We start from the raw sequence: 72,089 nt of genomic DNA, 5'->3' as shown, positions 1-72,089 counted from the left end.
GATCTAGATCTTTCGAAAGTACAAAGTGAGGTGTTGTCGAAATCGCCAATCACCCACCCAAGTCAAGTGAGTGCATTGTAACGCCTGGATCCTGGTATGTATTTTAAATCAAATTATTAATTTTTGCAAAGGTACTCGACGAGTTGGAGGCCCCAAACTCGTCGAGTAGGAATGAAATTTGGACACGGGACTTGAAGTCTACTCAGCGAGTTGAGAGCCTCAACTCGACGAGTAGGGCTGCCAGAGTGAAACCCTAATTTTCAGGGTTTTGCACCCTATTTAAACACCTTAACCTCCAAAGTTCGGCCTCATTTGCAGCCTCCATCACCCCAAACCCTAGCCACGAAACCCTAATCAACTTTTGAGTGTTCATGACGAGTTGGGTACTCATCTACATTTTAGTACGGCTTTTCACCCCCAGATGGATGGTCAGAGCGAGCGGACCATCCAGAATTTGGAGGATATGATGTGAGTGTGTTCTTAGACTTTGGTGGTAGTTGGGATACCTACCTTCCCTTGGCACAGTTTTCCTATAATAATAGCTACCACACGAGTATCGACCGTCCTCCCTTCAAGATGTTATATGGAAGGAAGTGTAAAACCCCGATATGCTGGGGTGAGGTTGGGCAGAGGGTCATGGGGAGTACCGAAGTGGTACTCAAGACGACAGAGAGGATTCAGCAAGCTTCAGACTGCTCAGAGTCGGCAAAAAAGTTATGCTAACAAGCGTCGTTCAGACCTGGAGTTTCAGGTAGAAGATATGGTTCTCCTGAAGGTGTCACCTTGGAAAGGTGTCATCCGGTTCAGGAAGCGGAGAAAGTTGGGCCCCAGGTACATTGGTCCTTTTAGGGTTATAGCCCGGGCAGGCAATGTGGCGTATAGGCTGGATCTGCCAGCCAAGCATAGTCAGATCCACAACACTTTTCATGTCTCCTAGCTACGGAAGTGCTTGGTAGATGACTCTGCAGTGGTGCCTCTAGAGGATATTCAGGTGGATGATAGCCTGAACTACATCGAGCGAACGGTATCCATCCTCGCCAGGAAGACGAAAGATCTAAGAAACAAGAGGGTTGAGTTGGTGAAGGTGCAATGGCAGCACTGCAAGGGCTCGGAATAGACCTGGGAGCCGGCGGACCAGATGATGGAGCACCACCAAGAGTTATTCCCAGACGCAACAGACTTCGAGAATGAAGTCTAAAATAAGTGGGGGAGATTTTTTAAAACCCGGATCTTGGTATGTATTTTAAATCAAATTATTCATTTTTGCAAAGGGACTCGACGAGTTGGAGGGCCCAAACTCGTCGAGTAGGAATGGAATTTGGACGCAGGACTAGAAGTCTACTCGACGAGTTGAGAGCCTCAAATCGACGAGTAGGGCTGCCAGAGTGAAACCCTAATTTTTAGGGTTTTTCACCCTATTTAAACACAACCTCCAAAGCTCGGCCTCATTTGCAGCCTCCATCACCCTAAACCCTAGCTACAAAACCCTAATCCACTTTTGAGTGTTTATGAGCCATTGTTGTGTGTTCTTTGTGATTTTGAAGCTTGATAAGGAAGGAGAAGCTTGGGAATTCAAGTGGAAGCTAGTAGATCCAGATTTTAAGCTGCATTTCTGACTCATTTGTGGTATAAAGTTGATACCTTGGCTTTCTATTACTTAGATCTTCATTTAGGGTAGTATGTTGTCACTTTTGGGCCATATTGAAGTCATTTCTGGGATTTAAGTATATCATGAATTTGTGACTTCAGATCTAGGCACTCATGAGCTTATGAGGCTTAAAGTTGCCAGCTTTATCAAGCCTTGGCCCTTCCCCATGCCCTAGACCTCTTATATAGCTTAGTTTTGGTGTTTCTAGTGTCATGACACCATTCATGAACGTAAAGTTAGCAATTTTATGTGGTAACTTAGTCCTAGGGGACCAGATCTATGGTTTAGAAGCATTTAACTCGATTGGAAGTGACTGAATGGATTTAGTGTAAAGGGACTCGGCGAGTTGTTCATCTAACTCGGTGAGTTGGGTCGTGGTTCCCCAACCTTTTCTGTTACTGAGCAAACTCGTCGAGTCTAGGAGATGACTCTGCGAGTTGGCCATGGTTTTTGGGTTTTGAAGATTGAAGAACTCGACGAGTTCAAGGAGGAACTCGACATGTTGTGAGCGAAATGTCCTGACTCACTTATGATGAGGAACTCGACGAGTTGGATCGAGATTTTCAGGGTTTTATGGATTATGGAACTCGACGAGTTGATGGACCAACTCGGCGAGTTGAGTCAACCAGGATGTTGACTTTGACTTTGACTTTGACCTTTGACCAAAGTTGACCCATAAAAGGGATATGAGTATGAAAAGGGTAATTAAAGGAAATGCTTATGTGTAGGAGTCTGAGAGGGATTGATTTCAAAGCAGGAGCTTTTGCACCTATTTCCCAGTTATCGAGGTGAGTTGCCTTCCAGTAGGAGTGGGTCGAAGGCACCATTGTCGGCCCACTAGTATTGATTACAGTTGCGATGATTGTCTTTGTGATAATTGTCTGGTATGCCACTATCTGTTATGATTTATGTGCTAGTATGTTATGTTATTATGTGATAGTGGTAGGGGTGAAATAGTCCTCGGTTACCGGTTGAAAGAGATCGAAGGGGAGGCCGGCACCCAAATATGTTAGGCAGTATATGATTTATATGTATATGCTAGGGTATATGTGCTAGTGGTAGGGGTGAAATAGTCCCCGATTACCGGTTGAAAGAGACCAAACGGGAGGCCATCACCCAGATATGTTAGGCAATTACCGGTTAAAAGAGACCAAAGGGGAGGCCAGCACCCAGCTATGGTAGGCAGTTACCGGTTGAAAGAGACCGAAGGGGAGGCCAGCACCCAGATATGGTAGGTAGTTACCGGTTGAAAGAGACCGAAGGGGAGGCCAACACCCAAATATGTTAGGCGTTATGTGATTATATGGTATGTGGTATGATGGGGGAACTCACTAAGTTTTGTGCTTACAGTTTTTAGTTTTTGTTTCAGGTCCTTCTTCTTCGAAGGGAAAGGAGCCGGCACAATAGCAGCACATCGCACCCACGATTTCTCGCACATGAGATTCTTGGGATTTGTACTCTGACATTATGTTCCTATGATATGTTTTTGAGATGGCTGACTTATGGTTTTCATGATATGAGATAACATTGATGGCATTTTCAGTAATCTTTTTTGATGAATCTTTAAATTAAAAATGAAATTTTTGGTCTTCAAACTTGGGATGTTACATGCATAGTCCCTTTCATGAACATGATTTAATACAAATATTAAATCAAAGTATTAAATATATGTTGGGAATCGTATATGAATTATATGCTTATTGTCTGGATTTATATGTTAATGTATGTATATATTGCTATCAAACCAAATAGGGTTTTATTTTACGTTAGGACTAAATAGATAATATCATATAATAGTATTAAAAGTAGCATTGTTGAGAAGATAAAAGAATAATAATACTTGATGCTCTGTAGGGAATATAAATACATTAGAGATAGGTTAGTGTCACCCAATAATAAAGTTGGCATTAAAAGTTGGTTACATGCATTGTAATCTAGTCTAGGGATAAACTTGACTTGTGGAAGGTACCTAGTTCAATTAAGTTTGATATAAGGTAGTCTCATTAGGAGAATGTGTGTAACCTAAGGACGAAGAGTAAAGTTCTGTTCCGTGACACTTTCAGGTGTTAATTTACGGTAGCTCCGTGCGGGAGTATGATAGTCTTCCCGTTGGGATGACCAGATATGGTTGGTCCCGATCAGACAACTATAATAGTATGCCTACATATTCTTGAATAACCAGAAATAATAGGTCATGATCAGACAACTGTAATGGCATGTATGTATATTCTTTGTGACATACATAAGCCAAGGAAGCGCCTAGCTGTGTCGTCAATCTTTTAATGGTTCATCAGGCGAGATAATTTTCCCCTGATAATCATAGCCAAGGATTTGTGATGATCGGTAGGAATGGATATGTACAATGTAAGTTTGTATGGATATAGTATGGTAATAGTTGGTTTTGCAGGTCTGATAATTTAGGAATATTATCATATCAATATTGTGGGATTAAAATCCATATGTATCTCACTTGGTTTCTCCAACCTGACTCATTCAGTTTATATGCATCACAAGTATCAAGACTTAAGCTACTGGAACTTTGTTATGATGTTCGGTGATTAAAAGACAACTTGCAATAGTATTCAAGATCATCATGTCTTTACGTTGTAACTTATGTATCTGTATTGATTATGACATCTTTAGGGTTTTAACATTTTAAAAACAAACATTTGTAATCAAAATGATCTTTTATACCGAGATTTTCCGTAAATATAAACAAACGATTTTTAAAACGTAAAGAAAAATTTTAATCGGTTTTAAAAGATGTCATACAGTCATCTTCAAACCATAAATAACAATGGAACCAAATAATTTTCATTGAAAAAAAAAAAGACAACAAAAGCAAACAATGTCACTAATCTGTCAATTTCAAACCTAAGGCCAATACAACAGATGTCATACAGTCATCTTCAAACCATAAATAACAATGGGACCAAATAATTTTCATTGAAAAAAAAAGACAACAACAAAAACAAACAATGTCACTAATCTGTCAATTTCAAACCTAAGGCCATTACAGCTTTCAATCAAGGCAAGTATGACCCACATAGTTAAAGTAAACCTAAGCAAACCTTTGTTTGTCTAAAGTATGAATACTCGTAGACAAACATTCATGTGATGCTGAGATGTGAGCCGAATGTTTGTCTACGAGTAATTTGATCAAGGGAGATTCAACATCTGAGTCTTTGTTGTCCCGATACACGGAGACTTTTCCAGAGTTGGTGACAAGTATTACTACCTCTTTACGACTTGACAGCTCATTTGCTACAACCGCATTCATTTTGTACCTTTTTAGAGCTGCATCTGCCTTCTCTAAAAGAATCTCTTTGTCTGTCTCCAACTGATCATGTAAATAAATGTAACCAACCAACCCAAACATATGTTTTTATTTAATATTTCTACAAAATAAATAAATATCTGTATGCAGTGAGTGAGGGCTTATATATCTATCTACCTTGAATGATACGCAGAATGCTGTGGGGGCCCACACTTTCCGCAAAACCGAAAGCATCTTCGGGACTTGGGCAAGCCGCATATCCAAAGGACCAGATGCAGACTGAATTTTATGTACTGCCTACATTTATATATTAAAAAAAATTACATTTATTTACCTCTTTTTCTTTTTTTTTTAAAAATTTATGTATTATAAATATTACCATGCTCTCCCATGGAACATAAAAGTCAGATACCGCAGCTGCAAGATAAAACATACCACTTGGTCCAAGCATCTTCATTGATGTTGCAATCAACCGTAAAATCTGCTCATTAGTAGTAATAGCTGTAATTACAAAACAACATTTCTGATTTTGGACACGATGGTCATTTTTGCATTTACATTTCCATAATTTTCTTGTCATTTTCATATGAAAGATGGCCATTTTGCAAAGAAAAAACAAAAAGTCAAAGCTTTATATGACTTAATTAAAAAAGATGATAGAAACAAAATAAATGATATCCATGTATGTTAGGTTGAGTTTTGATGATTAATCTTGCAGACTTGTTATGATTTAAAAGGTCAACTTTCAATGCCAAAACTTCCAAATTTTAAAAATTCAGCTTTATGTTTTTACTCATGCTAACCTGAAGATACTCAAAGATGGTTGTGAAGGGAAGTTTCAGCAAGAAACCTCCTGAAACAGCCTGTCATGAAATGAAACCTTTAAGCATATATAAGAAACGCAGCTTTGAACAAGAGAAAGAGATATGGCTCCTACTGCATGATGTTTGCTAATTGCCGTCTTAACTGCTTCGGAGTGCGACTCGTGCACTGTAAAATTTTGTAAAACAAACAAAGTAGATCATTTTATAAATTAATATTGTATTTGTTTTTTTTTTTTTTAACAAACCTTGTACTTGTATGCATGAATCATCATCGGTAACCCGGAAACATTCGAGTAGCGGATCTTCCGGAAGTGATCTACAATATGGCTGGCAGGTTCCCCTGCAGAATCACTTTCTCAGTTAATAATTTTGTATGTTTGTCTAACTATAACCGGTGTTATAAAATAAAATTTATCCACCTCCTATACAGAAAGATGACTGAATATCCAGATTTCAGAAAGTACCTGCATATAATCAACAAATCATCCACATTGTCTTTCTTGTTAAAAAAAAAAAAAAAAAAAAAAAAAAAAAAAAAAAGGAGAAACTTGAAGGAAGTAGGGGTATACTCGGTAGACGTTGCTCCTCTATGCCCAGAGCTGAAGTTATCGATGTAACGGACACATCGTTGCTCTAAAGGAACAGTGGTACCACCAGATGTCACACATACAACCCTTCTAGGCCCACCTCCACTTCCTAACACCACATCACAAAACATTCAAACAAGATCAACCCAAACTAAATATACATACATATACAGGTGAAGTGAACATGCCTGATAATGAGGATTTCTGATCAATAAATTTGGTTAAGTTTCTGGTTATGATATCACCATCTTTCAGAAGAGGTGCTGTGTCAAAGAAGGAGGTTGTTTCATCCACAGTATCCATGGAAATAGCTACTGAAATATTAGGATGGAGGAAAGGGTTTTAGCCATATAACACAATCAAAGAGATCATTGGTTTTACAAAAATAAAAACGCCCCCAAAAGAACAAGTTCACAAAAGGCAAACAGCCGACATAGATCATTGGTACTTCCCATGTGCAAGAAATTATGTTTAATCAGCCATTTTCATATACATTATACAAAGCAATCAATAAAAAAAAGAGTACTTCGTTTCAAAGCAGTATGATCTAAATAGAAAACACCACAGGGGAAGGCATTACAGCAATCAATTACATATACAATCAATCCAATTCATGGTACCCAAATGCAAAACCATTTTCAATTATCTGCTTAACTGCAATTAACCACATCAGGTAGTAAATACATACCCAATTAATATTAATTCAGAGACAAAAACTTCCCGATCAGGTAGCTATTATCAACTTGAAGTAAAGTTTTGCAGAAATTGCATATATACAGATATTTTGGCATAATAACTCAAACGAAAAGCCAGGAAAGGCACAAAACGGTCCATGAACAGCCTAGTACATACATCTGTGTCTATAAACTGAGACAGACAGTACCTTATTCAGCCGCTTCAGATCAACCAGCTTGATGCAAACAAAAATGCCAGTACCGATCTAAATATAATGAAGAGAGAGAGAGAGAGAGAGAGAGAGAGAGAGAGAGAGAGAGAGAGAGAATTATTGATGATGTTGGTGATAAATTTAATGGCCGTCATTTCCCGCCATTCTTACGCCCATATTAAGATAATGGAGATGCTTAATTATTAAAACCCAAAAACAAAATAAGGTTCGCAGTGGATGGAAAATTGATGAAGGATATCATCCCAAAAGTAAAACCCTACTTCTTACAATTAAAAAATGTCTAGATAATAATTAAAGCAATCAAGGATATCACGGGATTTGCAACTAAAAAAACACAGCAAACGACGAAGAAAAGAAGAAAACCCCTACCCCTAAATCGCCAAAAGAAACTAATAAAATAGCAGTAGGGGAGGGAGTTTGAGGCAGATGCTGATAATGGGTGGCGGTTGGAGAAGTACAGAACAATCACGGATCGGCGAAGTCGGTCGGGTTTTTAGGCTGGAGGGTACCACTTACCAGCCACGGCCATGTTCACGTCATATCATATTCATAAATAAATATATCCCAATCATATTATATTATATATCAAATACTTTTCATTTACATTCATTTAAAACTTTAATGTATTTTTTTGTTTCACCATTATTCATTTAAAATTTCTAATATTATTTTCGTCCTAATATTATTGTTTGCAGACAAAAAAAACACATAGATTAAGAAAAACATTAATTACCATTAATTTTACATAATAAAATGACAGTTTTGTTTTTTTACTTTGCATTTAATGTTCCATTAAATGCCTAGTTGGTTAAATAATAATGAGGAGGTATTTTGGTAAAAATGTAATTTATTTTTAGAAGTGAACTATTATTTTGGGAAAAACCAAATAGAAAGATGGACTATAATTTTGGGACGGAGGGAGTAATAATTATATGTTGGTTAATAATGTTAGGGCTAATGTCATAAAAGCCCTCAAGTTTTCAAGAAATATTCGGTTATATCCTAAGTTCAATTTTATGTCCACAAAAACCGCACATTTGGGCAAAAATTGTCATAATTGCCCTATTTTCCGATTTTACCCTTCTATGAGGTGTTTGGTTCAGTGGTTTGTTGTTCAGTAATTGTCACCCAAACACCCCTGTCCTCTTGCTCGATTTCTATTGTTGTTGGAGACCAAAAACAACTCCACCGGTGAGCTTCCTGCCGAGAGAAAACAAGCCAGAAACCCACCGGCTGCCATCTCCTGCTCCCCACCGTTCCAGCACCTCATTCGATTGTTGAGCAAACCGACGAGCACCCCCTGAAGATCGATGCTCCCCTCTGAATCGAACCTCGAGTCCAATGAATCCAACGTTGAAACATTTCTTCCCCTGAATTTCACTACCATGAAACCCAACTCTTGTCGTCGCCCCTGATTGTCTATCAGATGCAAACTCCTGCAATTTTACCCACTTCCCTCCGCTGCCCTTAATTGTTCATCACCGTCATCTCCTTCACCTCAGAGCAAAACAAATGGAAGTTTTGGTTTAGGTTTCATTTGGGTTTAATTTCAAGTTTGTGCATTTGTGTTGCTAACCACGATTTTGATTTCATCTGTGGTTTTTGAGTTTAAATTTTGGGTATCATAACTGGGTTTAATTTTTAGGTTTGAGCACCCATGACATCAATTTGGGCACTGAGTTTAGATATGGGTAAGAAAAGGAGGTGGTGATGGTGGACGATGTCAATGTAGATGTGCTGGCGGTGGTGGATTTTAGGGATGGTAGCAGTGATGTTTGATATTTGATGGTGATGGTGATGCATATCACAGGTGGTGGTGGTTTCTGGGTTACGATTAGATGATCTTGTTCATGGGAATTTATTCCTTGAGACCAAACTGAGATTGTTCATGGGAATTGATTCAATATATGGATTTCGTTGAGTATGAATGACATCTTTGAGCTTCTATGGTGATGAACAACAAACCACTGAACCAAACACCCCCCCAATGCCAAAGAAGGGTAAAATCGGAAAATACGGCAATTATGACTTTTTTTGCCCAACTGTGTGGTTTTTGTGGACATAAAATTGGACTTAGGATATACCCGAACATTTGTTGAAAATTTGAGGGTTTTTATGACATTAGCCCATAATGTTAAATAAATATCAAATCTAAATTGTAATCATATATAAATTAATTTTCAATATTAAAATAATATTTTTACTTCTACTTGTAAAATTAAGTTTTTTATAACTTTTAACATATTATACTTAATTTATTAGTTTTTTATAGTATTTGATGTAAACCATTATCAATTTAAAATACAATTTTAGAACAATTTATATAAAATACTTAAATTATTAATTTAAATATAACATTATAGAGTCAACTTAAATATAAATTTTAGTTTAACTTAAGCAACCCAAAAAAATATTTTGTAAATAGTTAAAAGTGATAAAGTGTAGTGTGTTTCTAATAATGATTATATGTTGGTTAATAAAGTTAACTAAATATCAAACCTAAAATGTAATCATAAATAAACTAAATTTCAATTTTAAAATAATATCTTTACTTCTACTTATAAAGTTATGTCTTTAACTTTTAATATATTATACTTAATTTATTAGATTTAAAATATTATTATATGTAACCATTATCAGTTTAAAGTTACAACTTTTGAACAGTTTGGGCAAAATACTTAAATTATTAATTTAAATATAACATACAATATCAATTTAAATATAAATTTCAGTTCCACTTAAAAAACCAAAGAATATTTCGTAAATAGTTAAAAGTGATAAGTTGTAGTGATAAATTCAAAAACTAAATTGTAATATCAATTTAACTAAAATATTTCCTAAAGATATTTTTATAATCATTAAAAGTTTTCAAATAAGTAGCTTAAAATAACTTACAATAACAATAGTTAAATATAACTCTATATAAATGATTATATTGTTACCTTTAAAATAAAAAAATAATGTTTAATGTTTTAAAAAATTATAATGATAGAAATTAAAACATTAAACAATAAATTTTAAAAAATTAATTAACAACAATAACAACTATAAATAACATTAAACAATATATTATATTTAATTTTATTCATGTGTAACTTGGGGTAGAAGTCATTTAAACGATTGACTAAACTACAATATTAAAATCTCATATTACATTTCTATTTATAAAATTATGACTTTAACTTTTTAACATATTATGGTTAACTTATTAGTTTAAATATGTTGTCGTATGTGAGCAATTATCATTTTAAAGTCACAATATTTATATAATTTATGAGTTGATGCAAAATAGTTCAATTATTATTTTCAATATAATATTAAACAACTAACTTAAATTAAAATTTCAATTAAACTTGAAAAAAAATCGAGAGATTGTTTTATAAATAGTTAAAGATTATAAATTATAGTCTTAAACCTAAATTGTAATCATAAATTAATAAATAAAAACCATGAAACTATTTTTATAATCTTTAACAATTTTCAAATAAATAGCTTAAAAATAACTTACAATAAGAATAGTTAAAAGTAATATTATATAAAAAAAACTATAATATTTTCTTTAAAAATAAAACAATGTTTTTTGTTTTACATAACTACAATCATAGAAACTAACAATATTCATCAAATAAATTTTAAAAACGTTCTGAACCAAATTAAAATAATTAAAAGTTTGGAAATACGTTATTTTAAATAACTTACAACAATAATAGTTAAAAGTAAAATTATATACAAAACTTATATTGTTGTCTTTAAAAACAAAAACAATGTTTGATGTTTTAAATAATTACAATGATAGAAATTAAAATCTTAAGCAAATAAACTTTTTAAATTTAATTAATCATAACAACAACTATAAATATCATTAAATCATATATTATATTTAATTATATTCATAAGTAACCTGCAGGTAGACGTCATTAAGACACTTAGGATTATACAGTTTTAAAAGATATCTATATTATCATATAATTCAAAACAAACGATGTTTATACCAACTTATTACAAGATTTATTATATAAAAGTTAATAACAATGTTATTGATATATTTAAAAAACATATATTTATAAATTTTTCAAAAATATTGTTGTATTTTGCGCAACGCGCGAGTATTCGTCTAGTTTACCATAAAAGTGTGGTTTACACCAAAAAAGTGGTGCACATTTTGTTTTGTTTTTTTAATAAATAAAAACTTTATTCTTAACTAGGTTATGTTCGGTAAAATTAACTGGTAGCGGGTAGCAGATATCTTGTAGCTTGTAGCGTTTTGTTAAACGTTATATGAAGTAGAATTTGGATTTGGAGTGTTTTATTTAAACTAAACGCTAAAAGCTTATAGTGTTAAACAAGGCTTTCTATTCAAAATGGAGCGTTTTGTCAAACACTAGAAGCTAGAAGCTCTCAAACGCTCTGTGCCGAACATGCCCATAACCTGTAGAAACCACGGTTGTTATGACTAAAAATTTTATAAGGACAAAAAATTAATAACTACAAAAATAACATTAGCAATTCATCAGCAAAAGGAATATTAAAAAAACAATGAAAACAAAAAAAATAATATAAAAGTTATACAATATACTTTTTCGTCCAAGAAAATCATTTCCATGGAATACTTTTCGTTAGCATCAAATATAGAATTGATTGACCACAACTTCAATATTTTTATTTCGACTATGAATTCAAAATTAGTTGGGTCATTGTCTTTTACGAATGTAATATTTGAAGCATCCATATTTCTATAAAAGAGTAGAAGAGTACAATATTATTTATAGCAATGTACTTTGAAATTACATTGTTACAAGATATAAAACAGTTTTTTTTAAACAGTAAATGAAATCAAAATGCTTTGAAAGTACACTGGTATAAAATGGTGATTTAGTGAAATAAACACATGCCATTTTATAGAAACTGATATGACCATTTTACCCCTTGAAGATGCGAAACGGAAAGTAAATGTTGTTATTAGAAATAAGAATGATATGACAATTTTACCTCTATCACATGAGAAGCAAAAGTTGATTGTTATTATTAGAAAAAAAATCAAATTATTTTGAAAAAACATGAAAGGGGTAAAATCGTAAAACATCTGTTAGGGGGTAACTGAAGATTTATTATTTACAACGGTGTACTTTGAAAGTGCATCGCTATTAGCTATAAAATAGTTTTTTTTTTAAATAATTAAAAGAAATATACTTTAAAAGTACACTTATATAAAATGGTCATTTAGTGAAAAAAAAACACATGATATTTTACATAAAATGATATGACCATTTTATCCCTAGCAGATGCAAAATATAAAGTAATTGTTGTTATCAGAGATAAGAATGATATGACAATATTACCCCCATCACATGTGAAACAGAAATTGATTGTTGTTATTAGAAAAATATCAAATTATTTTGGAAAAAATGAAAGGGGTAAAATGGTAAATCATCTGTTAGGGGGTAATTGAAGTTTTATTATTTACATCAATGTACTTTGAAAGTACATTGCTATAAGCTATAAAACAATTTTTTTTATTCATTTAGTGAACAAAACACATGTCATGAATATTGAAAAAAATTAGTAAGATAAATTAAGTTTCATCATGAACTTATTCCACATGTCATTTTATGGTTTTTCTATTTTATTAACTAGGTGTGAGACCCATGTATTACATGGTTTTAATTAAAAAATATATATATAATTTTAACAATTTGAAAAGTTTGAATTTATAAGAAAATGAGAAAAATTTTGAATTATTAAAATTAATTAGACTTTAATGTATTGAATACATTACATATATAAACACTTTCTAATAAATACTTTACATATATATTACCTTACACATTAAATGTGGAAATTTAATTTAATAAAATAAAAAATACAATAAAATGACAAGTGGAAAATAGAAAATTTAAAAATTCTAGAAAAATGACATGTGTCCAAATGAAGGAGAAGAGGACATGTGGCAAAAAAAACCTTCATTTATTATAGTAGATTCCACATAGTATTTAAATGCATTAATAAATGCAAATTAATTTCCTTAATGAACTTTCTTTTTAATTTCCAAATTACTAAATTAAAGCTTCATTAATTTTCTTTATTTATTTATCTAAATTATTTGATTAAATTTAGAGAAAAAAAACATTTGAATTTTTATAATTTAATATTTTCTCATTTTTCTTATAAATTAAAACTTCTCAAATGTTTAGAATTTTATATTTAGTTTTTTCTTTTAAATAAACTCATGTAATACATGGTTCTCATACCTAGTATTGAATGATAAGAACCAGATTTTTAATATATATGAAGACAAAAATTATTAGATGTGTTAAATTTTGTCATGTGACAAGTTACGATTTTGTTTATTAGATGAGAAGAAAGAAATAGAAGACACATATTTTAATGTGTAGGTATAGTTATATTATATGTAAATTTGGAAGTTTGTTAATAAATTATATTTTCTGTGCAATAAATATTTTAAATTTTATCATAAAAAATCACCATAAAGGACTATTAGATAAAACTAAAAGTTGTTTTAGTCTTTTAAAACATTATTGTCCTAAAAATTAATTGTATTTTAGAAATTAAGATCCAATTACCAAAAAAACATAAAATTTGAAAATTCCATATAAATATTTCCCATTTTCGAATATTTATGTTATTAGCATAGGATGTTTTTTTTTTTTAATTTTAAATGAAAGATTCTTACAAACCAAAAGAAAAGAAACAAAAATTTGAAAGATTTTTACCGATTACCAAAAAAAACATTATTAGGATAATATGTTTTTTTTATTTTAAATGAAGATTCTTACAAATTACCAAAATAAATTTGAAAGATTTTTACCAATTACCAAAAAACGTGAAAAATTAAGAATTTCTTAAAATTTTCCACGTGTCAATTGGCCTACCTAGAAAGAGGACATGTAGCATTTAGAGATTTTATTTATTAGAAGAGATCGATTAAAAACATAATATTTCATTAATTAAAAATAAACACATCACATTGCATTACTTGGATAAAAAAACATAACATGAGACTTAAAAAAAATCCTAAAAACTTAGAAAAAAAAACTACAAATCTTAAACCTAAAAAAACACACCAAAGGATTTGTTTAAAAAATGGAGAGAATTGAAAAAGGTTTATTGATAAATTTAGAAAAAAAAACATATATATATATATATATATATATATATATATATATATATATATATATATATATATATATTTGAATTTGGACCGTTGGTAAGGGTCATATTGCTCCAGCCAATAGGAAAACACGGTAATGGGGGAGAGGTGCGGCCAAACCACACTCGAAACCGCATAGGATGGGCATTGTTCCCCTGCCTATGTGGCAAAGAGTGCGGCCTAGTGACTGCCACTCCCCATAGTCTTACTTAATAGATCTTCCACCGAACTCATTGATTGAAGAAAGTAGGTGACTTTTTATTTTATTTTTATTTTTTTTGTTTCCGATAATATCAATAATAACATTTAGATTATTTAAAAATCGTGTGTGAAACTACTTTTTAAAATTTATGATTTCGATCATATTAGTTGGGTATCATGAAATTCGATTTGGGATCATCAACTAACAAATTATTTAAGTGTAATAGGATTAAATTTGTTGGCCAGAAGTGATCTTGTTGAATATTGAACAAGTTAGGATGGTGTAGGAGTGCACACTTGTTCAAGTTTTTCAAGATTCAAAGTACAATGTTATTTAGGAGCGAAACCCCTAAACGAACGACGGTCCGGGGGCAACGCCCCTGGGAGCGGGGTCCCATGGGCGGCAGCCCCTGGCGGGGTCCAAGGGGCAAAGCCCCTGGCTGGGGTCGAGCTGAGATCCGTTTTTAACTGAGATCCGTTTTGGACTATGTTGCTATATTAAAAAATGCATAAAAATTCCTATTTTTAGAAAGTTGACCCTTTTTTGAGATCCGTTTAATGACAGGTTTGGTAGTTTTTTATGACAGTTTGTAACTGTCAAGTGACAGTTTTCAGACAGGAATCATATAGTCGTCTTGGTCATTTTTCTGGTACAGCTTTTGAAGAACATTTCACATACATTCTCTGATTTCGTATCTCTGAATTTCATCCAATTGAGTGTTCGATCTGAACCATCGGAATACTTCAACTTGATAGTGATTCACGACTTTTATAGAATCCAAGCAATCTGTTCATCCCCTTTTTCTAACAAAAATTGAAGTATTCTGTGATCATGGAAAGTGGCGATTCAGCGAAGGATATTACATGCAAGTTTGACAAATTGAAAAAATTTGGAGGACAAGATTTTCATAGATGGCAGAAGAAGATACACTTTCTCGTTACTACTCCGTAAGTGGTGTATGTTCTGATGTAACAACATAAATTATCAAAACAATTTTTTTCATTTTTCAAACAACATAATGTATCATCCGGATTCCCAGGTACCCTATGTTAAGTATTCATATTGAAATTTTGAAAGGGGCTCGGCGAGTAGGCACTCAGACTCGCCGAGTGGGATCGCGCATCTTTTGGTATGATTTAATGAGGGACTCAGCGAGTCCATGAGTGGACTCGGCGAGTCCACACTGTTTAATGAAACCCTAATTTCTTGGGTTTGGGACCTATTTAAGGACCCTTATAGCCACCATTTGTGGCTACCAGACCCTTGAGAGAAACCTTAATAGTGCTTGAGCGTTTGTGAGAGAAAAGAAGCCATTATTTGACCTTTGTGGGTTGGTTTTGAAAGAAGAAGTTGATTCCAGCTTAGAGGAGGCCAAGGAGGTTGCATATTTGTGGATTTCAAGCAGGGCATCATCTTTGAGGTAGCATATCGATCCTCTTCCTGTTTTGTTAAAGAATCCATGGATCTAGGGTTTCCTATACCCTTTATTGGGTTGGTTTGTTGGGAATATGACTTCAGATCTAGACCCATAGTGGTCCAGAGAATGTTATCCATCTTGCTTTATGTTGAGTTATGGAAGGAATGGACTTAGGATGTTGTATTTGGGGCTATTTCTTCAAGTAGAGTTATATGGACATTACATGAATATCAAGATCGAACCTTTAAGTGTTTATTGAGCTTAGGAAGGCCATATCTATGGATTAGAGGAACAGATCTGACCTCAGAAGGTCATTTGGGTTTGAGCATGGCGGCAACTCGCCGAGTCCATAAGTAGACTCGACGAGTCGAGTCGGGGCTGCCCTACAATTTGTGACAGGTGTAACTCGTCGAGTGGAAGGATGACTCGACGAGCCATGAGAGGCTGAAAGGATTCAGAGGACCCGCATGGACTCGCCGAGTCGCCCATGTGTACTCGACGAGTCGGGTCAAAGTTTGAACGTTGACTTCTTTGAATTTAGGGTTCTGGTCAAGGCTGATTCAGGAGAGTTCAGGGAAGGGTAGAATGGCCTTCTACCCAATTTGTAAGACGAGATCATGAGAGAATTCTGATCAAGATGTTATTTGAATAATAGGAGGGGGCTAAGTCGGGATGTTGAGCACGAGAGTTATTCGACTTTGTTGAGGTGAGTCTTCTCACTATATTGTACCTGGAAGGGTACCCATGTGTGATCGGAAGGTCTTATATGCTATGAGATGTATGAGTTGTGTGTTATTATGTGATATGTATGTGCTATATATGTTATGTGTGTTATGGACCGGAAGGTCGAGAAGTTATGGACCGGAAGGTCAAGAGGTTACGGGCCATAAGGTCGATACGGGTAGGACCGAAAGGTCTACAGGAATTTGGGACGGAAGTCCCTGAGACACATGGATCGGAAGATCCTACTATGTTATGGCCTGGAAAGGCATACAGTATGTGTGGTATGTGGTATTTTAGGGAACTCACTAAGAATTTATGCTTACAGTTGTTATGATATGTGTTTCAAGTACTAGCGAGGAACGCGGGAAGACGCCGACATGATCTGTACACACTCATAGAGATTATGTTTGAGATTCTGGGAATTGTTTTGTTATGATAACATTGGATACATTATGTTTTGATATTGTTTTGATGATTGAAAGTATGTTTTATAAATGAAAAATTGTTTTGAAAATTTACGTTGTTACACATAAAACTCATACAATATTTTTAAATCTCATGTTCGTCAAATATCATCATAATAAAACATATCCCAAGATCGAAAATACAATTCTCTGTCAGTGTGTACGGATCATGTCGGCGCCTTCCCATGATCATCACGGGTACCTGAAACACATATCACGCAACACGGTAAGCATAAATGCTTAGTGAGTTCCTCAAAATATGACATACAACACATACGCCACTCAAGTCCATAGCTCTATGGGACCTTCCGATCCATGTGTCTCAGGGACTTCTGTCCCAACCCTAGTAGATCTTCCGGTCCTACCCATAATGACCTTTCGGTCCTCATCATCTTGACCTTCCGGTCCATACACTGTTGACCTTCCGCTCCATATTGTAATGACCTTCCAGTCTATACCATACTACTCATAACATAGCACATACATATCATATAACAGCATACATTGCATTCCACACATAGCACATAAAACCTTCCGGTCACACGTAATTACCACTCTTGGTAAAGTATAATGAGAAGACTCACCTCGTATAAAGTCGGATAAACTCTCGTGCTCGAATATCCCGACCTAGCCTCCTCCTTTCAACATGATAACAACTCTAATAAAATTCCTCTCATGTTCTCATCTATAATAATGGGTAGAAGACCATTCTACCCCTCTCTGACCTCTCTTGAATCAACTTGCCCAAAACCCCAAGGTCAACGGAAGTCAACCCTAGTCAATGGTCAAACTTTGACCAAACTCGTCGAGTACACATGGGTGAATCGGCGAGTCCATGTGTGTCCTTTGGATCCTTCCTTACTCAACTCATCGAGTGAACCTTCCACCGACGAGTTACCATTGGTCATGAATCGCGGGGCAACCCCGACTCGGCTCATCGAGTCCCCTTATAGACTCAGCGAGTTCCTTCCATGGCAACACTCAAATGACCTTTTGAGGTCAGATCTATTTCTCTAAACTATAGATCTGACTTCCCAATTCTCAAAAATCACGTAAAGGTCCGACCTTTACACTCATGCAACGTCCATAATGCTTCTTTTCGTGAAATAGCCTCTAAAATGGCAACCTAGGTTCATATCTCTAATGGAATAGCATAAAGCAGGGTAGATAGGACTCTCTGGACCTATTAAGGTCCAGATCTAAGAAGAAGTCCACCTTGGGACCTCATAAACTTTGAATCCAAGCTAAAGAAGGCATAAGAAAACCCTAGATTCAAGTAGATCATCAAATACACGATATTGAGCATAGATTTATACCTTTAGCAGCCTCTTCTGGTCAAATGGTGGTAGATTTGAGCTCCTCAACCCTCCTAGCTTGCTCTCTTTCCTTCTTTCTTGCAAAATCACACTTAAAATGATGAAAATGGCTTATTCTCTCTCTCACAACGCTCTCAGGTGCTCTAGTGCTCTCAAGGGTGAAGGTGGCCGCAAATGAGGGCCATGAGGTCCTTTAAATAGGGTACAGGCCCGCAGATTTAGGTTTTCTGTCCACAGCGCAGACTCGTCGAGTCTACTAGTCGACTCGTCAAGTCCATTCATTAAATCCAGTCAGCAATCGCAATCCTACTCAACGAGTTTAAGCGCCAACGCGTCAAGTTGCTCTTCTTGACGCAAAATAATTAATTAAAATGGGATACCTGGAACTCCGGATGTTACAATTCTCCCCCACTAGAATCAGACTTCGCCCTCGAAGTCTCACTCTTGAAACAACTCTGGATGCTGCTCCCGCATCTCCAACTCCAGCTCCCAAGTCAGCTCAGACCCTCTCCGATGTTTCCACTGGACCTGAACCAGGGACACCTCCTTGTTCCTCAGAACCTTGATCCTCCGATCCAGGATCGCGATCGGCTTCTCAACGTAATTCAGGCTCGCATCCACCTGTATATCCTCTAGTGGCACTACCGTCGACTCGTCGGCTATACACTTCCTCAATTGAGACACGTGGAAGGTATCATGTATCTGGCTCAACTCCGCAGGTAGCTCTAAACGATACGCTACCCTGCCCACCCTTGCGATCACTTTGAAAGGACCGATGTATCGGGTCCCCAATTTGCCCCTCTTCCTGAATCGGATCACTCCTTTCCAAGGAGATACCTTCAGGAGTACGAAGTCTCCAACCTGAAACTCTAGCTCGGATCGTCGCCTATCTGCATAACTCTTTTGGCGACTCTAAGTTGTCAGCAATCTCTGCCTGACCTGTTGTATCTGCTCAGTCGTCTAAAGCACTATCTTAGTGCTTCCCATTACTCGCTGCCCTACCTCTCCCCAGCAGATGGGAGTCTGACACTTCCGCCCATACAACAACTCGAAGGGAGGCATACCAATACTCGAATAGTGGCTGTTGTTATAGGAAAACTCAGCCAATGGTAGGTACGTGTCCCAACTTCCTCCGAAGTTCAACACACATGCTCAAAGCATGTCCTCGAGCGTCTGGATCGTCCACTCACTCTATCCGTCCGTATGTGGGTGGTATGTGGTGCTGAAATGCAAACTCGTACCCAACTCCTCATGGAATTTCTTCCAGAATCTGGAAGTGAAACATACATATCGATCTAACACAATCGAGATCGTTACTCCATGTCGCGATACCACCTCCCTCACATAAATCTCTGCTAGCCTTTCTGCAGAAGAGCTCTCACTGGTAGCAAGGAATTGAGCGCTCTTCGTCAGCCGATCACCGATCACCCAAATTGCATCGACACCCTTCGCGGTTCTTGGCAATTTGGTGATGAAATCCATAGAAATATGTTCCCACTTCCACTGGGGAACCTCAAGTGGCTGCAACTTGCCATGCGGACGCTGGTGCTCAGCCTTAACCCAGCGACAGGTCAAGCACCTCTCAACAAACCATGCAACATCCCTCTTCATACAGGGCCACCAATAGTCGCTTTTAAGATCTAAATACATCTTAGTGGCCCCAGGATGGATCGAGAACCTAGATCTGTACGCCTCCTCCATCAGGATGGTACGTGCCCCGCTTGTAAACGGTACCCAAATCCGACCCTGAAAGGTCATAAGCCCTCAACTATCGATAACAAACTCTGATACATGCCCAATCACCCACTCTCTCTTGCGGTTCTTCGATCTCACGGCCTCTGCCTGGGTCTCTCGGATGGTATCCAACACCAGAGTCATCACCGTCATCCTCGTACAAATATCTCGTATCGGGGCACTCTCCGCCCTACGGCTCAGGGCATCGGCTACAACGTTAGCCTTGCCCGGGTGGTATAGGATCTCGCAGTCATAATCCTTTACCACATCCAACCATTTCCTCTGGTGCATATTCAGGTTGGGCTGATCCATCAAGTACTTCACACTCTTGTGGTCCATGTATATGATACACCGAACCCCATACAAATAATGACGTCATATCTTGAGGGCGAACACCACAGCCCCCAACTCCAAATCGTAGGTGGGATACCTCACATCATGAGGCTTCAACTGCCTCGATGCGTATGCTATCACGTGCCCTCTTTGCATAAGCACCGCGCCCAACCCCGATATCGATGCGTCACAATACACCAAAAAATCCTCCATCCCTTCCGGGAGGGAAAATACCGGGGATTCGCATAATCTCTGGCAAAGCGTCTCGAATGAGGCCTGCTGCTCTGGACCCCAACTAAAAGTCATGCCCTTCCGGGTCAACCTGGTGAGAGGAACGACAATCTTAGAGAAATACTTTATGAATCTCCGATAGTAGCTGGCCAATCCTAGAAAACTCTTAATCTCGGTGGGAGATTTCGGCACTTCCCATCTCATCACAGCCTCAATCTTGGCCGGATCGACCAATATCCTCTTCTGGTTGACGAGGTGCCCTAAAAACTGGACCTCTCATAACCAGAAATCGCACTTGGAGAATTTGGCGTAAAGCCTCTCTGACCTCAATACTCCGAGAATCTCCCTCAAATGCTCCTCATGCTGCTCTCGGGATCTTGAGTACACCAGAATATCGTCGATGAACACAATCACCGACCGATCCAACATCGGCCTGCACACCCTGTTCATGAGATCCATAAACGTTGCTGGTGCATTGGTGAGCCCAATACCATAAGGCATAATAATCTAGATATTCAAAAAGGGAATCCTTCCACACCGGTTCTCCTTAGAGCTTCGAGATCTAACGTTAGTTCAGGTACAGGTCTTGTGCTTTCAATGGTACAGGCCCAATATTACCTTCCACACCTACATGTACCTTCCCCAAGGCTCTACCTGATAACCCTAATTCATCCCAGAACAAAATATATCTCACAAATGACTACATAGTTCAAATCATAGGCTATCCTAAGATTTGCTCAATCCCATCAAACTAGAACTCAAATCAATCATAACAGGTTGCCTTATGCATGCAAATTCTACACAAAACAGGATCAAATAGACTTTCGAATAACAGACTCTACCCTAGAACCACAACCAAACAAGGAACTGGAAATAAGGCCAAATCAATCATTCTAAGGCTATAAGACCCTAACCATATACAATTTTGAAAGCATACACATAACAAGATTCATATGATTATCACATTCAAAATATCAGCATAACATCGCTAACATACTGGGGAAAAATACTTACTTGAGCTCGGCCGATTACGTGCATTGCACTCTCCCTTTTTCTTACGAGAAATTGGTTTAAAAGTCTTTAACTTTGATTTTTTTTAAACAATTTAACCATTTCCTCAGTTTGAGTTCTGACACACCCATGGGTGTGTCCAAATCCCTCAAACCAAGGCTCTGATATCAACTTGTAACAACCCATATTTTCAAAAAAAAAATTCATTTTTAAACAACGAAATCATTTCCATAAATTATAAAATCTCAATCACAATTGTTTTCAAAATCCATAACATCAGATACATTATTCATAAATCAGAGTGTCCCTAAACAAAACGCCAGAGAGTGCATGTCGCGCCATCACACCGGGCCCTTATCCTTAGATCTTGAAATACCTGAAACAACCAACAAACTATAAGCTAATGTTTAGTGAGTTCCCCAGAGCATACCCCACATAAACCACATAATCATATAATCCATATCAATCAAATAAGACATGCATATGAACATATAAGGATCCTGTGGGCTCCTCCCAGGGTCTTACTCCAAGACGTCATGGGCTCCCCCAAGGTCTTACACCTATGTGTCATGGGCTCCCCCCATGGTCTCTACCTGGAAAGCCATAGGCTCCCCCACATGGTCTAACATCTAAGTGTCATTGGCTCCTCCCATGGTCTTTACCTGGAAATCCATGGGCTCCCCCACATAGTCTGACATCATCGATCCTTCAACGATACTTGCAATCCTACAACTTCTCGCCATGACCATCATCGATCCTTCAGTGACTTTCTTACCCAATCTGTTGTTACCGCCATATATATGATTCGCCCTCCCTCTCTCTCGGTTCCAACTTGCTCAGGTTACTCCACTTGCGATTGTCCTTCTTTCTACCGTCAGTTTTTTATCTCTCTTTATATATATTACAGAAAGTGACACCGACTAACAGACATACTCCATAAAAGAAGCAGATTAGATGGTTCACTTTATGTTCTGAACCAACTCAGGGAAACCCAAAAACTGGCGTATGATCGACACAACCAGGACAAGTTGTCTCAGAATCGGATTTATTCCTAAGGTAATATCACATTTTTTCCAATTTGTTTCGTTTCTTGCACGTAAGGTGTTTGATGTATTGTCTCTTTGTGTATTTTCGATTTTTTCCTACTTCTTTATGTTTTCATCAGGGTGTAATCCGGCTAGAATTGGAATGAACAACTGAAAGGGAATCGTTCAACAACTTGATATTCGTTCCTTTAATCTGTTGATTTTGAGGTTATGGGTTATATCTTGATTTCTTGAGCCACATTTATTGTTGATTTATTAGGGGTAAATTTAAAATGAAGAAGCAATAAAATGATACATGGCATAATATTAATTAGGATATGTATTATGGTGATACATGGCAAAAAGATAGTATAACCATTCTTTTATTAGTATATGAAGATTTGTTAGAAAAGCATTCATGTGTTCAAAGAAGTTAGAAAAACATTTTGTATCAAATTTGAATTTAGTTCCATAAAAACTCCCTAATTTTTCCTGATATCCTTAACTCTATTAATGTTTAACTGCTTGAAAATCAGAAACTGTTATATTGATAGGATCTCAAGTATGGGATCTCATGTTTACCTGTGCAGTCAAATCGAATAAAGAAGATGAGCTTGGGATGAAGCAGAAATTGTTGCACCTTGGAAGAAAGTTGAAAAAGGTATTTGAAGGGTATACATATGAAAAATATTTAGTGATTATAGGCTGACGAGGATATGCAAAGACATAATAAATTTCTACAACTTGAAAAAAATTCGCCTTTTCAAATTAGTGATATTTTCAATCTTTAGACTTTCATCATGAGGACCATTTTTAAATAATAAGTATTGTAAAGCTACAATTTTTCTTTGTTTTCTCATATTAATTGAAAAAAAATTGGAAGAATAAAGAGTATAACGACATTTCCTATAATGCTTTTGTCTTATACACGTACTCTTCTCAGTGATTGTTGTTGGTATTTACATGTAGTCTTTTGGTATCCTAGAATGCTTTACTGTGTATTTTCTTTGAAGTTTTAGTCTTTATATTAATGTTTCCTTTACAATCCAGCCTATACCACAAAACAAAACAAAAATTAAAAATAAATAAAATTGACTTGGAGCTTGGATTAGGTGGAAGATTGGAGGTTGTTGTGGTATGTTTAATTTCTTTTTTCCTATTTTTAGATATTCTTAATGATTTTTGTAAAGGTTTATTTTATTTTATTTTCAGGCTTATCAGCTCGGTGTTATTCATGGATTCGGAGGTATAATTTTAAGTTTGCAACATTTTTATTTTTTTGTTAAATTTGAAACTAATATTGTATTTTTGTTTGTTATACACCCCTAATTGCAAGTAATCATCTTTAATAATAGTTTATTTAAAGATTGCATGTGACATGAAGCATTTGTATCGAAGTTTTGGTGCTAAATGCAGAAACCTAACCACATTGCCATTAGGTGTATTTTCTATTTTTAAGACTAAAATGCCATAAATAGCAATGCACTTTGAAGTTAGACCTATTTTTTCCCCGTTTTTTACATTGTCATTTGGTGACTTTTCCACTTTTAGGATATAAACGCAGTAAACAATACAAATATTGGAAATTGCGCTCATTTTTTATTCTTCGATTTCATTTTTATTCTTTGATTTCATTTTTATTTACTTTTTAAAATTTTATGTGATTAGGTTTCATTGTTATTTACTTTTTAAAATTCTATGTGATTAGTAATAGCTTTTAATGAGTAATAGAATACGCAACACTAGAAGAAGTTGCTAAAGAAGGCAGGGTTTGCCTTTTTGGTTAATTTGTATATGAATGACTTGATTTTATTTATATTTTATCTATAATGAGTAAATAAGGAAAATAAAAGTTATTTGGCCAAAATTAGGTCAAATGGGTTAGAATTCATTTCCTAATGATAGGTTGACAAATACAGTTGGCGAGATCTTGAAAGGATTAAGATGTTATATTGGCCAACCTTAAGAGCCTATCATTCATACGTGAGGAACTTCTAGGCATATCTATTTTTGTGGTCTTGCATTTTTATTCCTGTAATGTGTTTCATTCGGTTAATGGTTATAGATTCAATTCCTCTGTGACAACCGTCAAATTCTGGTCAATTCAAAGTCAAATAAAGTCAACAAGTCAAACCGGTCAACCCAACTAACCCTTGTGTACTAGGGCTTACGTTATGTACTTACTAAACAACTTGCTATTCTAATGGGAGATCATAAATCGAAAAGTACGTACATCTAGATCTCCTTAACCTAAAATTATGGTAAGTGACGAGCAAACCGATAAAACAATGTTGCATACTCATCGGGAGTGTGTAAGATCCTTAAACAAGGCTTAACAGGGTTTACGGACCTTGCGTTGCGGAGCCAAACACTCACCATTGTCACACATGAAACCTCTCTCAATCGTTTTTACTCTATCTCTCTTTATCGAGAATCTCTCCAAGAATGTCAAATCTCTCCCAAATCTCTCTAAGTATGTGAAATCTCTCCCAAATATCTCTTTGTATGCGAAATCTCTCCAAGAATGTCAAATCTCTCCCAAATCTCTCTAAGTATGTGAAATCTCTCCCAAATATCTCTTTGTATGCGAAATCTCTCCAAGAATGTCAAATCTCTCCAAGGTCTCTCTAAGTATGTGAAATCTCTCCCAAATCTCTCTAAGTATGTGAAATCTCTCCCAAATCTCTCTAAGTATGTGAAATCTCTCCCAAATCTCTCTAAGTATGTGAAATCTCTCCCAAATCTCTCTCAAAAGTTCTCGTAACTTTTTGAAGACATACGGGTCATTCCGACCCTCAACCGGGTCAAAAACCGCTTAAAACGGGGCAAGAACGGGAAAAATATGGATTAAGGACCCGAAACCCTCTTATTAGGGCCGAAGCCTCTTAGGACCCGAAAGTCCTCTTAGGGACCGAAACTAAGAGGACCGAACCCAAAGGGGTACTCTCGGGCCCGAACCTCACTCAAAGAACCGAACCCGAAGGCTCCTGGAACCGAACCTCGCACACCACCCGAACCCGAAGGTACTGTTCACTTCGGTCTATTTCGCCTCTTGCTGGTTCGCTTCCTACTGCCTCGCCTTCGCTTCGGACCCGACATCAGAAGGGACCGAACCTTCGGCCCCCTTCCGAGAAACTTCGCTGTTAGCCATTTTCTTTCCGGTTTTCGACTACGACTTCATTTTAGCTTCGTTTTTAATTGTTTTAACACGGGATTTTCACCCAAAACTTTATTTTAACATATAAGACCCTTTAATTAATGATTTATCACGTTTTTAAGGATAAAACCTTATCCAAAAGAGAGTGGGTGAAGTACAAAGGTGGAGTGTTGACTTTCCTTTATTTTATGACACAAGCAACCCCATACCCACTCCATGCCTAACCCACACTCCTCCCCACCATACCTTGTCACTTCCTTGTCCTTTTTACCTCTCTCACAAGTCATTCCCACGTCTTGAGAGCTGGACATTCATCCTCTCTCCTCATTTTCTCTCACTCTCTCTCATTTCACCAAAAATACAACACAACTTTTCTCTCAAACTTTTTCTCTCTATTTCAAGACTCCAAGGCTGATTATCAAGATATATTCTTCCCTTGGTAAGTATAATTCATCCTCCTTGTGATTATTACACTTCTTTCTACTCAAATCATTGATTTCTTACACAAACATCATCACATTCTTGTTAGATCTTCGAACCATCAAGTGATTCTTCAAGTGTTCTTGAGTTGAACACTTCTTTTCTCCATCATCCATCTACTGAAATCACTCAAGGTGAGTTCATACCCCTACATTTTCATGTTTTCTCAAGTTTTTAGGGGGGGGGGGGGAATACAAGTTAAAACACCAAGAACATAACTAAACTTTTCTTACAGCCTTCATCAGAAAAGTTCAACTCCATTCACGGACTGTTTTGGACAACTTAAACATTTTATTTTTCAAAACTGTTTTAGGTGCAAGTAGTTCCACTTCTTAGCTTCAAAATTACTACTTGCACATCTCCATACGATTTTTCTACAATTTATGGTGATATTTACAAAACTGCCTATCATTTCAAACATCAATCCGGACCAGTTTGTGATCATGGACTTTTTCACACGAGTAAGAGGTCATTAAAATTTATAATAAAAATTATGAACAAACTAGACTCATTTTCCAAACTCTCAGAAGTTACAGATCTTGGTTTGGACATTTTATGATTTTTCTACAAATTTTCCAATAACAGTTACAGAAAATGTTATTAACAGAAAAACACTATAAATTTCATTTCACCTTGTAACATGTTGAGCAAGGTATACATCATTATGTGATTATGTGTTGTTGCAATATATGACATTTTTATATTCGTATCTAGATATACACCAGTTAACAAATGGATTCTTACCTCCATAAGTATGGTAAATATATAAATGATATTACAAGGCTATATCCATTAAAATACAAACATTGGTAAACTTTAACAAGTAAGGCTTATGATCACTACCCAAACAAATATTTAATAAACTATAATAGGTATAGTTTAGGGTTCTTTTACATAACAAACACATTATTAAAGGTGTTAGACATACAAAAGAGTTATTACCACTATGAGTAATTATGATAAACTATAATAAGTATAGTTAAGCCATTATACCCCCACAAACGAACACGCTAGTTATAATCGGTATAGTTATGGCACATATATACTACAAACAAAGTGGTAAACTATAATAGATATAGTTTATGTTTCATCTACACTACGAACTTAATTACAAGAAAGGAATTCACCATCACCACCACTTTTGGTAAACTATAATATGCATAGTTCATGTTCACTACCACTATCACTATTTGATGAACTATGATATGTATAGGTTATATTCACCATCACCACCACTTTTGGTAAACTATAATATGCATAGTTCATGTTCACTACCACTATCACTATTTGATGAACTATGATATGTATAGGTTATATTCACCATCACCACCACTTTTGGTAAACTATAATATGCATAGTACATGTTCACTAGTCACTATCACTATCCGGTGAACTATGATATGTATAGTTTATGTTCACAGTCACTATTACTATTTTGTACACTACACTAGGGTTTGGTTCCGGTTTTTGGATTTAAGTCCACATTCAATTTCGCATTGTTAGTTTCCAGCTATAATTTCTAAGTGTATATGCTAGAGTTATATAGAACCTAGTCGTGATTGGCTTAGAATTGGTGGTTCCACCTTATTTCCTGTTCCTCGTTTGGTTGTGGGCCTAGGGCAGACCCATTACATTCGAATTTTTATCTAACTTTAATTTTATATAACTTATATACACAAGGAAATTATAGAAGGAATCTATAGGGAATTCTAGGGTGCACTATTTCATAACATAAAAACTTACATTTCACATTTTGAGGAAAAGTACCGGGTTTTCATATGAATGGCATACATTCCAAAGTACCGGGTTCACATAGAATAGTTATTTTGGTATTAAAACTATATTTCATCTAGAATTGTTAGACTTCAACCATAATCATTGAGCGTATATGCTTGAGTCATATAAGAATATAGTCTTGATTGGCTTAGAATTGGTGGGGCCCGCCTCATCTCCTGTTCCTCGTTGGGTTGTGGACCTAGGGCAGACCCACTATATTCAACGTTTTATCTAACTTAAATCTTATATAACTTATATACGCTGGACGATTATAGGGGAAATCTACGGGTCATTCTAGGGTTCATTAACGCATCATATAGGAATATTCTGTTCACACTTAACTAAGAAAATATTGGATTTTCTGGAAATCAAACTCTATCGATTTTACAAGGAAAATGGTTTCTACTTCAAACAAAACTCTTATGAACTCACCAACTTAATTGTTGACACTTTTTCAAAACTACTTGTATTCTCAGGAAATTAGTGAAACAGGAAAACTTCAGCGCTTTGAGGATGGGACGTTAAACCGTCAACAATTTATTTTTGTCATCATAATGTAATTGATTTTGGAACATGTAAACATATACTTTGGTGTAACTTTTTCAATTATATTTATGATGGTTGTATTTACTTTGAGCACTATTATACACGTTGTTGTGATACTGTACATGAAGTCCTCCACCCCCGGACGTTTCCTCCATCCTTGGTTTGGGGGTGTGACACCCTCTTATTGATCAATAGTACATGCTGGCCAAAAAAAATTATGAATTGGATGGATTACAAAGAGTTGGAAGTTGGGATTTCTTTTACTCGGTTTTTTTACTATCAGTGTATGATTTGTTTTAGAATATTGTATGGAGAAATGGATTCTTAGTCTTCCATCATGATGAGATTTTGCATTTTACTTATGGGTTTTGTTTTGCCTTTCTTTGTTGCAGGTCTAAAATACAGTGGTATTTGCCGACAAGGATGAAGACGGTAGAGGTGATATTTGGATACAGAAGTAGTAGTCTTCCCGGGTCTCACTATTCACCTTTTACCTCTTTTGATCCATACAGTTTGGAACAGTGCATTTGTTTATTTGTATAAAAAAACAAAGTCAACTAAAAGACACAACAACGACTAACGACAGTCAAATCCGAAGCAAACGGCCCATGCGGAGTATGGGCATCGAATCTAGTTGTTGTTGTTATTATTATTATTATTATTATTATTATTATTTTATTATTATTATTATTATTATTACTACTTATTAGTAGTAGTAGTTTTATTATTTTAATGATTATTTATTATCATGTATATTTATATGTGCACATAAACATACATACCACATACACATAAACATATGTATATGTATTTGTGTGTATGAGTGTATGTACATTTATGTAAGTGATTATATATATATATATATATATATATATATATATATATATATATATATATATATGTGTGTGTGTGTGTGTGTATTATATGTATGTATGTAGATATGCATGTATGTGTATATGTGTGTGGATAATTTAAAGTAGTGGAGAAGACGAAGGCTTCTTGAAGTTCCTTTGCCCTAAACAGTGAATTAAACCATGTTGTGGTGATGGTTGTGGTGTGGGAGATGTGAAGATGGTGACATGATTAGGAATGGTCAACATTATAGATTGGCTAACGGATTCCTAAGGTTAGGGAAGGAAAGATAGAGGAAAAGTAAAAGTGACAATAAAACATAACCAATAAAGGCAAGAAAAGTGGGGCATACTATCCATGAAATAATGACTCCTATCCGAATTTCAAGAATTATGCTCCTCGTCCCATACATGAAGACATGTGGAAGCGTTTGTGTGATTTAAGCTATCTAGTACATTAATGTTTACTTTTATTTATAATTATATTTTTTATTATTAATATTATTATTATTATTACAATATTGGGACACAGACGAGTGGAAGAAAAAATCTCTTACTAAGAAGAGGAACTGTCGCACTACTCGCACTACTGATGATTCTAGGGTGACAACTATGTATACATGTGGCAGCATCGGAGTAAGCGAGACTCGTAAGCGGATGGTAAGTAATCATAACTAGTAAAGAGACCCATGCGAATGTATTTTTTAGATTTGATGCTATTTTTGTGGGAGAGTTATTGTTTTTTATTGGAATTTATGAACAAAGTCTGTTATACAGGAATATAAATTGCATTCAAAAATAAGCGTCCATAATGTTGGTGCATAAGCAAAAGATGTGAAAAACACGGATATCATTCGAAAAAAATGTTGAACTGAGTTTCTCTGCTTATGCGCTATCTTGAATAATTTAGTACATCTCCTGATATTCGGGATGTTGATATCAATTGTTGTGAAACGAATGGAAGTGATATTTAAAAGTATACTGGAAAGCACACTTGTATAAATGAAGGAAAATGACATGAGTAACAATGGGTAACTTACATTTGTTTTTATTACATGCACGGAATAGCATCATATATTCATTTGATATGACACTGGTTTTGGTCAACACAGGGGTAAAATGGTCAACACAGGTAAATAGCTAGAGAGTGTAGTAGTTAGTTGTCATTGTGGGGTAGATTTTTCATAGTATAATACCCAAATAAAACTGAATTGGGAGTATACGGCTATAATTAGGTGGATTATCCACAGAACAATGCCTAATTGATAAAAAAAATAAGCTAAAATGTTGTAATAGAAAATTTACATTTTCTATACACTATAATTAGGTCCTAAACCCTACCAAAGGTCGGGGCTTCGCGCTATCAAAGTCCCGATACTGGAAAGCCCGACTAGCTCTTCCCCCTGCCGACGTTACAGCTGTTGAAGCTGTTGCGGCAGCCGTCTCAACAATGGCTGCATAGCGCTCGTCGAAATACTCAACCATAGCGGTCTTAATAAACCCACACATCTCCGGTAACTGTCCCCGGACAACTCGATCACCTTATCCTGGATGATCTCACTGACACGGTCCTCTGACAATGTTGGTCTATCCCGACTGCCAGCTCCCGATCCTGACCCGGATCCAGTCTCAAGACCTCTCGTAACCACCATTCTAACAATACACCAGAGAGATCTCTGATAATCCATACAATAACAGGGAACCTACTCCCAACCAAACCCTAGGGGTTGTGAGTTCCTTGCTACGCATATGGGTCCTGTGCTTTCAGTAATACGGGCCCATACTACCTTCCACACCTTTCCATATTTTTCTCAAGTATCATCACAACGCCCTAACAATATGCATAAATATAGCGAGCGCTCAATCCTCACTCCTAGAGGAATGCTAAATGCCGAATAACTGGCCTCCCGGCCTCACATAACCCACTCATCCGTGAAACTTCCACCAACCCTGCAGCACTAGTGTATGCTAGCCATACATAACGCTGGACCCGCTAGACTTTCGAATATCCGATCCTACGCTAAGCCCCCAATAAATCAAGAATATAACATAAGGTTAAATCAAACATTCTCAGGCTATAAGATCTTAATTATGCATAATCGTGATGCATACACTAAGCAACTACAGTAATGATGTCAATCTCATATAAAGGAAACCTTAGGCTAGCAGGCATCATGTAATCAGGAAATTCTATCATGCAATTCCTGAAGATCCCTAGCCTAGCACTAGCATGCTGTTATATCATATCACATAATCAAATAACTGTATGGTATTTTCAGATCTACTTACTGGCTCCGGCTGATCGTACACTCTGCATCCTCCTTTACTTATTTTGAAAATCATTTTGAAAACCTTTCCTTGATTTGAGACTGGATTCACAAGAATGTTCCTCCAATTCACTCTAACAGATCATAACAGCATACAAGCATACTATAACCAGGATACTGATCTATCCGAAATCTAACATAGCAACCATCCTAAACCAGGATGTACTCTAGCATATCAATAACATAGCAACCATCCTAAACCAAGATGTAATCTAGCAAATCAATAACATAGCAACCATCCCAAACCAGGATGTAATCTAGCATATCAATAACATAGCAACCATCCTAAACCAGGATGTAATCTAGCATATCAATAACATAGCGACCATCCTAAACCAGGATGTAATCTAGCATATCAATAACATAGCAACCATCCTAAACCAGGATGTAAATCATAAAGGGTCGGCCTTGGTGTCGTAGACCCTGTTAATATAGTGAGGAAAACTCACCTGGCACTGCTGAAGTCTCGCAGATAAAACTCCAGCTGTTGGTTGATAGCTTCCCGAACTGTCAACATCAAACAATACCCAATTAATAATTGGTTCCAAATCCAAGGTCCAACTCACACTCCAAAGACCCAAAAGTCAAGTAATGGGCCAAAGTACAACATATGGCCCAATTTTCCAAATTGAGCCCAGACCTCTACACGGTCTTTCCTTAAGGCTCATCCACTTATTCCAATCCAATTCCCATGGCCCAATATCACATACTCATAAAGGCCCAATTATGGCCCATCTATGGCCCAATTTTCCAAATTGGGCCCAAGGCTCTCACATGGGCCTTATCCTTAAGCCCATATAATTATTTAGTCCATTTACTCATTCTTGGAAAGCCCATTATTAGTACAATCACCAAAGCCCAATAGTAAGGACCAAATGAAGATTAGGGTTAAGTGTTTCTTACTTAACCCATTAAGGACTTAATCTATTAAGTCCATTGTTGCCTTACTTTAATTTGTCAATGACTATTATTTAATATTTCAAGTTATTAAATAATTCTCGTGTGTGTGCCGATCAATTCCCAAAAATTAGGCTTTTATGCTATTAGGGTTTTCCAACATAATACTAGCCCATTAGTCCATTGATTGGGCTTTTAGGTTACATTGGGCCTTATTGGTCCCATTAGGATTTTATTAGGTCAATTAGGGCTTTATTGGGCCCCATTAAGCCCACTAGAGTTTCCTTAAGCCCATTAGGGTTTCAAGCATCCCAACGGATCAATACCACAAAACAAAGCACACCACCACCCGACACGGCGGCCGGTGGCGGCAAGAGGCTGTAGCCACCACCTCACGGTGGTGGCTAGGGTTTTCTTTTCCATTATTTCACTTTCTTGTTACAAGTTACAATGCTTATACCAAAATACAAAATAAACACACACACATACTAATAATACACACACTAATAACACACACAACCACCTTGGCGACAGTCGGCGGTAGAGAGCAGCAGCCACCACCTCATGGTGGTGGCAATGAGGTTTTCCTCTAGATCTCCGGCCAAAAAGTAAACCATACATTACCAACATCAAAATCTTAAGAGCCCTACACTTGCATCTTGCTCGAACAACAAACCCACACCCTCCTGTGGTGGGCGGTGATGGTAGGAGTGAAACAACCGGCAACAGCGAAACAATCCGGTAGCAGAATCAGCTTACGGCGGCAAAGGCCAACCCCTCCTCACTTTCTACGTCCCACCGCCGATTTTCCTCATCATCCACGACAGAAGCAACGGCGACTGATGGCAGCGACAGCTTCCTTCGATTCCTGGTCCATCAACGGCAACAATAGAACCGAGAGTAAAGGAGATGCGACTCTCCACCGAGGGAAATGACTGAAACCAACATGTTTCTTCCGTCCCAACAGCGGCTAGCGATGGCAGAGCTAGGTGGCGACGCAACAGCAAGAACAACAACAGGACGATCGACAACTCAGAGGGACGAGGGAACGGTGGTCGGGAAAGAAACAGCAGCAGCCACACTATCGAGATTCAACCCCATCGTTGGAGTTGTGATGGGAGTCGATCGGTGGTTCAAGGCAGCGACAAAGTGGTTGGCGGCGGCTAGGAGAGGGGGTATAAGTATGGTGAAGTTGGCGGCTGGAGGCTTTGGGGCATCTAGGGTTAGGTTACCGGGTGGGTAACGTTTAAATACCCCGCCATTCATAGACCTTTTCCCATAATTACAAGACTAGCCCCTCCAACCTCCTTTCTTTCAAATTTAATCCATATGTTACCATTTTAGCCCTAGCTTCAAGAATCTTTTCCAAATCTAATCCGTAATTTACACAACAGCCCCTCACTCAACAAATCCTTTCAACATAGGTCCAAAATTTACTCTTTTAACCCCAATCATTCAAGATCCTTTCAAATTAAGTTCAATATTATTCTTTAACCCCCGAAACTAACATTCCAATATTTATTATTTGATTTTTGGGCTACGATAATACGAAATAATAATAATTACTCTTCTTAAAACGGGATGTTACAACTCTCCCCCACTTAAATTTGATTTCATCCTCGAAATCGTTTCTTATCATTCTTACACGCCAAACAACTTGAACTACTTGGCTACAATCCCGAGTGAAACTCTAGCCTCTCCAAGGCAACCATGTCCAACCCTCGCAGGGTCCTAAAGCCGGGAAAATTAACGAATCCCTTACAATACGATCACACTTACTCCATCCGAAATCTAGAGTCTCAAAATGGTGTGGCGTCCTGACAGACCACCCATACTGGATCATTGTCGAGTTCTTTGCACTTTTCTCGCAACTAGCTACTCAACTGCTAATAACCTGGGTTCCCACCCGAAATAGAATCATAATTCCCACACTGCTACCTATAACTCTCTCCTCGACAAGAGATTAGGTCCTCCTTCTAGAGAAATTCGTTCTGATAATCAATCCCTAGCGATATAATGAACAACGAGATGTAAACTAGGTGATGACCCCTCTTTTATCAACATAACAATGTTTCCTTTGGTTCTTTAACCACATACATATGATAACCGGATCATAAGCTCAAACACTCATACTTAGGCCAATCAGCCTCGGGGTGGAATACCAGGCATGCCCATGATGGGTCCATGCTTCAAATCCTGACGTCACCAAATCCAAGGCTAAACGTGATTGCTACATGACCAACGGTAGACTTATATCTCAAACGGCCTTAAGCAATCAATTGCTTCCCTGATCTCGTAAGTGACGCTCCTACAGTCTTATTACTGGCTCAACCAGATCTAATCCATCTGGGTAATTTCCGAAATCCACTCAGTGGATTTCCATATCCTCACTGTTGCACCCGAACTGGTGGTTACTACTGTCCTTTCCACGTCCTAACAACGCGCTTATGCCATCTACCAACCTAGTGAAGGTTGCGGCTACACCCACAAAATTAAAGCACCTTCCATACTAAATGATCGCTAGTGAATTCTACGGCTACCCCCGCAGTCTTACAACACTTTCCATACTGGTTGAACACGCGCTCGACCTAACATACCACTAAACTAAATTCATGGCTAGAATCCCAACATGATTTCCCAAGTTCTGCTATCAAGCATCGAGAAGATGCGATTCACATGCTGGGGAGTTTTTATCGACTCCTAACTCACACAACACTTAAACCAAACTGCCACTAGGGTTGTCTTCCTTCCTGACAACGATGCAAAACTCATCCCATTTTCTAAACCGCTCCTGCTTCTGAATCCCGAAACAATTCTCTCCTACTTAGATTCGACTAAGTCCTCACAATACATGAAAGTTGGAGAATTTTCCAATCCTTCACACTTTCCAATGATCGATCTGATGACAACCAACTCTTTCCAACTAGTGCACCATTACCAGCCGATCACAAGTGATCACACACTTCTAAGAACTAGCTAAATACTTCCTGAATCCCAGGGAAACCGACAGTCCCTAAAACTTGAATGATCCCACGCTCAAATCTTGAAGTCCAAAAGATAGATGCTCCAACTAGCATCTCAGCAACGAGCTACTTCCCTTGGCGTTTTCCTCTGCTATCCAATAACGGTTACTGAATTACTGAATCTTGACGATGTTGAATAACCATCATGTGGGACCCTGTCCGCAGACTTCCCGCATAATACCCCCCCTTCCCAAAGTGTTTCAACAATTTTCCTGCTTTGGCTCCAGGAATCATATCATTTAAGGCCTCGCACCCTGACTCACTCACCAACTCGATCATCCACAACTGAACCGCAATAGCTGAAACAACCTTTGCCCTAAATAGGGCTACAACTACTCCCAAAACATAGTCTACAATCCCAAAAGTACAATAGATTACACAATCAATCCTTACCGCCTGACACAAGTGATCAAAGGCGAACCGAACCTCACAAAATACTTATGTCACCTCGACCCATCTGCGTTCACCAACGCTGAACTACTGTTTCCAATTCCGGCGAACATCTGACCCCGAGCTAGAATACAACCGGATTCTAGGGTCACAATCCTGCTCATACCTTTGCGTTTGCAAAGCTGAAAAGCGCACAATCCTTGCCCTAGAAAACGACATTCCTATCCATCAATTAACCCTTCTGCTTCCAGACGCGAAACCCCAGCTGATCATAATCATCACTCCCTTCCGGAGTCCCTGCGACTCAAATACCGACCTCGAACAAGACCCCCAAAACCTCAAATCTAGAAACTCATGTGCTAGGCTCTCTCGCTCAACCCGCAGGATGTAACGAGTACAGAAAATCTCCCTGATCCCAAGTAACTGTAGCCCTCTGCTCATCAGAATATGTCCCAGTAACAAGTTCCCACCAGTCCTTCGCGCCGAACCTCAGCAGGTTCAGAGCGTGCCTGACCTTCTAGTCAGTAGGACATGAACATGTGAAGCAACATCCCTCCATATCATATGGCCTCCTCATGGCTATAATCAGGTCCTAAACCCTACCGAAGGTCGGGGCTTTGCGCTATCGAAGTCCCGATACTGGAAAGCCCGACTAGCTCTTCCCCCTGCCGAGGTTACAGCTGTTGAAGCTATTGCGGCAGCCGTCTCAACAATGGCTACATAGCGCTCGTCGAAATACTCAACCATGGCAGTCTTAATAAACCCACACATCTCCGGTAACTGTCCCCGGACAACTCGATCACCTTATCCTGGATGATCTCACTGACACGGTCCTCTGACAATGTTGGTCTATCCCGACTGCCAGCTCCCGATCCTGACCCGGATCCAGTCTCAAGACCTCTCGTAACCACCATTCTAACAATACACCAAAGAGATCTCTGATAATCCATACAATAATAGGGAACCTACTCCCAACCAAACCCTAGGGGTTGTGAGTTCCTTGCTACGCGTATGGGTCATGTGCTTTCAGTAGTACGGGCCCATACTACCTTCCACACCTACCCATATTTGTCTCAAGTATCATCACAACGCCCTAGCAATATACATAAATATAGCGAGTGCTCAATCCTCACTCATAGAGGAATGCTAAATGTCGTAAAACTGGCCTCTCGGACTCACATAACCCACCCATCCATGAAACTTCCACCAACCCTGCAGCACTAGTGTATGCTAGCCATACATAACGCTGGACCCGATAGACTTTCGAATATCCGATCCTACGCTAAGCCCCCAATAAAACAAGAACATAACATAAGGCTAAATCAAACATTCTCAGGCTATAAGATCTTAATTATGCATAACCATGATGCATAGACTAAGCAACTACAATAATGATGTCAATCTCATATAAAGGAAACCCTAGGCTAGCAGGCATCATGTAATCAGGCAATTCTATCATGCAATTCCTGAAGATCCCTAGCCTAGCACTAGCATGTTGTTATATCATATCACATAATCAAATAACTGTATGGTATTTTGGGATCTACTTACTGGCTCCGGCTGATCATACACTCTGCATCCTCCTTTACTTATTTTGAAAACCATTTTAGAAATCATTTTGAAAACCTTTCCTTGATTTGAGACTGGATTCACAAGAATGTTCCTCCAATTCACTCAAACCAAGACTTTGATACCAACTTGTAACAACCATAAAATTTGAGCCAAATTAAAACTTTTTAATACATTTTAAAACCATCAAGTTATTATAGTTTGTTTCCAAAATCGTTTAGACATCAGAGTATCCCCAGAATCAATTCATAAGACCATAAAATATGAGGAGCTGTACGATCATGCCTTTGCCTTCCTGCGATCATCTGATGTACCTGAAACAATAAACTGAAACTGTAAGCCCGAGAGCTTAGTGAGTTACCCCAAAATACCAACACAATACAACATAACCATATCATATAACCAATACAGAACATCATGCATAATAAGTCGTCAGCCTGACTGGACCGCCTCACAGGCCTTCAGTCTATATGGATTGTTCTCCGAGCCTTCAACACGTCTGGACGCCTCGCAGGGCCTACAGCCTATCCGGACCGCTCGTCGGGCCTTCGGTCTGACTGAATCCCTTTGTAGGGCCTTCAGGTTATCCGGATCGCTCTAGGTATGTTGGCCTCCAGCACAAAGCAGGACTTCCTCAACCCAACCCTAAATCAAACAAGCATGTGTACATAAATATCATAGACTTGCATATATATAACAGTCGTACCAATCTAACAGATCACCAATCATAGCAACGTCATATCTACCAGGATACCGATCTAACAGATCATAACAACATACAAGCATACTATAACCAGGATACTGATCTATTCGAAATCTAACATAGCAACCATCCTAAACCAGGATGTAATCTAGCATATCAATAACATAGCAACCATCCTAAACTAGGATGTAATCTAGCAAATCAATAACATAGCAACCATCCCAAACCAGGATGTAATCTAGCATATCAATAACATAGCAACCATCCTAAACCAAGATGTAATCTAGCATATCATTAACATAGCAACCATCCTAAACCAGGATGTAATCTAGCATATCAATAACATAGCAACCATCCTAAACTAGGATGTAATCTAGCATATCAATAACATAGCAACCATCCTAAACCAGAATGTAATCTAGCATATCAATAACATAGCAACCATCCTAAACCAGGATGTAAATCATAAAGGGTCGGCCTTTGTGCCGTAGACCCTGTTAATATAGTGAGGATAACTCACCTAGCAATGCTGAAGTCTCGCAGATAAAACTCCAGCTGCTGGTTGACAGCTTCCCGAACTGTCAACATCAAACAATACCCAATTAATAATTGGTTCCAAATCCAAGGTCCAACTCACACTCCAAAGACCAAAAAGTCAAGTAATGGGCAAAAGTACAACATATGGCCCAATTTTCCAAATTGGGCCCAGACCTCTACACGGTCTTTCCTTAAGGCTCATCCACTTATTCCAATCTAATTCCCATGGCCCAATATCACATACTCATAAAGGCCCAATTATGGCCCAATTTTCCAAATTGGGCCCAAGGCTCTCACATGGGCCTTATCCTTAAGTCCATATAATTATTTAGTCCATTTACTCATTCTTGGAAAGCCCACTATTAGTCCAATCACCAAAGCCCAATAGTAAGGCCCAACTCAAGGCCCGAGCAAGATTAGGGCTTTCACATGAAATGATGATTAGGGTTAAGTGTTTCTTACTTAAACCATTAAGGACTTAATCTATTAAGTCCATTGTTGCCTTACATTAATTTGTCAATGACTATTATTTAATATTTCAAGTTATTAAATAATTCTCGTGTGTGTGCCGATCAATTCCCAAAAATTAGGCTTTTATGCTATTAGGGTTTTCCAACATAATACTAGCCCATTAGTCCATTGATTGGGCTTTTAGGTCACATTGGGCCTTATTGGTCCCATTAGGATTTTATTAGGTCAATTAGGGCTTCATTGGGCCCCATTAAGCCCACTAGAGTTTCCTTAAGCCCATTAGGGTTTCAAGCATCCCAACGGATCAATACCACAAAGCAAAGCACACCACTACCCGACACGGCGGTCGGTGGCGGCAGCCACCACCTCACGGTGGTGGTTAGGGTTTTCTTTTCCATTATTTCACTTTCTTGTTACAAGTTACAATGCTTATACCAAAATAAACACACACACACACATACTAATAATACACACACTAATAACACACAACCACCTTGGCGACAGTCGGCGGTTGAGAGCGGCAGCCACTACCTCATGGTGGTGGCAGTGAGGTTTTCCTCCAGATCTCCGGCCAAAAAGTAAACCATACATGACCAACATCAAAAGCTAAGGAGCCCTACACTTACATCTTGCTCGAACAACAAACCCACACCCTCCTGTGGTGGGCGGTGATGGTGGGAGTGAAACAACCGGCAACAGCGAAACAATCCGGTAGTAGAATCAGCTTACAGCGGCAAAGGCCAACCCCTCCTCACTTTCTACGTCCCACCGCGGATCTTCCCCATCAGCCACAACAGAAGCAGTGACGACTGATGGCAGCGACGGCTTCCTTCGGTTCCTGGTCCAGCAACGGCAACAATAGAACCGAGAGTAAAGGAGATGCGACTCTCCACCGAGGGAAATGACTGAAACCAACATGTTTCTTCCGTCCCGACAGCGGCTAGCGATGGCAGAGCTATGTGGCGACACAACAGCAAGAACAACAACAGGACAATCGACAACTCGAAGGGACGAGGGAACGGTGGTCGGGAAAGAAACAGCAGCAGCCACACTATCGAGATTCAACCCCATCGTTGGAGTTGTGATGGGAGTCGATCGGTGGTTCAAGGCAGTGACAAAGTGGTTGGCGGCGGCTAGGAGAGGGGGTATAAGGATGGTGAAGTTGGCGGCTGGAGGCTTTGGGGCATCTAGGGTTAGGTTACCGGGTGGGTAACGTTTAAATACCCGCCATTCATAGACCTTTCCCATAATTACAAGACCAGCCCCTCCAACCTCCTTTCTTTCAAATTTAATCTATATGTTACCATTTTAACCCTGGCTTCAAGAATCTTTTCCAAACCTAATCCGTAATTTACACAACAGCCCCTCACTCAACAAATCCTTTCAACATAGGTCCAGAATTTACTCTTTTAACCCCAATCATTCAAGATCCTTTCAAATTAAGTCCAATATTATTCTTCAACCCCCGAAACTAACATTCCAATATTTATTATTTGATTTTTGGGCTACAATAATACGAAATAATAATAATTACTCTTCTTAAAATGGGATGTTACAGTATGTGGAAGCCTCCTTGACATCCACCTATAACCAAGGGTTCTATATTTAATTATTTACCTTCAAGATCAAACATTTGATCATTAAGATGACTTCAAGGTTATTTTGTGTGACAACCCGAAACTATTCCGTCACCGTAAACCGTTTTCCGTTAATAGAACTCGTACTTATTTAACTTTTCCGTTAACATTGGGATCAAACAAATAAAAAAAATTGTACTTTTACTATGACTTCATAAGGGTAGGAGTAAATTAAGAATACGGGAAACACCCTAAATATCCTTTTAAGAAGTTTTAGTTACAAAAACATTAAATGCGACAATTTAATCGGGTACGACCATATGCCCCGTTTAACGTCGGTATCGGGTAGAATTCCCCCGTGTGTCAAACCTAAACCATATTTAAAGTTGAAATAACTTCATTTTGAAACTTCTCACCCTCTCTCTACTCTCTCTCTAGAAAGCCAAGTTTGATCCAAAAATCATCTAAATCAAGCTCCAAATCGGTAAGATAACTATCCTAGCTCATAGTATAACATCTTTAGCCTTCAATTTCGTGTTCAAATTGTGGAATAGGATCATAAACATGTGTTTACGGCCCTGGAACAGCCTTAGGCCGTGAACACATGTAAATGGGGGTTTTTGAGCCTTAAAACCCTTCCAAACCACCTTTAGAGCTTAGATACGACTTAAGGACTTATTGGATTGGACTTGGAACACCTTGAACTCATCATTTAGTGAGTAAACATGAGTTTACTGCCCAAGAACATGCTTGGGCCGTAAACACCCTTTCATGGGTAGTAAACTCCTTTTAAGGTGTTAAAATGCCACTTACACACCTCATAAGCCTTGATCTAATATCTAGAAGCAACCACAAACGAATTAGAAGCCTTAAACATGATGAAAACAACTTCCTTAGGAGTTCACGGCCGTAAGCCCCCCAAGGATGGGTTCCTGGGCCGTAAACTCCTATAAATGGGTTAAATGGTGCCCTAAATTCACCCCTTTTCTTGTAAAATGAGTTGGAATCATATGTGATTGACTTAGGACCACCAAAGCACACTTTGAATGGACACATAATAGTTTACGGCCATAAACTCCTAGTTTACTGCCGTAAACTCCTCAAATGGCCCTTAGAATGTCCAAATTACTTTCCAATGCCCTAGAACCAAAACTAGCATCACCCCTCAAATGTTATAAGGCCATTTGGCACCCTAGAATGCCCCACCATGATTTCACGGCCGTAAACTCATGGGGAGTGGGTTGTTAGGGTCGTAAACTCTCTTGGGAGTTTACTCTTGATGAGTAAACTCCATATCCAAGCCTTATACGTCCATAGATGTCACCCGGGTCACTCCAAACACTTGAAATGAAGTATTTTCGCGACTAGAAGAGTATGTCCTCAACTAATTAGTAGTTCAAAGTCTAATTAGATACAATTATATATCTCTTCATATTACATAGGAACCTCGCGTGTTCTCCAGTCCCGAGCTTACACTTAACCCTTATCCGACACTTCCACCCGATCTACTCGCTGCAAGTGAGTTCATACCCCTCAATGAACATTTCTAAATATTTTTACATGTTTTTTTTTTTGGGGGGGGGGGGGGTACAAGTATAAATTCTACAAGTTTTTATTATTAAATCATATGTGATTTACAAATTATCATTAAAAAGGGATTTTTCCTACACTTTTAGCTGCTTTCCAATAAAACTGTTTTAGTTGATTATCAGATACATTTTTAAGATTAAATTGTTATTGAACTGCTTTTAAAACTGTGTTTAAATTACTTTCTTTTAAAATATATCTACACTAATATATTTATATAAGTAAGGCTTGAAGGACTTAGGACCGATAGCTCGCCTTATTTCCTGTTCTCGTTTGATGTGGTCTTAGGGTATCTGTTATCCGTCCGACTGTCATTGATTTCTTAGTTATATATCATATATATTCGTGTTAGATATGAAAGTCTTCATCACACTCAATACCTTTGATATTCGAAGGCAAGAAATCATACACTCTAGTTAGCTATAATAGGTATAGCTAAGACTACTACTCGTTATCTCTACTACTACTATACCCACTATAACGGCTAATACTACAAGTTAATACTCGTATAAGAGAACACTCTATGAACTATACAAAAGACTACTATACTATAATACAAGAGAATACACTAATCCAGAGTATAACACACTATCTCTCTATAAGACACCCTACCGCGCTTATACCATGTGACCAGAGCTTTCCAGAAGGAAGGCAACACTACACATATAGATCTATATGGGGAAGACACTACTACATCCCGGCTGTTAACTATAGTCCGAGCCGACCAGGCCCAGGGGTGGCACTACTTCACTACACTACGTATGACCGGGAAGGCCATAGGGTTCTCTATTACTATACAAATGGTCACATGAAGGGTTACACCTATATCCAAATTAATACACTAAGACTTAAGTCTAAGCTAACATCCCGAAGTAAGTAAATATCTATTACTAATGGAAGCTTGCACCACTACTACTGACAACAGGCATAACTTTTCTTCACCTATGTTACTCAAATGAGATTTATTATCGTATTTTTACAACTGAAGGTTTTCAATGATAATGCTTACACACAACTCAAAGGATTTACTCACTAAGTACTTTTCTGGAAAATATAGGATTTTCTAAGGATTCTACTACTTATAAACATAAAAATTCAGTCTTTATTCTATAAGTTTGTAAACACTATTATGCAACAACGACACTAAATTCTTATGAACTCACCAGCTTTATGCTGATACTCGTTTTCAAAATAACTTGTATCCTCAGGTCAAACATAGACAGGTACGGGTGCAGCTTTTGGAGAAGATAGAGCACATACAAGACCCATCTTTTATTTTGTTATACTTTTGGTGTCTATTAAACTTTACAGAACTCGTTGTAATTAAACTTACTATGTAAATGCAATGGTTGTTGTCGCTTGTTTTTACTATTATGCAATTGTAATGATACTGTACATGACGTCCTCCACCCCAAAACGTATTCCGCCGTTCTCGATTTTGGGGTGTGACATTTTGGTCAGAGATTCAAAAGTTAAAATGCTACCATCAAGTGACAACACCAGCGAGTCTGCAATAAGAAAAATTCAATTTTATTAATCCTTACTATGGAACAGAATTTCACCAAACCTCCACAGGACAAACACGAATAAGGTAGATATTGGGCAAAAGAAACAACAATATTACTATGTTGGAGTTTCTGTGATGTGGAATAGAGAACGAGACAGAAAAGAATAGTGGAAGTAATTGCAGATGGTTACGATGAAGCATATGATAGCTACAAGTCGTACATACATGTATTAAACTGATTGGAACGTAGAGACGGTGGTAATGGAAAATTTTTTATCGACTCCAAAAAGAGGAATTTCGTAGATAGATGACAATAGATGTCGACGTTTTCGACCTCTTAGATGGTAGTCGACGGCAAAAATCGAAGCACGTGAGATCGACGTTAAGATGAGTCGTTGGCAGTGAGAAGGGGTTCTTCGAAGTTAAGTGGTGGAGATTATCATTGGAAAGAGCAACTCGCCGATTAAAGAGAACGAAGAAACAGATGTATTTGAGGCAATGAATCGGTTAAGTCGATGAATAGTGCACATGGATTAAACTAACCCTTGAACAATACCCTGGTTGACTGTTCATAAGGGATGTTCTTCTTTAATTAGTATATTAATTATAAATATTAGTAATATTTTTCAATTGGCACTACTTACATCAAATATACTATTGTTTACGTAGAAAAAGTTGACTGGTAAAGACCCAGAGTGGGTCGAAAATATAAGAACAATGCACTTTATTTTTTCCGTAAGCTAAATTGGATTTGCAATTGAAAGAAAGAGAAGTTGAAATGGATGCACGATTTCAAATAAGACAACATGAAATGGATGTGCGACAAGCTCAAGTAGAAGAACAAATTGCGGTCATTTTAGAAAGTTGAACAACTCATCGGGTAATCCGCCAAATATTTCCTAGTTTTATGAATGTTAAACAGCTGAAATGTATTAGGCAATTTATTTTTGTGGTCGTTTATAAACAACTCATCCGGTAATCCGCTACATAGTTCCTAGATTTTTGTGAATGTTAGTGACATTTTATTTTGTCCGGTTGAATTATGAATGCAATGGGTTTTTTCTGCATTTGTAGTGTATTATTGGTTTTCGGCATTTTAGGCAAAAGAAAGCTGGTTATCTTTCAGTTTTTTATGTTTTTTTTTTAAATAATTTTAGCGATGGATTTGCGATAGATAAATCTGTTACAAAAATTTGGAAAAGTCATAGGGAATCAGTAGGTAATATTTCTTGTAGGGAATCTGTGGGTAATATTTTTGTAGGCAATTCATAGCTAAAATCCCGTAGATAATATGTAGGTAAAAGCATTGTAGGTAATCTATAGTAAAACAAGTTCCATAGCTAAGCCATAGATAGATGTAGTTGTAGGAAAACCTTAGGAAAATTACCTACAGAAAATTATGTAGGCAATCTGTCACAACCAATTACCACAAAGCTTTTTCCGTAAGAAACATGTTGTACCTACAGCTTACCTACGGAATCTGATATACGTGATGGGGCAGTTTTCTAGTAGTGAAGGTCATAAGAAAGCCACATCGGATTCGCAATCAGGTAAATTTGGGTTGTCGGATAAAAGTCTCATTTAAAATTTAAAATTAACTGAAGTTTTTTTTTCCTAATATATAAAATAGTCATGAGTTTTTTATATATAATGTTAAATTTTCTGGATTTTTGATAAATAATGTTAAATTTTCTGGATTTTTCGTAAAACAATAAATTTAAGAGCCGTCTTATATTGTGGCGAATATCTTAATTAGCATTCAGTTGCTCATTGTTTTTGTTTCCTTCATTTGTCTCTACCATTGGGTATAAATTCCAAAACTTAAGATTAGTTGGTTCCCTTTCTTTTTCCAATTTGTATTTATAAACTGTCCAAAAATATATAAAAATACTTTTTTATTTTATTAAATTGCATTTAGAAAATATAAATTTGATATCAAAATGATTCGATCATAATCGATATATATATATATAGGTCTTTTTTCGATTAGTTCAAATCTAGTTGTTTGTGTTAATTCAACATCTATAATCCTGACAGGGAATGAATAGCATGGTGATTCTTTTACATATATATGGCAATAGTCAAGTACATTCCTCAACCATAAACTTAAAAGTTAAAGCCCAATATTTGGATGTTTTTCTTCTTTAATCTTTTTCCATTTTTATGGACTTTGCATGCTGATGAAAGTAAATCAATCCAATGCTTGAACTTTATGATAATAGTAGATTAATCATCTACATGCTTGGCCTCGTAACCATGCTAATTTTACCGAACTATGTCAATACTTAACTTTATAAAATTGTTATATGTGTGTGGGGCGAGTTGCAAGTTGATGCTTGACTTCTATTGGTCTTTGTTGTGTTACGTATTATAAATATTATCTGTACGTATACTTGTTAACTTTATCCATTTAGTAGAGCTTCATATATGATGTCCTACCCAACATCTTTTGTCCATTCCCTGGACCTTTTATGTACTACCCAGTGACCTCTCAGTATTGTTGGCTTAGAGGAAAAATAATAGCTGTTTTTTCTTAACCAACTTCACTCTCATCTCTGAATCTGCAGGTTTAATGTGTTATGGGTTTTATAGATTTTAAATCTTCATATCCATGGATTATTCATCATTTGAACTTGTTTTTGCATTGCAGGGAGAGAGACACACACACAGAGAGAGAGAGAGAGAGAGAGAGAGAGAGAGAGAGGATGTGTAAGAGGAGAGTGGCGGTGGTAGGTGCGGGTATAAGTGGGCTGGTGTCGGCATATGTAGCATCAACAGCGGGGGTTGAGGTGGTGTTATACGAGAAGGAGGAGTACCTCGGCGGTCATGCCAAAACTGTCACCATAGATGGTGTTGATTTGGACCTGGGTTTTATGGTCTTCAATCGGGTAACTATAGACTATTCCTTCTCCCTTCATTCATACATTCATTTATGTTCAAATGATGGTTACCTCCATTCATGTTGCATAACTTTACCTACCCGTTGAATGTTCTTTAAAAACGTTCAAATGCTCTTGAGAATTGTGTAAGTTATTTATCAATTGTCATCATGCAATTATATCTTAATTTAATTAGAAAAATATATGATTTACTACTTAAACAAACAAATGTTTAATCGGTTCTTATAATTAGTCCAGTGTTTTAATTTGAACAGTAAATAAACATAGAAGAGAAGAGGGTGTAATGTGGTATAGGATATTATAATTTTTTAGTACATAAATGAAAAACATATTGTTAAAAAAATATTAAACCAAAAATGCGACGTGTCTATATTTGGAATGCAAAATCCAACAGCTCATTTAGACAATTTCCACCACAAAAAAGGATGAGGAAATGTGTTTACCTTTTTTAAAGTCGTGGCACAACAACCAATCATAGGAATCAACAGCTATTGCTTTGTTACTTTCTGATGTAAATTTGCTTTTTTACGAGTAATATTTGGAGGTTTGATATAGAGATATGATAGAATGTTAGAATACTCACAAAAAAACACTTACATACAATGTTAGGTGTATGTTAATACTTTACTTGTGCTGTTAAATTAAATTAAATTAAATAAAAAACAAAAAAAAAAAAGCCGGTCAATGTGATAAAATATTAATATTAATATAAATAGGATAATGACGGTATTATATTTTTTAGGGGTGAGCATAATAACCGAAAAACCGAACCAAAACCAAATTAACCGATATAACCGAACCATAATAACCGAACCATTTTAAAAACCGTTGCTCCGGTTTCTAATTTTTGTTAACCGATAACTAACGGTTCGGTTATGGTTTTATAGGTTAACCAAACCATTATTAACCGAATCGTTAACATCATATTTTAATATATAAAAATTATAGATTATATATAAAATAATATAGTCAAACTTATTTAAGATCCATTAAAATTTTGAAAATACAATCCATTAATCCGTACCTATCAGGAGACGAACGAACAATCAAACCATCAAAGGTTGATCACGCCGACACACACAATCTTCCAATCATGCATTGAGTTAGATTATTAATTAATGTTGTAATTTCTAATTGACTAATTCTACAATTTGTAAATATTATTAACAATTAGTTTAATCTCCACACTCATAATCGTAATTGAATGCTTCTTAGACCGTTAATTATAATCAAAGATTGTTTTAACTTTATAGTCATATTCCAAGATTTTTTTTGACTTTGTAATCAAGACTTCTAGGTAAGTTATGTTTTTGGTTCTGCTTGACTCTGTGATATGAAGAATGTATTTTTTTGAATTTTTTTATTTACTTTTTTTGACTTAATCACATTGAATGTATATGAGTGATTGATTTTGTTTTTATCAAAGAACACATAATATGAATGTCTGACTCTTCTATTTTATAGTTTTTGATTTAATCGTACTGAACGTGTATAAATGTTTGGCTTTATTTTAATATTAATATCAATTATCAATATATGAAATTATTAATGTCATTTTTTTAATGTTTTCTAATTTTATTGAAAGTTTTGATTTTGAATGTGACTGTGTGTTATCTCACTCTAAGTATTAAAGATACACATTTTATTCTATTACTATAAGCTAGGTTACAAACATTGACGTCCAGGACTTTTTAGTATTCTATTTTCATTTTTTATGCCAATATACTATCATCATTTGTATTATTTTGAACATTATGGTTAACCAATTTTAACCAGTAACCAAAACCATTAACCATAACCAATATTAACCATACCCAATGGCTACCAAAATGCATTAACCAAACATAATGGTTATGGTTCGGTTTTAACCAATAACCGAACCAAACCGCCCCATACACACCCCTAATATTTTTTGATTGATTTGTACACCTTTTATTACTAAGTTTTTATATAGGTCATTCCAGGTAAATCAAAGAAAATGACTTAACAGAGTATTAAAGTTCACATATTTGCACATATTTAGTTCTTAATGTTTTTTTGTGCATACTTAGTCTTTAATATATATATATATATATATATATATATATATATATATATATATATATATATATACTAGTTTATAATCCGTGGGAACCACGGTTACAAAATAAATTAATTTTTCATAATAAAAATTCATAAATTATTTATCAATTACTTTAAATAAATCATTAATTATGAGATATACCAAATTTTTAAAGTTATTATAACTTCAAATTTAACATATATTTAAAAAAAAAAGTAAATTTGAATTTTGAAGTGTTGTCTAATATATCTCTTTGACATGTGGCATGATATTAATGAAAAATTATATTAGAGTGACACATGTCAAATGAAGATTAAAACTATTCATTTATTAGAATATATATATATATATATATATATATATATATATATATATATATATATATATATATATATATATTTGTTGCAAAATAAGTTTTTATACACGTTCAATTATTATGACCAGTTTCTTTAGGTTTTTCTCAAGTCATCTTATGTCGGACAATAATTAATAAGGTGTTTAAGGTTGTTGATGCTTATGGCCACTGTACCCTCGGCTACTTGGTTGCTTAAGTCTTATTATTTGGCTTAGGTCTTGTGTTCTGAACATCTTAACTTCTTCAAATGATCTCAGATTTTAAAAATATTTATATCAGTGTATTCGTATTTAAGTCTACTACAGTTTTCGTTTAAATTATTATCGTTAAAAAGTATTATATTTTTACTTATGATCTTTATATCCATGCGTTTTTTTATAGAGATATGATAGAATATTAATATAAATTAATATTATATTTATAATATTAAAAAGTATTATATTTTTTATATTTTTTTATCGTTAAAAAGTATTAAAATTAATATTTATATTAATTTTAATATAAATGGGACATCCCCATTTCACGACCAGAAAATACCGATTTATGTATGCTTATTTAAAAATTAGAGTATCATTTTTGAAGAATAATATTACTGGAATTTGTTCCCAGAAAATATGATAATGATATTATCAAAGCATTTCCGAAGAAATGTATTTTATTTATGTTAAAACATTAGGTGTTATCGTCAATACAGAAACATAAGCATAACGAAATATTACAAGACTTACAGTAATTAAACTAGTAGTCTAATATTCCTTGAATCTCTCAGCAGAATGTAAATTTCATATAGCCACCTATGATACAATAAACTGAGTAAGTCAATTTGGGAAGCCTGGTGAGTACATATGGATTTCAATCTCGCAATGTGATAATAATGTATATCTCAAACCTGCAAAACTAACTATTATCATTAACACAGATATGTCATATCTCTAAAACAATCCATCCCATCCCATCGATTCTCACATATTGATCCTATACAATGATCTTACAAGATCTAGCCTAAAGGATCAATATAAAATACAAACTGACGACGCTGCTCCGGAAATTCCCTGGCAGTAACCGATGATCAATAAATACATCAAATTAGGGGAATGGAATAAGTTTCACCATGAGCCTCTGTTCGTAAAATAAAACCACAAGACAATTAAGTCATTGGTGGTTATCTAGATAACTATGTCTAGCAGTGGTCTGACGTTGTGAGGTATTTTACCCCAAACTCACCCTATCCGGCAATACAACATCATACATACCTAATAGTGGTTTGTTACTGACACACTCTATTAGGCAGTCTACAAAATTCCCTCAATTACTTTGTGAAAGGAAACGCTAACACACAAATTTCGCCAAAATAAAAAGTATGGGGAAATACTAATAAAGTACTCATGTACGCTACCGTACTCCAACACATAATACTGTCAAAAAAGGACTTCATACATTATAGTATCCTGGTATGAGTAGGACTCGTACCCCATAACATAATAATACCCCGACACAAGCAACACCTGAGATGCAGAGCTTTGAAAAAGACTTGGTACATAAAAAGTACTTTTGTACGTAGGACATACTCGATCGATCATTAATCTCCTCGAACAGAGTTTCTACTCTCTATTCTGATCACACACGTACCCTTAATAAGATACTACCCAATATCCAAACTTAACTGAACTAAGCATTTCTTTTAAGTCTTATTTCATCACTAAGCAAACCTACAATCCTTATAATCAACTTTCAATACCAACTCTGTTTCGGCAATATTATCCTAATTTAGTGTAATATTTTATACAAAGTATTAAGTATTAACGTACATTTATCTTCTCATTTATAATACTTCTATTATTATTATCATGTTAATACATCTTAACACATATAGAACCATGTCTGGTTCGCGTAGCATATATCATATATATATATATATATATATATATATATATATATATATATATATATATATATATATATATATATATAACATTTATATTTCCAGATAATAAGCATATAACTCACATATAAACTTTCAACATATACTCAATACTTTTATTAATACATGTATTAAAATCATGTTCATGAAAGGGACTATGAACTCACATGTTAAAGTAACGATTCGAAATTCGGACAACGTTTCGTTTCTAGCAATTGTCTTTTCCTTTGACGAAACCTAGTATCATTATCACTAAGTTTTAGTCTAATATTTATTGCGACTAATTATTAGTCTAGATTCATCATTAAGTCAACGTCTACTTCAAGATCTATCAAATAAGGAGCAACCAGGTAGGATCATATCGGAGGTAGGGTCCGTTTGATATACGAAGTATACTGTTTGGAAATCTCACTTTAAACACCTCACTAAATCCAGCCTAGACATCATCCCCATAAGTAGATCAATCAGTATAACGAATTGGAATCACTGATAAATCTTGTTTATAGGTTCATAATAAGATAATGAACTTAAACTTAAGTTATACTTAAAGTACGGTAAGCATAACTTAACTTACAGGTGGTTTAGCGAGAAACCTCTGAGCTAAAAGCTCTTCTTCTTGGGGATTTCCGGTGCTCTGAGGCTCGCTACTAACTCCTAGGAAGGGGTATAGATAAGGTATTAGGACCTTGGGAGGTTTGGGAGAGAATTGGTTGAAGAGGTGTGAAGAAAAGCGTGAGAAATAAGCTCTATTTATAGCTACTAGCGCCCAAGTACGCTGGGTGTAAGAATTATGCTAGGCATAATGGATTTTAAGGGTTACGTTGGGCGTACTCAAAAATTACGCTGGTCGTAATGTACCACGTGTCGAAATTTGGTGGCAAGCCGTGGGGAAGAAGGTGTGGCCTAGATTTTGCCACGTGTCACTCGTTGGTTAATCCAAACTTAATTATCTTCTAAAATCCGTAACTTTCGCATACGAACTCCGTTTTTTACGTTTTTTATATCCACGCGTAGGTATCGACGAGATCTACAACTTTCGTTTAGACTTCGTAGGCTAACTTTGATTTATTTTTAAAGTTATATTTTAACAGGCTTAGATAGTTAAAGTGCGTTAAAAATTCATAATTTTGTCATCCGACATCCGTTTTCGAATGTCTTTATATCGTTGAGCCCCTATTAACGAGATCTTCAATTCTCGTTTAGGTTGTGTCGGCTAATATTTGATCGATATAAAATTCGATTTCCGGGTTGTATACTGCTACGTTGAATCTTAGAAAAATCATAACTTCCTCTAACAAAGTCAGATTTAGACGTTCTCTATATTCACGCTTTCGGTTTAACGTCTACTACGACTCTCATTTAGATTGCTAATGCAAAAAGTATTTCATCAAAAATTTGCTTTTTACGATATGCGAAGTCGTGCCGGTTTAATCATGAAACTTTGACAGGCCATAACTTCTTTGTTAGAAGTCGGATTTCAGCATTCTTTATATGTACGGAATCCTTGTGAAATATACTATAAATTTGCTTAAGATTATTTATCCTAAATAGTCTTCTATCAAAAAGTCATTTTTAACGTTTATTATCTCTAAATTGACTAGCCGAATCTGCGAGCGTTATAGTATTGGTATGTTGAGATGGTGAGAAATTAATGACGATGGTGCTCTTATAGTTTTAATCTGAGAGGGGATTGTTTGGTGGTGTTTTAGATATCAGTCGATGAGTGTATTTTCTCGTTGACTGGATGATCTTGGCCAGGTCAGAAAAACGAAAATGGTGAAGACGGTAATGATGGACCATATGGTAGTTTGTGATGGTTGGGATGTAGATGAAGGGGATGATGTTTGTTATCCTTGAAGAGAGGGAAAGATGGTTGTGAGACACAAGCACCTCATCGGAGAGCATAGTGTCACTGTAAAAAACAGGGGATATGGAGATAGACATGGTCAAACTAAAAAGATTTGAACTTTTTATATTTTGATAGATTCTAGGGTTTTCAGCTCTCACTTTGTCGGAGGAGATGAAGTGGTTGGAGCAATGACCAGAGGATATGTTGGAGGATATGAAGTGGCGATAATGATGGGAGGGATAACACTAGGAAGTGTGTGTGTGTGTGTATGTGTGTGTGTGAGAGAGAGAGGTGAGAGGGGGAGGTGTAGGGTTGGTGGGGCCTTCTTTTATTTTAATTATCTAAAATTATCAAAGTAAACATAAAATTGAAATAAATACAAATATAAGGGTATAATCGTTTTTCAAGTTGATAGGGACCAAAATCACCAAAACGATTTGAAATTCGATTGTTGGTGCAAGTTGAAAAGATTTTGGACTTCATCCACAGTTTTCTGCAAACCATGGGACCATTTTTGTAGTTTAGTCTAATTGTTAAGGTGATGTGATATAAATTAAATGGTTTTGTATTCTTTGGAAGAATTGTTCTATTTTGACTTTCATAAGTAAAAGTTTAGTCATGTTTTATCTAGACTCCTATTAATTTTAATTGGGTGTCCTATATATATATATATATATATATATATATATATATATATATATATATATATATATATATATATAACTAATCAGTTGATGAATATCTAGGTTACATATCCCAACATGATAGAGTTCTTTGAGACGCTTGGAGTTGATATTGAGATTTCTGATATGTCATTCTCCGTAAGCTTAGATGAAGGCAATGGTTGTGAATGGGGCAGTCGAAATGGTTTATCAGGTTTATTTGCACAAAAAAGGAATGTACTAAATCCTTACTTCTGGAAGATGATTAGAGAAATTACCAAGTTTAAAGATGATGTATTAAGGTAAATTTTACAAATTGAAAATACTACATGAATTCATGCTTTGAAATGAAACATATAGGCTTCAAATAATATAATTAAAGCAAATTTGCTAGTAGTTCAAAACTAATATCATAAATGATATAGGTATCTTGAAGAGCTTGAAAACAACCAAGACCTTAGTCGCAATGAAACATTGGGGGACTTTCTCAAGTCACATGGTTACTCTGAGTTGTTTCAGAATGCTTATCTTGTGAGAAAACTTCAACAATTAGCTTTTTAATATTTGAACAGATAAAAACAATTTAAGTGGGAATATATGATATAAAATTTTGTAACAGGTTCCAGTTTGCTCCTCCATATGGTCTTGCCCTGCCGAAGGAGTTAAGAGTTTCTCTGCTTTTTCTGTTCTCTCATTTTGTCGCAATCATCATCTACTTCAGGTAGACAAACCTTTTCGTAATTATTCATAGTCAATAAATATATATATATATATATATATATATATATATATATATATATATATATATATATTGTGTGAACCAAAAAATTTGTGAGAACTTGCGAACTCATCATTTTTTAACACCAAAAACATCAATCTTCTCCAAAATTGTGCGTCTAAGTCATATCTAAGCTAAAAAAAATAGATTTGACAATTTTATTTATTTATTTTCGAAATTTGCATGGATGTACAATCAGCAGCTGTACGGACTGCTGATAAGCATAATCAGTAGTCATATGGACTGCAGATGTACACAATCAGCAGCCATATGGATTGCGGATATACACAATCAACAACCATACGAACTGCTGATGAGCAATCAGTAGTGACTGCTGATTATTCTCGTTAACAATCCGTACAACTGTTGATTATGCTCATCAGCAGTCATACAAAAAAACCAAAAAAAAAAATAAAATAAAATCGTTAATTTTTTTTTTTTTTTTTGAGCCTAGATATGACTTTGACGCACTATTTGGAGAAGAATTGTGTTTTTGGTGTTGAAAAATGATGAGTTAACTATGAGTTCGCAAGTTCTCACAAATCTTTTGGTTCTCAAAAGAATTTGAATATATATATATATATATATATATATATATATATATATATATATATATATATATATATATATATATATATATATATATATATATATATATATATGATTACTTATGTTCAATATTTTATCAGCTTTTTGGTCGCCCCCAGTGGTTTACTATCAGATGGAGGTCACAAACCTACGTGAAAAAGGTGATTCCTTAACTGTTTTCATGGTAGAATGATTATGCTATCAGCTTCACCACAATTAAGAGATACATCATTTTAACTATATGATTAAATGAATAAAAGGTCAGAGAAGAACTGGAGAAGAGAGGTTGCCAAATAAGAATGGGTTGCATTGTCCAATCTATCACAAAAGTCGATAATGGTAAGTGATTTCTATTTACATACTTGAGTTTTGTGATCTTGAAGATTATTTTTAGTATAGAAAGTAGTTGTTTCAAAGCTTTTCTCATGTTGAATATGTTTTGGAGTATGAACAGGTTGTGTAGTTGTATGCAAAGATGGATCGCGAGAAACGTATTCTGATTGCATAATGGCTACGCATGCGCCAGAAACTCTAAAGATGTTAGGAGAAGAAGCTACACACGAAGAAAGAAGAATTCTTGGTGCTTTTAATTATGTGTATAGGTAACCTCTTAAATACTTTAGTTCTTTAATTAATTACTTTATGATTTCAGATTCGGTTTAAAACTTTACAAGTCTTTTTTGTTGGCAGTGATATTTTTCTACATCGTGACAAAAGTCTAATGCCCCAGAACCCATCTGCATGGAGCTCATGGAACTTTCTTGGAACCGTGGACAATAAAGTTTGCTTAACATATTGGCTAAATGTGCTTCAGGTTTGTATGATCAATGCTATATTGATCGCAATTATGTAAGTGCAAAAATATCATATTTTCCACAATATAATTTACATGATGAAAATTCAGAACATTGATGATAAGGGGCCACCTTTTCTGGTTACCCTAAATCCACCCCGAACACCAAAACATATGATGCTCAAGTGGACAACTGGACATCCAATCCCATCAGTTGCTGCATCGAAGGCTTCACTTGAGCTAAATCAAATTCAAGGGAAGAGAGGAATTTGGTTTTGTGGTGCATACCAAGGTAGTTTTATTCTTGTTGACTATTCATATGATATGTTAGATTATCTATTTAATTTTCGTTCATGCTTCACTCCATATTTATTGGTTCTAATTTATTTGTATAGGTTATGGGTTCCATGAGGATGGGTTAAAGGCTGGTATGCTTGCTGCAAATGGCATGCTTAGTAAGAGCTGTGAAATTCTCAAGGACCCTAAACATATGGTACCATCTCTAATGGAAACTGGTGCAAGGTTTTTTGTTGCTAGGTTCCTTAAAGATTATATCGCTATGGGAAGTTTAATGTGAGGAACAATAAACATCGTCCCTTTAAACTCTTAAGGGTTACTTTCAAACATAACACAACTTATACATAATAATATTTATTTCTTATAGTTTATTAGAAGAAGGAGGTACAATGTTCACCTTTGAAGGAACCAGAAAGAAGAGCAATTTTAAAGTTTATCTCAAAGTTCACAATCCCCAATTCTATTGGAAGGTTAATGCATCGATCTTAGCTCTTCTAGAAATTATACTTTTGTCTTAGAGATACAACCCAACCCGAAATGATTTAATATGAAGAAATCTCCATGCAGATTGCTACAAAAGCCGATTTAGGTCTTGCTGATGCTTACATAAATGGAGATTTCTCCTTTGTTGATAAAAAGGAAGGCCTTTTAAATATGTTTATGGTAAACTTAATGGTTTTCGGTTTATATTTATTTAACTAGTTAATTTCCTATTGTGCTTTCTCACTGAAGTTTTCCTGTTTCATAGATTTTCATTATTAACAGAGATTTAGAAAGTTGTGCCCAAAAGTCTAGCAAAAGGTAGTTACAGCTTTTAACACCTCTTCATATGTTGTTCTTTAATTAATTATACTCATGGCATGAAGTATGTACGACTCTAGGGGCTGGTGGACACCAATGTTTTTAACAGCTGGAGTGGCATCAGCCAAGTATTTCTATCATCATATTTCAAGGCAAAATTCTCTTACTCAAGCACGTCGAAACATATCTCGCCACTATGATTTGGTATTTGTAATATTTTTTTAATTTATATGTTGTAAAGATTCATTATGCACCTCACTACGTTACAACCATTTAATCTATTATATTATTTATATAGAGTAATGAGTTATTTGCATTGTTCTTGGACGACACGATGACATACTCATGTGCAATATTTAAGGTAAGAATGTATTATATATATTTTTTTGAATTCTGTTTTTGTCTTATTCAAGTCTAACTCGCACTTACAATATGTAGAATGAAGATGAAGACTTGAAAACAGCACAGATGAGAAAGATCTCTTCATTGATTGAAAAGGCAAGAGTTGATAAGGAACACAAAGTTCTTGAGATAGGATGTGGTTGGGGAACTTTAGCTATTGAATTAGTGAAAAGAACTGGATGTAAATACACTGGCATCACCCTCTCTGAGGAGCAACTAAAATATGCAGAAACAAAAGTGAAGGAAGCTGGCCTACAGGTATTATTATTTAGTTGTGATATATTAAAGTCATCATTTGATTTATCGACTTCTTAAATGCACTTTCAGGACAAAATCAGATTTGTACTATGTGACTATAGGCAATTGCCTCATACTTACAAATACGATAGAATAATATCTTGGTGAGTTCTCATATATCTTCCAGTCAATATGCTTAACATATATTTTAGTTTAAATATGTTGGCCATTATTCAATAACATAATTTTAAGGATTTAGTATTTAAAATCTTTTTCATATGTGACTATCTGTAGTGAAATGCTAGAAGCTGTCGGGCATGAATACATGGAAGAGTTTTTTAGTTGTTGTGAATCAGTATTGGCAAACAATGGACTTTTTGTCTTGCAAGCAAGTTTTCTTCTTCTTATTATTATTCTTTTAAACTTTTTAAAGTCGAATGGTAACTGATATAGTTTGGATCATCAGTTCATATCAATCCCAGACAGGAGGTATGATGAGTACAGACGAAGCTCGGACTTTATAAAAGAGTACATATTTCCTGGAGGTTGCTTGCCTTCACTTAGCAGAGTAACATCAGCGATGGTTGCATCATCCGGCCTCTGGTAAGTCTTATTTAATAAGGGAAAATTGTAGAAAATAGCAATGTACTTTACTTTCTTTTTTTCTTTGTTTTTAACAAAATAAATAGCAATATATTTGCCTTTTCTTCATACATAATAGCAAGGTACTTGCAGTTTCATACTTATGACAATAATGTAATTATAATTCTTTACCGAAAATAACAATATAAAGTATAGTGCTGATATTAGCAGCGAGAGAGAAGTACATTGCCATTCCCTACCATTTGTCCTATTTTTTAACAAGTTTTCATGGTGAGGAGCTCATCAAAATGCTTAATATTATTACAGTGTAGAGCAAGTGGAAAACATAGGGATACATTACTACCAAACGCTAAGATATTGGAGGAAAAACTTCATGGAAAAGCAAAGGTAAAGAACTGTTATGTTTTTTATCCATTTTGATGATTGTGGGCGTGGTATTTATTATTAATGTTTGTTGTTCATAGCAAAATACTTGCTCTGGGGTTCAACCAAAAATTCATTCGTACATGGGAATACTATTTTGATTATTGTGCTGCTGGTTTTAAGACCCACACACTTGGAGATCACCAGGTATTTAGTATTTTTTTTTTCTTAAAACATGTAATCAATTTATAATCATAAGATAATAGAAGAAAGTGTATCTTGCTAAGTCTCATCACTTTTTTGTTCATTGATTTAAGGTTGTGTTTTCAAGGCCCGGAAACATTGTTGCACTAGGAGATCCTTACAAGGGTATCGCATCGGCTTATTCTTTAAATTAAATGTCACTTGCTCCTTTAACATCATTTTATCAACATTTGGTTTTTTTTTTTTTGTACTCAATTGAATTCCCTATTGGTTTCGTCTTCCAAATAAAACACAATACATTATTTTATCTTTTTCGAAAGAGAAAAACAATACATCATTGCTATGTTGATTTGTGCTTGTGTTTTCTTCTTATGTAAACTTGATAGATTGTAAGGCAGAAATGCATCAAATATGATCCATACAAAACCAATCCATTAAATGCTTAGATTTTATGATCATTCCATCAACTAATTTTAGAAATCAACTCGGGTTTGTTTTGTTAACTAAAGAGCTCAATTTATTAGGTAAGAGAAGTAATATGGTAATGAAATGAATCATATTACATAATATAATGATTTTACTAACCAACAAGCTTTTGACATAAAAGTATTGTTAAGACCCACCCCCCAAGAGTTTGATGGTTGAATTCATGACTAGAGAACATATGTGATGGAATAAACTAGTATATAGCTGCCATTTGAAAAAATAATTTTAACTCTATTTTATAGATTATTTTAATTATATAAAAGATTATAGAAAACACAAATAAGTTTCAATTTCAACATCTTTTAGCAATCTTTAAAAATTTAGATTTAGATTAATTAAAATAATGAAAAGTAAACAAAAACTACATATATAAACATGTTATTGCACATACCACAAAATGGAATGGAAGAAGAAAAAAAAACAGCTCCACAAGCTAAAAAAATGAGTAAGATCGAGTTCCTTCAAGACCATTTGATTATGTGAGGCAAAACAAACATGGTTTCTTTTTCTATTCCTTTTCCAATTCCATCATACCAAACCAAACACAGAACCTAATGGTTAGTATACTAGATAAGTCTCGACTTATATGTCAAATCGGCAGAATTTCCATCTACAAATGAGGGAATGGATAGAGAGTATAACCATAGCCACTTAAAATTGACATATGACATACCACAACACAATCAAGTCAAGCTCCTCCATCTGTCCATAAAGCCAATGAAGAAAACAAGTGCATCCATGTAATGAGTAAGCGACCAGACAGACCTTCAGCATAAGAGTAGTTTCAACTTTCAAGCTCCATCTTAATAGTGCGAGTCAGCAATGCATCTCTCCTCCTGTACAACACAAGGCCACAGGGGACAAATGATTATGCCATTCTCAAATTCTTTTTCATCTACCACTACCACTACCTACAACAGCTACTCACTCAACTACAGCATTACTCCTCTTAACTAACTTCTAACACTACTATTTATACTCCATTTGCTATTTATTACATATCATAATTACATTGCTAAATGCCTCGGGAATTGCCACATCACAACTTAACAGATAGAGAATCATATCAGTTAATATATGAAAATTATATCTTAGAAGTAGAACACCATAACAAAATCTAATACACACTATGATATAAAGTATATAACCAAGCCAAACACAAGAAAAAGAAGAAGCAAATGATGATTAACCAACTCTACTCCTCAAAAATACTGCTTATTTAGAAGAAAGAAAAAAAACCAACCAACCAAAACAGATAATAGATTACTTCAAGCTACCGAGAGAATCAATCAACCAAGCCAACCCAACCAGTCATCCTATCCGCAACATCATATTAATTGAACGATCAAAAATCACTCTTGCTAACCCTGCCTCACCGGACCACCACCATAACCACCATACCCACCACCACCACCTTGCCCGCCATTCCCCTGAACACCATAGTTCCCGGCGGAAGCTTGTGAAGGATCACCTCTCCACCCTGAATTCCCATATCCATTAGCATCCCCATAACCACCACTTCCCATGTAGCCACCAACACCACCAGAGGACTGAATTTCTCCACCAGCAACACCAGAATTGGCAGCCGGAGCACCACCGATACGGCCGCCAACAGCACCATATCCAGCAGCATTCCCATAAGAACCGTCGCTACCACCACCATATCCACCACCATAACCATACCCTTGACTCCCATACCCAGCACCTCCACTTGGAGATTGACCCGTAGGTGGTGGTGCCGCCTGTGAACCGCCACCTCCAACAACAGAACCACCCCATGGGGCAGCCCCGTAAGCTCCAGCACCACCATATCCGGAGGAAGGCTGAGCATTCCATGAACTCCTTGCTGCACCAGATGGAGCGCTACCATACCCTGCACCTGCAACATTTGGGTTTCCATATGGTGCACCACCATACCCTGGGGTCCCACCACCATAGCTGCCATACCCATTGTAACCCATTCCATTACTAGGACCATATCCATATCCAGGTGTCCCATATGGTGGAAACCCTCCACCACCACCACCACCACCACCTCCACCACTTTGAGATTGCATGTACCTGTTAGAATCCATTCTACTCTCATAAGAACCTGAATTTCCACCAGATGCACCATAACTTCCACCACCACCACCGCCCATAGACCGACCACCACCAGCACCACCACCAGGGTTAGCGTCCTTAGGAAGAGCCCTTTTAACTTCTACTTGCTTACCATTCAAATCATGGAAAGTCTTGTGCAAAACCCTATCAACAGCATCTTCAGAATCGAATGAAATAAATCCAAATCCACGAGGCCTGTTAGTCTGCTGATCATACATTACTACTACATCAGTTACCTGTCCATACGCTTCAAAATACTGACGAAATCCTTCTTCACTCAAAGTGGGTGGCAAACCCCCCACAAATATTTTCTTTGTCCTTGTACCACCCCCACCACCACCACCACCACCACCAAAACTTCTACCACCACTCGAGTTTCCAGCTTTTGACACCTGTTGTTCCTCTCTTGATAGGGCCCTCTTAGCCTCCACCTTGAAAAAAATATATGGCTAATTGTCAAAACATGTACAACAAGGATGATATCAACTGTATCTGTATGTATGATAAATAAACACTCAGAAATAGCAAGCACAGCTTCCTTTTCATATCCATGTTGTGTTGTAACATAAACATATTAGTGGATGAAAAACTGTTCAATAAGAAATTCAAGGCTTAAAATCTTGATAAGTGCAATTACACAGGGATACAACAAACAAGTGAAGAAATAATCCAAAATTTCTCTAGCACAACCCACAACCAATGCCTTATTCAAAGCTCATGTGACATGTAAATCTTTCTTTTAACTGACTTAAGTATTCTGTATTCAATAACAATACCACCTTGACACCTTCCATCCCAAACTGGGATGCGCTAAAAAATGTAAGCCATCAGAAAGAAAAAAGAATCATAATTGAAAAAATGTTCTAAATCACTGAAGAACAATCCCCAAGGGTCTTTTTGGCGATATTTCGTTGGTGCAGATTGACTATTTGCCCTATGTTTTGGCCATCACCTAGGGCATTTCTCAAAAAGCAAGTTTCCCCTTTTCAATAATACATCCAAAATCGAGGTTATAAAAACCAAAAAGCGAGGACACACATCATGTAATTGTTTTAATTCTCATCAGAGTAAAATCCTTTGCGTTAGTCCTACATATAAGTCTGAGCTGGTGGCATTAATTACAACTAAATCAGTAGTGGTAGACACTATTTCACAAGACTAGGGTTAGAAAATATAAAGGTATAAACCTAAATCGGAAAGGAATAAGTAGCGGAAGTAAATGAAATGAAGATTTATAACAATAAAAAGAGATCTAGGTAGGAGAAATACCGTTCGGCCATCAATGGTGTGTTTTTCTTGAAGAACAGTGTCGAGTACGGAAGGATCTGAAAAGACGACGAAACCAAAACCGCGTGGCCTGCCGGAGATCTTGTCTCTCATTACGACCGTCTGCAGAATCTCTCCATAATTACCGAAATACTCTTTCAGCTTCTCCTCCGAAGTTTCCCATGAAATCCCACCGATGAACAGCTTCCCCTGATCTGAATCCATAGATTAATGTTTATATATATGTATGTATGTGTGTGTCTCTGAAGCTGGGATAGTAAGGTTTTTATGTATATATTCCCCTTGTGTCTCTCTCAGAAACAAACGAGAGAGGGGTGATTGAGGAGGGTTTGTGGCGGAGGCGATGATGGGTCAACCTGGATGAGAGAATAACAAGTGATTGAGAGTAGACGGTATTCTTAACCAACGGATGAGATTTAATCTCTTCGTCCTTGTAGGTTTTTTTTTTCTTTTCTAGATTTTAGAGTCTACAGATATTTTCACGTCCGGAGATACGCGCACCTATGTAAGATTTTGAGCATATTTTGTTCTTTATTTTAAATAAAGAAAATATTAAAACTTACTATTTTTGTAACTGCAGAGTGAAATTATAAATTAAACATGATTGCTCCCATTAGGAAAAGATTTTGTGAAACATAAAACCTTTGTGTATACCATCAAATCACTCAAACATATCAAATACAATCGGTTATCCCTTAGAGGTTGGGATATGTTTTTACTGATAAACTAGGTTTATAACACATTGTATATCATGAGTGAGAAAAAGGAAAGTATTATAAATAAATCATAAACATAATGATTGACCGGTGATTAAAATTAATTTATTAAATTACAAACATAGATATTTTGTTAATAAGTTTATAATGATATAATGAATATTTCAAATTAATATCTATATTGGTTTGAATATCCGATAGACGTTTTGTATTTGTAGATATTTGATAAAATTACGATATTTAATTATTTCGTAATATTTAAAATTTGTCATCTTTGTAAAGACAACCCTCATCTGGTATACAAGGTTGCGATTATGGGTAAAATGAACAGATAGATAGCATTATTTATAAAGTAGAATGTTATAACTGGTTAATAATATCTACCATTTTTAAAGTAGTCTGCTATAACTAACGAAAAAATCACATAAATAAAAAAAGAGTGCACATGTACCATTTATGCAATCAGTTGGGGTAAAATATACATGGCACAAGAAAATCAAATAATTAGCTCTCAGTTTTAGCATTATACTGTGTAAGTTTATTGCACGACATAAATATGTAGATATAGAAAAGTTACATGTTATTTTCTAGTATTTTAAGGCTCTTTTGGACAAATTATTTCTAGTTTGCATTGTCTAAACATTGATCCCTAAGAACTTATATAATAAATTGGGGAATTATGAATTTTTGCTTGCGTTGTCTTATTTGGTTTATCTTGAATCGGGATCTTTTGGCTCTTATACGGATAATATTTGTCAATTTTTGTTCAACAATGTTGTTAAAAAAATGTCAAATTTACATACATTTCAAAATTTAAGATATAACTAATTGAGTACTACAATTGTTATGTTTTATTGAAATAGTATAATACTAACAAACATAAGGTATTTGTTTATGATGTCTTCGGCTTAACTCCGTCTCTTTGAGGGATGGAAACGAAGGGCCTAAGAATCACAACAAAGAAAACACAATCGTTAGTCGTCGTCTAGGAGGCAGTCTCGGAACGAAGCTCCGACGATCAAGTTAGTTGGTCTCTTAGAGAGAAGGTGAAAAAGTGTTAGGTAAGAGTTTAAGGGTGGCGTTTTTTTCGATCCCTTATCTTGGAGGAGAAGGGACCTTTTTATACATGTGGTAAGGGGGACAGATCCCCGACAGTACCTTCTACCTTTTCAGGTTTGGCAAGGATAGATGGTCTTCGATTGGTAGATCGTGCTTCGCGAGTAGTTGTTTGTTATTGGTGCAGGTTTGTCAGGAGCGGCGTCCTGAGCGCTACACATGTCGCTCTGGGAGGCGACTGGTACTATTTTGTCTTGGCGCTTGGGCGCCAAGGGACGAATACAAGATCGCGAGGGCGAGGGCAAGGACGCGGCGTTAGGCATATGTCGTCCTTTGCCCAAACCGTCTATCAGACTGACGGTTCCGTTATGTTTGACGTATTCCTGGTGGGATACGTTATCAAGTCCCCTAGGATAATAGACATCAGTGTTTGCTTAGGGTAGCTGAGTTGTTCTAGCTTAGATTTGGACATGCGTTTGGTGGGGATGGCTCTTTGAAAACTTCTTACACGACGGAGGCGTCTGCACAGGCGGTTTTCATCATCATAACTGCTTGAACTTCCCACCTGTATTTAAATCTTCTCCCATTTGTGTAAGTTCCCCTTTTATTTTTTGCTTCTTCTCACTTCTGCTACTTGTTTTCCTCTTACTCTCTGTTTCTGCTTTTTTGTTTTTCGACGAACAATGGCTAGCCCAAATACCAAAACCGTTCCTTCTCCGAGCGAGTTCACCGATCTTCAAGAGTGGTTTGGTTTCCTTCCTAAACATGGTGTGGAATACCCTCGAAAGGGGTCTGTAATTTCTCGTCCACTGGAGTGGAAAGTTGGAGTCCCCATTCCGATCTTCGAGGCTAGTCTGAGGCTGCCAACGACGGACTTTTTCAATGAGATAATGTGCCAGTATGGCTTCCGCGTGGATGACTTGACTCCAAACACTGTCAACAAGATTGTTGTTTTTTAACTCGACTGTCGGGCCCTTGGAGTTCTGCTATAGTTTTGGGCATTTAAAGCTTTCTTCAATTATTCTACTCAATCTGATGCTTGAACTTTTTCCCAAATACAAGGTGTTCATGCCTTTATCATTAACCAAAAAGCTCCAAAGAATAATTGGCAAGACCAGTGGCTCTAGGTAAATCCCGACCTTATTGGTTTTGGCTATCCTCGTTTGAGGACCCTTTGACTTCTTATACGGATAGGAAGGAGGTGTCGACCGGACTGATGCAGCGTAACACCCGTACGACCTCCAAACGAAGACTTTCCTGGTTGGATTTGCCACTCGCAGAGTCCGTTGAGGCTAGATCCTTGGGTCAACGCCCTCTCAAGAGGCGGAACGTGCACTTCCTTTTGGGGGAGGCCACTGTAGTGGTTGATATTCCCGATGATGACGCTCCAAAACAGTCGAAGGGGATGAGAGAAGAGATGACTAAACATCCCCATGAACCTAAAGAGGAACCAGTGGAAACTGCTGCCTTTTGTGAGAGCGTTTTTAGTGTTGACTCGGATGTTGTTCGCAAAGGTGTTCCAAACTCACCAGTCCTGTTTTTGACTGGGGAGGGTACTGCTGAGGGTTCTGCTTCTGCTCCTTCGGCAGCGCCGACCATATATGTGCCAGGATGGGGGATATCCTGGGAATCTTGCCTTTCCTAGCACATGGCGACATATGATTGGGATTCCCATGCTTTCCCCTACTACCATCGAGGCTTGTGAGTTTCTCTCTAACTCACATCTTTCGAACAACCTTTTATATGCAATTGCACAGGTTGGTTCATACATGGTGGCGACTGCCTCTCGCCTTCATCAGAGCAGTTTTAGTTCCGGTGAGCTTGTTTTGATTAAAGTCGAGCGGGATGAACTGAAAGCGAGGTTGCTGGAGTTAGAAGGGGAGAAGTGGTCGTTCGAGGAGTGCTATGATCTTTTAGCAGGGGAGAAAACGTCTTTGGAGGACAAAGGCGGCTGCTTTGGATGGGTCGGTGGAACGCTTTTCTCAACGGATTGAGGTTTTAGTGGAGGAGAAGAGGGTGTTGGAGAGTTAGGCGGATTGTGTTCATAAGCGGTTGGAGGAGGAGATCGTGAGGAAAAAAGTTGCAGAGGAAGATTTGGGGTGGTTGCTTCAGAAGGGCATTGTCCAGGTGATGGATAAGGTTGTCGAGAGCGTTGGGTTTTTATTGGGAGTTAAGCGGATGAAAAAGGCGGGTGTGGATGCCGGTGTGGAGAATGGAAAACAGGCGATTTGGGAGCAAGTTGTTACCGAAAAGTTTGTCTACAGGGAACCAAACGTTACTATGGAGCATGCTCAGGCGATGCATGTTGCTGTAAAATCTTTTATGGAGACAAACGTTGCCTCCTACCTTCGCCCAGGTGAGCTGGACATAGGAGGCCTTCGCCAATTGTGCGATGATCTTGACACCAAAGAGGGTCAGCCCGAAGGTGGCTCTTCTCACGCTGGAACTTCCTCCACCCCTCAGTAAGTGATGGCTTTTTTCCTTTTTTTGTTGTTTGATGTTAATACAGTATTTGTATGTGCATGGTGTCTGTTGAACAATGTTTGAAACAATGCCTGATTTTCTTCCTTGGCCCTATGTGGTCTTTTCCAAATCCCGGGGGGTTGTCCGGTTTAGACATTTTGTTCTCTTTATTTTTTATGTGTTAAGTTTACTTTTTCAGTTTATCGTGTTTCTTTTTTTGTTGTCTTGGATGGTTTGTGTTGGCCATCCTTAGTTTGGATTCTCCCCAGAGGTTAGTGTTGGCCTTTGGGGGTCTCGATCATGGTTAACGTTTGCTTGACAAGTTTTGGGGGCCCAGAGCGTCTGTTTTGACGAACTCGACGCTTTCCCTTGGGTTAGTCTTTGTGAGTCGAGGATAACTAGTCTTTAGGTGCGAACTCTGGTTGGTTCATTCGGTTAAGGTGTCCTTCCTAGCTATCATTCGGTTAAGGTGTCCTTCCTAGCTAAAAGCCTTCGCTTTGGGGCTTTGCTCTAAGTCATGGGTCAAGGGGAGTTGTACTCCTAGTCTAGTCATATAAGCAAGACCAAGATCGTCACCTCGGGGTCTAAGAGCTCAGGTATTATGTATTTCAACGGAAAAGGTTATGATCCTTTAAGGCCTCTTACTTGTCGTGATCAGGAGTTTGGGCTCTTCTGACCTCGTCGACATGTTTTGTAGGGAGAAGTGATAAGCCCTTGAGGCCTATGATTGTGTTTTGCTCAATGGTTTTGTGTTAGGTGGCACAGATGATCAGTCCGTCTTTATTTTCCATTTATACGAAAGTATGTCGATACTTGTTCATTACAAATTGTCTTTTCATTGCATATTTTTTGGTGTCTTGGAGATATCTACATCGTTAGATAAGTATTGGGAGTCTGATAGTTTTTTCTATTATAGGTCTAGCTCTTGGACTGACTAGTTAGGGCGTGATTATCCATTAGGAGTTTGATCACTTGGCCCCTTCCCTTGATTCCCCCCCATGCTAAGACTAATGTCTTGGGATCTTGAGCTCCCAGGTCATCACGACGAATTCTTCTTCTTGGTTAGTGTCCTTCGACGGCTCGTGCCTACGATCTCTCCAGTGTTCGTGTTCACGTGTGATCCGTGATTGGATGTTTCGGGGATGGTCGTCTTTCGGGAGACGATTTTCAATTTCCTCCATTCTCCAGCTTTGATTGTCTGGTTATCACCTTTGGGCGATTTTACCTCTTTCTGCGTGACTTTTTCGTTGTTGGCTCTGTTTTTTGCGAGATTATTGACTAGATGTTGTCGTGGTGGAATCCTCTACCAGTTGCGGACTCTTACATTTGTAATAAGTCTCATGTCCACGTCTTCTTTTTTGGGGCAGTTGCCTACCCTCGCTGCTCTAGCATTGGCGATTCCTTGTTTGTGTTTCCGATCGAGCTTCGTGACTTCGCGTGCGTGTTCCCTCGTTTCCTCCTTTTCCATGCTCTGTTCCCTTGTTGTGCGAAGACGTGTGGGTATGCTTAATGATATCCCACCTCACTTGGTGTTGGTGCTGAAAAACCTCGATGTTTCCGGAGTGGTAATGTTGTTGATATCGCGTCCTTCTCCCCCCAGGTTGTTCGTTTGGGGTTGGTATCCTTTCTTCCTATATTGGGTATGGGTATTTGTTTTTTTGCGCTTGACTGTATGTGTGGTAATTATTGTTGTGCCTCGCTTTCTTTGGATGTGCGTGGTATCCCAAGCGGCGATCGCCCGAAGTGGTTTTGCCTGTGTGTTTAGGGTTGTTACTGTTGCTAAGCCGCTGGTTGTTATAAACTTTACTGTACCATGTATTGTTGATAGGATGGCCTGTAGCGGGGCTGGTAGCCCTAGGATCATATCGTCTTATGACTTGTGTTTAACTACCGAGAACTCGATTGTCCTTGTTACCCTTTCCTTTCCATCGTGGCTGAGTAGTGTCAACGGGAGGTTTACGGTCTCGAGCGACCATAGTTTGTGTCATGTGAAGTGAACGAGCGGGGCTTGGGTTGGGGATTTTAGGTTCTTCTTCCAGGATGGCGGGAGTCGTTTGAAACAGTACTCGTAGATGACGTCAGTGTTGCTACCTCCGTCAACCAGGGCTCGCAGATCTGATGTGGTTGGACGAGGGCGAGGATTATGATTGGATACGTGGGGTCCCAGTCGGGCGCTCGTGGGTCTTCTGGTGAGAACCTTATGTTGAGAGTATTGTTGGGTGAGCTGTCGGTGCCATTGGCTGGAAACCGACGCCTGGCCCTGTTCTCGGGCCTTACAGTTGCGAATATTTCCTCCTTTTTTATTGCTTGTTTATTCACCTCCTTTCAAGTTCTCCCGTCTTTCCGCTCGACTTCGAACTTTGATCGTAGAGTCTTTGTGATTTCCGTAAAGTCTCCGCTCAATTTCTTGTCTTCTACTTCGCTTTTTTTGATCGTGCACTCTCCAGTTGTCACACCCCAAAACCAAGAACGGCGGAAACGTTCTGGGGTGGAGGACGTCATGTACAGTATCACAACAATGAAAAGTAGTAAACAAGCAACAACATCATCCATTGCATTAATAATATAATTTTAATACAAGTGTTCTGACAAATTATGATAAACACTAAAGTATAATCAAAATGAAAGATGAGTCTTGAACGAGCTCCATCTTCTCTAAACCTTACATCGGTACCTGTCTATGGTTGACCTGAGGAAACAGGTTATTTTGAAAGAGAGTATCAGCTTTAAAGCTGGTGAGATCATAAGTATTTTAGTGTCTTAATGTATATCTAAGAAATTGTTGGTATATGAACTGTAAGTATGGAAAATGTATATGAACTGTAAGTATAAAAATGTTTGTAAAACAACTGTAAACGTTTGAAAAACCCTAGAAATCCCTATGATTCCTACTATTATATAAGGGTGTCTTCTACCAAGACCTAACTGTTCTCAATTTAGTCTTCTACCAAGACTTAACTGTTCTAAATGTTCGTTTCTTGTAAAAGTGTGTAATTTTCCCAAGTGTAACTATCATTAACAAAATATAGTTTGTACATTTAATGTTTAAGTGAAATGATCACTAAATATATGTAAAGGGGAAATTAATGTAGTACTGTAGTGTTGTATTATAGGAACTACTGCTGTACTAACTACCTTAAACCGGATTTATATTAAGGTATCATGTGATTAATTGTACCATACTATCGACTAGGTAACAACGACAAATGTAGGTCGTAAAAAGATATGACGTTTGGCACCCGCAGACCTGCAGGTCCGTCTGTAGCTAGCAGCAACGTGTAGGATGGTCAATCCAGTATAGATCTATACGCAAACTCACGCTTTCCCTCCAAGAGACTTTGGCTACAACTCGGGCCATGACATTGAAGGCATGCTCTGATACAGTGGATCACAATTGTTAACGTATTCATGTATATGTAATGTATTGTTACTCGTTCTAGTATTGTTTGTATATGTTCTCTTCCTAGTATAATCATATATGTTCTCTTCCTAGTAAGTATAGTAATGTACTGTGAGTACTAGCTGTAATGTATGTTGTCTCTATCTAGAAAGTATTGACTCATGAATGAACTGACTCATTATATGATATCGTGTTCTAGAAATAGTTCTAGTATCTTCCTAAACTACCCATATGGTAGCTTACTAGTAATTTAACTGGTACGTATGAACATGGATGTATACCCTTGCTACCCAAGGGCATTGGCTGAACTGGAAGGACCTTTATGACTATATATGTACACATGATATATAACTAATATTTAAACGACCTTCGGACGGGTAACTGATATCCCACCAGACCACATCCAAATCGAGGAAAAGGAAATAGGGTGGATAGCCTTCCTAAGTCCTTTCAACATTTCTTATATAACTATACATATATAGGCATGCAATTTATAATATAAAAGCATAAAATAAGTTTTGTAAAACCTTTGAACATAATTATTATCTAAGAAAAGATCGACTTGATGTCAATCTATAAAACGGTTTGAAGGCATGGGTTTGATAAAATAGTTTAGTGTAAAGAAACATTTGTTTGAAACACAATTGTAAAATAAGTTTGAAATGAAACATACAGAGTAAAAGGTACAGTCTAATAAGGAGTTTTAAACACATAAAGTGTTTATGAAAAACATTTGAAGGAAACTGTTTGGTAAAACGGCTAATGAGTGGCCAATCATTTGAATGCTGCTTATTAATCACATGTGATTGATATAATAATTAGCATAATTCTACTTGTATCCCCCCATAAAACATTTAAAAACAGTTAAAACATTGATTAAGGGGTATGAACTCACCTGTTGTGGGTGATACGTATGAACTGAAGAGGTAGGATGGCTAGGTGTCAAGTGAAGACTTTAGACACACACAATGGTCCTAATTACATACGAAGACATATGTATATAAACAATTAGCGATTATAACACTAATTAAACATGTATAAACATCCTAATGCGAGGAAAACACTTTGGTCAAGTGCTAGGAGGCTAATGGGTTGCAACAAAGGAGTGCAAGACCTCATACGGAAGTTTATGGTCAAAAGACCATGTGTGTTGGAGTTTAAGGCCTAGGGGAGTAAACTCCTGGCCGTAAACTCTCTATAGGGTCACTAAATGAAGCTTAAAGTTATTACAACTTAAGTGGTGAAGTGCTTCTAGGCTTACACAAGTGTTTGGGCTTCTTTTTAACTTCAAGGCCCATGGACCAAATCCCATGGAGATTACGGCGGTAATCTCCCTTGGGAGGGTGTTTGTGGTGTTTTCAAGTCCCTAATTTAACTAGGAACTAAACTATGCTAGTGTACAAAGCTTTAGAAGAGTTTATAGCACCATTTGGCACCATTGTTTGGAGTTCACGGCCTTGGAACTTCTTGGGTCGTGAACACCTTACTCTTGGTGTTA

General features: G+C 36.8%; 3 protein-coding genes across 7 annotated transcripts; 1 reads left to right on the top strand and 2 right to left on the bottom strand.

Moving 5' to 3' along the window:
- Positions 1–4,569: 4,569 nt before the first annotated feature.
- On the bottom strand, positions 4,570–7,780 carry LOC145056575 (phosphopantothenate--cysteine ligase 2-like). Of its 4 annotated transcripts, none has more exons than XM_079004266.1 (11): positions 7,613–7,780; positions 7,220–7,276; positions 6,521–6,650; positions 6,319–6,441; positions 6,169–6,213; positions 5,995–6,089; positions 5,863–5,915; positions 5,729–5,788; positions 5,305–5,406; positions 5,103–5,222; positions 4,570–4,988 (listed from the first exon to the last, which is right to left on the bottom strand). In XM_079004266.1, exons 3-11 carry the CDS (start codon positions 6,637–6,639, stop codon positions 4,710–4,712), a joined length of 996 nt encoding a protein of 331 aa, XP_078860392.1. In that variant the 5' UTR covers positions 6,640–6,650; positions 7,220–7,276; positions 7,613–7,780; the 3' UTR covers positions 4,570–4,709. The 4 variants fall into 4 exon arrangements, with proteins under 4 accessions (XP_078860392.1, XP_078860394.1, XP_078860391.1 ...); XM_079004268.1 differs by having other exon boundaries at positions 6,521–6,647; XM_079004265.1 differs by having other exon boundaries at positions 7,220–7,780.
- A 38,894-nt stretch (positions 7,781–46,674) lies between these two features.
- Positions 46,675–59,423, top strand: LOC145056573 (uncharacterized). Its single transcript, XM_079004263.1, has 23 exons — positions 46,675–46,832; positions 46,916–47,153; positions 54,099–54,316; positions 54,440–54,545; positions 54,634–54,735; positions 55,482–55,541; positions 55,641–55,719; positions 55,835–55,982; positions 56,071–56,194; positions 56,285–56,465; positions 56,569–56,746; positions 56,838–56,940; positions 57,038–57,133; positions 57,219–57,271; positions 57,352–57,475; positions 57,570–57,632; positions 57,710–57,931; positions 58,001–58,074; positions 58,205–58,298; positions 58,377–58,513; positions 58,820–58,900; positions 58,978–59,083; positions 59,194–59,423. Exons 2-23 carry the CDS (start codon positions 46,971–46,973, stop codon positions 59,272–59,274), a joined length of 2,613 nt encoding a protein of 870 aa, XP_078860389.1. The 5' UTR covers positions 46,675–46,832; positions 46,916–46,970; the 3' UTR covers positions 59,275–59,423.
- A 585-nt stretch (positions 59,424–60,008) lies between these two features.
- Positions 60,009–63,386, bottom strand: LOC145056574 (heterogeneous nuclear ribonucleoprotein 1-like). Of its 2 annotated transcripts, XR_013685831.1 has the most exons (3): positions 62,939–63,386; positions 60,834–62,100; positions 60,009–60,402 (listed from the first exon to the last, which is right to left on the bottom strand). XR_013685831.1 is itself a non-coding variant. In XM_079004264.1 (2 exons), the coding sequence occupies exons 1-2, from the start codon at positions 63,158–63,160 to the stop codon at positions 60,928–60,930; spliced, it is 1,395 nt and encodes a 464-aa protein (XP_078860390.1). In that variant the 5' UTR covers positions 63,161–63,386; the 3' UTR covers positions 60,633–60,927. The 2 variants fall into 2 exon arrangements, 1 of the variants encoding a protein (XP_078860390.1); XM_079004264.1 differs by lacking the exon at positions 60,009–60,402 and having other exon boundaries at positions 60,633–62,100.
- Between the last annotated feature and the right edge of the window lie 8,703 nt (positions 63,387–72,089).

Source organism: Lactuca serriola, chromosome 6 (genome assembly GCF_051521515.1).
Source record: "Lactuca serriola cultivar US96UC23 chromosome 6, Lser_US96UC23_V15, whole genome shotgun sequence".
NCBI lineage: Eukaryota > Viridiplantae > Streptophyta > Magnoliopsida > Asterales > Asteraceae > Lactuca > Lactuca serriola.
The sequence above is the reverse complement of the archived record's forward strand: the minus strand, read 5'-3'. Positions and strand labels throughout refer to the sequence as shown.

What these genes read in the sequence shown, in the direction of transcription:
- LOC145056575 (XM_079004265.1), bottom strand. Translation starts at nt 6,639, where the DNA reads ATGGATACTGTGGATGAAACAACCTCCTTCTTTGACACAGCACCTCTT. An exon ending in AGAGGAGCAACGTCTACCGA is followed by an intron (nt 6,214 to 6,318) that starts GTATACCCCTAC and finishes GATTATATGCAG; the next exon opens with GTACTTTCTGAAATCTGGAT. An exon ending in GTCATCTTTCTGTATAGGAG is followed by an intron (nt 6,090 to 6,168) that starts GTGGATAAATTT and finishes GTGATTCTGCAG; the next exon opens with GGGAACCTGCCAGCCATATT.
- LOC145056573 (XM_079004263.1), top strand. Translation starts at nt 46,971, where the DNA reads ATGTGTAAGAGGAGAGTGGCGGTGGTAGGTGCGGGTATAAGTGGGCTG. An exon ending in ATTGGCTAAATGTGCTTCAG is followed by an intron (nt 56,195 to 56,284) that starts GTTTGTATGATC and finishes ATGAAAATTCAG; the next exon opens with AACATTGATGATAAGGGGCC. An exon ending in AACTTCATGGAAAAGCAAAG is followed by an intron (nt 58,901 to 58,977) that starts GTAAAGAACTGT and finishes TGTTGTTCATAG; the next exon opens with CAAAATACTTGCTCTGGGGT.
- LOC145056574 (XM_079004264.1), bottom strand. Translation starts at nt 63,160, where the DNA reads ATGGATTCAGATCAGGGGAAGCTGTTCATCGGTGGGATTTCATGGGAA. An exon ending in ACACCATTGATGGCCGAACG is followed by an intron (nt 62,101 to 62,938) that starts GTATTTCTCCTA and finishes ATTTTTTTCAAG; the next exon opens with GTGGAGGCTAAGAGGGCCCT.